The 60000-nt window shown below is 44.9% G+C and overlaps 1 protein-coding gene across 1 annotated transcript; it reads left to right on the top strand.

Annotated features, from left to right (window-relative positions):
• Positions 1–16540: 16540 nt before the first annotated feature.
• LOC310869627 (uncharacterized protein) lies at positions 16541–44731 on the top strand. The gene is made up of 20 exons (XM_083780457.1): positions 16541–17231; positions 19088–19193; positions 20619–20664; positions 23401–23445; positions 25491–25579; positions 25746–25842; positions 25964–26109; positions 26337–26518; positions 26875–26978; positions 28982–29161; positions 31592–31743; positions 32251–32362; positions 32719–32785; positions 33351–33393; positions 33536–33910; positions 34160–34288; positions 35124–35261; positions 36550–39162; positions 40332–40470; positions 41150–44731. Exons 1-20 carry the CDS (start codon positions 17066–17068, stop codon positions 43526–43528), a joined length of 7308 nt encoding a protein of 2435 aa, XP_083636583.1. The 5' UTR covers positions 16541–17065; the 3' UTR covers positions 43529–44731.
• The last annotated feature ends 15269 nt before the right edge of the window (positions 44732–60000 follow it).

The raw sequence follows: 60000 nt of genomic DNA, 5'->3' as shown, positions 1-60000 counted from the left end.
ATGGCCTTTTACCATATCAAAGCGCTTATACTCTGCGTTGGTGAGCAGGTACAGTAACCCCGCACCACGCCAAATGCCTTGCTGTATCTGGCCAGTGATGCTGTGGTGCATGCAGCATATATTGCATCCAGACTAAAGTATCACGCCGGATGATACATACAGAAGTCTGTCCATGCAGGCTACGTTTAAGGTTACCATTTAGCCCGGTTTCTAAGGTTCAGGCTAGAATAGAAAAATACCAAGGATTTTGCCAGTGATGTCCTGGATATCATTTAATCTAGGCTTAAGCTTTTTGGACTTTGAGCCTTTATAGGCCTAAAGCTAACCCAAGGTAAGCGTATTGGGTTAGGTCTGGCCTTGCTTTCAGGTTTGTTTCTGTTCAGCTTCAGGGTTAGGTTAGCTTCAGGATAGCGAACAGGTTTTCTTTTAGTTTTGAACGGTCACCCGAGCAACTGTTTCGAGTCAATCAGAGGCGTATATATGCTATACTACCTTCAGCAGGCGCGGAGCTTAACAAATAGGACCATTTAAAAGTGTAGCTGCCGAGTTGTATAACCTATAGTGATAAAATACAGTTGGCCATTAACTGTTGCCAAAAATGTTCCCATCTACAAAGCCTCAAACTGAATCCCTGTGAATCATGTCCATTATGTTAGCTTTAGGTGAGCATTTAGGCTACCTTTTCTAATGCTACTCTATAAGTAAAGTACTCTGTTTATACAAGATTTGCTGCAGTATAGCCTATACTAATGAAGAAAAAAAAAGACCTCAACTGTTAGTCGCTAGTAGTTTGTGCTTCATTAGCACTGTCTTTTGTATAAGGCCTTTTAGGGCCCCAGGGGCCACCCCGGGGCCAGGGTTCAAACTGCCATCCATAAGCCATTGACCTTATAGCCAACCATGCATGCCACATCCATCTGCTTCCAACGCTGACATTCTCACTACCATGTCTCAAATCGCACCCTATAGCCATGATGTACTTTGTAGGAATCCTAGACTGTAGTGCACTACATTTAAGACGCCTTATAAGCGTGTGTCGTGTGTGTGTGTGTGTGTGTGTGTGTGTGTGTGTGTGTGTGTGTGTGTGTGTGTGTGTGTGTGTGTGTGTGTGTGTGTGTGTGTGTGTGTGTGTGTGTGTGTGTGTGTGTGTGTGTGTGTGTGTGTGTGTGTGTGTGTGATTGTGTGTGCGTGCGTGCGTGCGTGTGTGCCTGTGGACTGTTATGGTGTTTATTGAAGTTTACTTTTATAGGACACAGGGTGCGTTTTGAGATGAAGACTTTCTAGCACCTATACCTTGAGCTTCTTCTTTCCTTCCTTCCTGCCATCATGACTGCTTTTGAACTCTCATTATCAAGACAAATTATAGTATTATTAGTAAAAAATAAAAAATAAAAAAATAAAAAAACGAAATAAAATAAAATAAATTATTCTATTCTAAAGGTGCCATTGTGCAGAGAATGACAAACTCTGACACAGACACTGTAAATGTCCCAAGTGTTCATTTAATCCGAGAGTGTATGAATGGGTTACAGGGTCCATTTTGGATTCATTTGTACACTCTTTGAGTTAAATTAACATTCAGGATTTTACTGTGTGTTCTTAGTTCTTTAGTCTTTTAATTGGGGCTCTGAGTGATGGGGAAAGGAGTTGGGATAGCGGGGGTTGTATAGTATTTGTAATGTTTTATTTTCTATTTCGATGTGGTCTGTGAATTTGAATTTGTATTGCTTGGACTGGCTCTGAAGAACTCCCCTGTGGGGTGAACAGTTGGGAGGGACAGTGAGAGAGAGAGAGAGAGAGACCTTCGTCTTTCGTGGACATTAACTTCGTCTTGACGGGGCCAGAAGGCTGTCTGTTAATGGATCTTAGTGTTGCAGTCTCTCTCTCTCTCTCTCAAACACATGCACACACACACACACACACACACACACACACACACACACGCACACGCACACGCACACGCACACGCGCACACGCACGCATGCACACACACGCACGCACGCACGCAATTGCAAACACACGTATTATTCACATACAGGGTAACACACACACAAGCACATCATACATCACACACACACACACACACACACACACACACACACACACACACACACACACACACACACACACACTTACACAATAGTAGTAAACACAGATAGACAGATAAACAAGACACTCCCATACAGGTGTGTAAACATTCACATTGAGAGAACTCGATCTGTCCTTTTAGAAAAAAATCACTGTGGCGTTCTGGAAAATCATTGTGAGTGTTTCTTTGAGGAAAAACAGACCAACAAACAAACAAATAAGAAGAGGTATGGAAAGAAACTGCTGTAATTGTCACGGATTCGTGGCATTTCTGCAGAGCGTCCTGCATGTGGGTGGAACTATACTACAGTTGTTCGGACCAGTCAACTACCAGCCAATCAAGCTTGGAGGAAGGAAAGAACTCTTTGGTTCCTGACAAAATAATAAATAGAGCGGTGGTTCTCACACCTGTTTTATGTCAAGGACCCCCACATTGATGATGTACCCCCCCATCTGAAAATATCTTGTGCCATGATGCAGGGACGGCCATACAAGATTTGTGTTGTTAAAAAACCCAGTTTTTTGTTTTTACAGATTTTGATGCTATATTAACTCATTTTGTTGGGGGACCCCTGGAACCCCCTCAAGGACCCCTGGGGGTCCCCAGACCCCACTTTGAGAAACAACAACACAACAACATAGAGGAACAGTTCTGGGAGACCCACACCAAGCACTGTACACTTTACACTCACACAGGTCACACACACACACACACACACACACACACACATGCTTGCTTTGTGAGGAGGGCTGAGGAGTCGGCTAACGGTATACATCTGCATGTCTGTGTATTTTAAAATATAATTTTATGTGTGTTGTGCGTGCGTGCATGCGTGCGTGCGTGCGTGTGTGACTGTGTGCAGTCAGCCTATCCTCGGCCATGCATCCAGTGCCTGCCTCTCCTGCCTTCAGAACAGAACAGCTCCCAGATCAGCCACGGGGGTTACAGTAACAGTACGTCTTCTTCACGTATAACGTTGAACCTCCACTTTCACACAACCTCTGACCTTTTAATATATACACTGGGACCCACATTACTGTACACAGTCAAATCCTCAGAGTTCCTTCGACCACATGAGACCTGACATCCCAATATGTTCTGGACATATAGGCGAACATTTTGCAAAAACAATAGCTGCAATAGCTACAATAATATACAACATGTTGCAGCATTTGCGAGCCTGCCATTTTGGGTGAAGAGATGTCTTGTGTGTGCTACCGTATAACTGTTACTGTATCATGGACCAATTAAGGGTCCACGATGTGGTTACATTTGGGTACACGCTTGGTTACAAATGGATATATTAACACTGAGCATTGCACTGTGTATAGAGCTAATAACAATAACACCCAGCCATTCATTCCTCAGTAGACCCAGCCATACAAGGACTGTTTTGTGGTTGTTGAATCTGTCGTTTATGGCAAAATGGACATGGTTTTATTTTTTTGAAAGACAAATGTCAAGAAGACCATATTCAGTGTATACTATAATACTACTAGTGGAATTTGATTTGCCAGAGACCACTCTGGAGTCTGCACTGGCGGTCTGGTCCAAATCACAGCTGTCTGTTGTTGGGCTGATTTGGGGTCAGCAGAGGGGGCTATAGGTGTGCAGTGTGCACTCAGTAGTCCCTTATGACAGCTGATCTCAAGTCAGTGGAAGCTTAACCTGCCTTTCCGTACAGTCTCCCGAAACCCCTGAACATCCTGGTAATCTCTACAGTGAAAGGCCAAGAGCATTTTCTTTGGGAACACAAAGTTATAGTTCAAGATCTTGGTAAACAGTAATGTGTAAAACACAATACTGACCCTTCGCTAAGCCCCACCCACTCCACTCCACTATCTGCCAGACCTGGAGTAGCAAGAGATTCAAAATGTTTTCTATACAACTAGTCAACAAGGCCTGCAGTAATGTGCATGACATTATTTCAATAAACTAGAAACATGTTAGAAGGAAAAACTAGGCTATATCCAACTCAATCAACTTTGATGCCCGACACCTATAGGAGGATTCATGTAATGCACAGTAAGACACTGTGGTGACTGGTGATTAGTATTGCCATCACCTGGCCTGGGTGCATGGGTGTAACTTTCCTGACATTAAGCTGTGTACGTGTTACTGTTCAACAACACAGCCATGCACAATAACATTGACAGCTATGAGGTGACAAAAGCTAGCTTGCCCAGCTGAAAGCATTTGGGGTGGCATTGGACAATCTCTTTTGGCCCGGGTGGGGTTTAGCGAAGCAAGGGTCCATTGACAATACAGAGAACATAGGCCTATAAGACAAAGACAGAGTACATCTAGAACTCATCAAGGTTTGGTCCAGGCCGATTGAGGATAAGCTACCCAAGATGACAGCATGGTTCATCAGACTTTTCTGACACCAGCTTGTCAAAACAAAAGGTAATGACTTGATGTGCAACCGTTTGTACTCATCAAACAGAATATTGATGTACAAGACAAGTTCTGGAATTAATGCTTTTTGTGAATTGTATATGAATTATTTTGTATGGTTTATGTTTTTTTGGTTTTCAGAAATGCAAGTGGTTCCGGTGCAAAATATTAGGGATTTTCTGTAGGATTCTATAGGAAAGGGAATTTTAATGTTATAATATCCTATAATATACTTTATGTTAAAAACAAATGTATTCTTAAAGATTTGTGACAATTCCAGTGACATCCTGATAGTGTAGGCCTAATCTCAGGACTACTATAGGACCAATAGAGGGTATGCGCATGCATAATGTCAAATCGAGTGGCAAATAAATTTAACATAATTTAAAGGACTCCAAACACCGAGCGCGAATTCGGATTTTTAAGCTGCGTTTCTCCATCGGTTTTCCGGAAAACGCGGCCGGTGTGCAACCACCTTAACTTCGTTTAATACAATCAGATAGCACTTTTCTGTTTGAATATATGGGCTGTCAAGGCCAGAAAGTATTTTTTTGCCACTAGGCGTTCTTGCATAAAGAACTGGCCTGGGTATGATGATGATGATGATGATGATGTCACCCGTATACCCTCTATTGAAAGGAGATTCCCCAAAAAGAGAAAAACTACCCATCACTTTCTACAAAGCCACTATGTTGGTCAAGACAAGAGCAGTGCCCTACACACAACAGCTAAAAGTTAACTATTATGAGACATAAACGCCACACAGTAACATTCTCAGTGTCAGTTCATCCATTTGTAACTTCCAATGTTTACAACTGGAACCAAAGGGACTTTTTATGGGTCCATTAAGGTTCCATTTGTATACTTGCAGTTAATTAACACTGACCATTTTATAGAATTGTAGATGATCCAGGTTCCACATCTGTTCAAAGTTCATTCTGCACTTTTGGTGGATACGTTGAGGACTTGTTTTTGCTCATGCAGTTACTGTTGGGTTTAGTATAGGGTCAGAGATGCCTGCAGAGCTCCCATCTGCAGCCATTTTGAGACAATTTGTGTGATTTCTAGGAATGTTCTAGGATGTATGAGTACAGCAGCAGGCAGCTCATGTAACTGATTGACTTTGGCTGCATATGAGGATAGCGCGCTCTCAAGAGACCATATTCACACGGTGGCCATGTTGGCATTTTGCAAAGGAAGAAGCAGGAAGGTAGCAACCATGGTGGCAGCGGTTTGTTTTTGCTGTAACTTGACTTTATCCATTTCAAACTGACCTGAGGACTGTTAGAAAACAGACATCATTAGAGGAGAAGAAGAGAAGGAGAAGTCACGGACAGGGCAGCTCACTTCTCTGTAAAGGAAAGTAAATGTATCCAAATGATCTTACCGAATGGCATTAATTGAGGATTATAAAAGATACATTATGTTGAATATAGTCTCAACATTCCTAAGATTAATGGGTAAGGTATGAACGGAAACGCCATTGAACAAAATTACAAGAATCACTGGTTGAAGTGGATTTAAGTACAACACATATAGACCTTTAGTTAATCTATCTGCTTATTGTCAATTGTAACCAATTACTCAGACAAAGGAATACATTATAAAAAATAGGTGAGAATGGTAAATTATTCTCGGAAGTAAATCTAACATCTTCTCCTTCTCTGCATCCAGAGACATCTTTGGTTCTGGGAGTCTCATCCAAGACACAGATCTAGAATCAGAACACGAGTATTCCATCTCCTTTGAAGCACTGTTTCCAAAATTGTGGGTCAATGAGGACCCATTTCAGTTTTTAATAATTTTATTATTTCAAAAGATGAACAACAACAACAAAACAACAAAAATCCCCAAAAGTTCACAATGATTCACAATTAAACAATTCAAACCTTTTCAATAGAATTTCTAAAATATAATAATAAATCTAAGAAATATCTTAAATTTAAAACCTGCTTTTAAGGAGTATAGTTAGAGAGTATAATTTTAAATAGCAGATCTTGAAGCGACACACGTTCAGGTATTTTCACTGCAGGATCCCGGAGAGACATAAAATGTCTCATTTGGGTCTTGAGCAAAAGTGTTTGGGAACCACTACTTTGAAGTATTGAAGCCACATTTTGTGAACGATGAAGCTGCATCAAAGCCATTGTGAGGTGAACCGTCCTCATCTTGGCATATAATAACAATAACAATTTCTGGATCTAAGATGGCTGCCATAGAACGTTTCACTGCCGAAAAACCTCATGGAGTTGGAGTGGCATTGGAGTGGCATTACAGCCATTGTCAGAAGGTTCATTTGGTATCTTAAAGCAGCAGAGTGGCCATTTCAGAATGATTTGAAAACCATTTACTTACTTTCGTTTATTTATTTATGTTGCTTTGATGTTTTAGAGGCGGTGAGGTGTGGTTTAGCTCACTTTAAAATCAGTTGGTTATGGGTCAAATTGTATCTTCCTCCAAGTCATTGAGCCCTTCATGTCATTCGATACTATAGGCCTCTACACACACACGCACATACTGTACACACGCACACACACACTTGCATGCACGCACGTGCGCACATGCACACGCACACACGCGCACACACACACACACAAACACACACACCGACACGTGCAGTACACACACACACACACACACACACACACACACACACACACACATGGGTACACACACACACACATACATGTACTGCCAGCTGGCAACACGGTCAGATCCTCATTGCTAATTTAACTCTTGAGTGTTTTACACTAAACTAGTCCAAGTGCATCGTGATGTGAGCGCCATGTGAAGTATAAATGACTCTTCACTAAACTAGTCCAAGTGCATCGTGATGTGAGCGACGATGTGAAGTATAAATGACTCTTCACTAAACTAGTCCAAGTGCATCGCGATGTGAGCGCGATGTGAAGTATAAAGTGAACAGTGAGGGACTTTGGCCTGTGTGGTTTCGCTGTATACTTTCTGATGTAAAACCTCCTGTCAACTATATCAGCAGTCTGGCCTGGAGACAGACCAGCTGTGGTAAAAGCACACTTTGACTTACATAATATGAATATGAAAGCATATATCCATAGAGAGAAGGAATATTATATACAGTAACATATTAGAAAAATAAAGAATCACCTTTTCAAAGTGCCCATGGTCAGTTTATTTTCTGTGTGTGTGTGTGTGTGTGTGTGTGTGTGTGTGTGTGTGTGTGTGTGTGTGTGTGTGTGTGTGTGTGTGTGTGTGTGTGTGTGTGTGTGTGTGTGTGTAACCCATGGTCAGTATCCTGGTGTCTGTGAATGCGTAGAGGCAGCTCTGTGTAGGGTTGATTGTGCATTCAGATTCAGTCAGATTCTTGTCTAGCTTTCGACAATAACAAGGTCACTCTGTCCAGCCTGCGCTCTGACACACACACACTGGTAAACATTTTGGCTGCCTGCTCCAAACACTCTCAGAAATGATAGAAAAACACACATGTGCTACGTATGCAATTAATTTATGTACAAGGATTACCCACCCAGTCACAATTCATCTACGTGTAGGCTTAGGTAGTGAAGACAATAGGGAACTGATATCCTTCTTTGTGCAAATTAATTCAGCATTCTTTAAGTGTGGGGAAGGCTGAGGGCTAAAGAGTACTGTAGGAACATAATCCAGAGTCCAGACATCCCTATAACAAAACTAAGTGAACACTATTGTGAGTGCGTGTGTGCGTGCATCAGTGCGCGTGTGAGTGCATATGGTGTCTCTCTCACACACACACACAGTGACACACACACACACACACGCACACGCACACAGTGCACACACACGCACACTCTTCAGATGGACATTGTGGGGTGTCACTTTGGGCCTGTCCACATAAACTGCCCCAGCAGGGGGAGCCATGTCGCAGGGAGAAACGCCTCCACAGGTCAGCTGATCAGTCCAAGGTGTGCCCATCCAATGGATCAATGGATGTGATCTCTGCTCTCAGTTTTACCTAGGCAATATAGACAGAGAGTATATAGTTGGAACAATACCCCTGTTTCAAACCCCCTTCGTCTTCGTTAAACCTTTCAACCCATGGTGTCCTTCCTTTATATGTGAACCTTTTCAGTTGCGATAATCTGATTCTGCGATACAAGCTTGTAGATAGGCTATGTTGGCCATTTGTTGTATTTCTAAGTACAAACTGTACTGGGGCTTAATTCTTTCATAAAACTTGACTGTGTGTGGCGTTGTGAAACTCACGGTTGGTGAGGGAGGGAGGGAGGGAGGGAGGGGGGGGGAGGGTCAAAGGCCAAAATTAGAGACAGAGAGAAGAGTGGAGTGAGGGGAGAGAGAGGATCATGATTTGTGCGTGCGTGCGTGCGTGTTGTCAGAGATTAGGAAGTGGGGATTATGGGTGGGGTCAGCACTGAAATTAGTCAATACACTTTTTGTGTCCATGCACTCCTTTTCTCTCGTTTCTCTAAAACATCTCTCACTTCTCTCTCTCTCTCTCTCTCTCTCTCTCTCTCTCTCTCTCGTTCTCTCTGTGTCTGATCAGTCTCCCTCTCTTTCAAAACTTGTTCATGAATGGATACATCTGCCTTTCATTATCACTCTTCTAATATTTGTCCTTCTTTCTTCACCTCTTTTCTGTGACCACATCTTTCTTTCTTTCTGCCCGTCTCCCTCTCCAGTGAGCTGGATAGCACTGTTGTAATTGCATTCTTCAGCTCCATTGGGCCAATGAGAGGAAACGTCTCTTTATGCTAATAGCCCATAAACTGCACAGAGCCTCGCCTGGCAGGAACGGGATTATATTACGATGTTGTACCACACCGCTATAAAGATAGGAGTGGCAGGGTGCACTGGTGGTTGTTCCAGAGACAGACTCATAAATGAAAGACCTGTCACGAGTCGCCATCCCTCTTCTCATCCATCCATAACAAATGTGACCCCTGCAACAGTCAGTGTGTCATTGAGCGAGCCACTGAACCCTGACTCGGCACATGGTGTTTGAAATGCACATACGTATGATATGTAGAAAGAAATGTCGCTAATCCTAATTGCACTGTGGGGGACATACGTACGTCCTTGACTTGTTGTTTGGATCTTTGCCAGTCTCCTTCGCACAACGAGTCAACGACAAAACTAGGAGAAAAAAATGAAAAGACATTGAAGATTTTACTGTGTGTTGGATGTTTATAAAAAAATCACACCCGTGTGAACTGAGTGGTGCAACTCCCCCCCCCCCTCCTCTCCTCTCTCTGGCACAACAGCGCCCCTACTGGTACTCATAGTCATACCACTGGTGCTCATGGCCACATAGGTAGGTTAAACGTCACATAGGTGGGTTAACGTCACATAGGTGGGTTAACGTCACATAGGTGGGTTAACGTCACATAGGTGGGTTAACGTCACATAGGTAGGTTAAACGTCACATAGGTGGGTTAACGTCACATAGGTGGGTTAACGTCACATAGGTGGGTTAACGTCACATAGGTGGGTTAACGTCACATAGGTGGGTTAACGTCACATAGGTGGGTTAACGTCACATAGGTGGGTTAACGTCACATAGGTGGGTTAACGTCACATAGGTGGGTTAACGTCACATAGGTGGGTTAACGTCACATAGGTGGGTTAACGTCACATAGGTGGGTTAACGTCACATAGGTGGGTTAACGTCACATAGGTGGGTTAACGTCACATAGGTGGGTTAACGTCACATAGGTGGGTTAAACGTCACATAGGTGGGTTAACGTCACATAGGTAGGTTAACGTCACATAGGTGGGTTAACGTCACATAGGTGGGTTAACGTCACATAGGTGGGTTAACGTCACATAGGTGGGTTAACGTCACATAGGTGGGTTAACGTCACATAGGTGGGTTAACGTCACATAGGTGGGTTAACGTCACATAGGTGGGTTAACGTCACATAGGCGGACACATAGGTAGGTGAACACGGACATTGCTGTTCCTTGGAGTGGTTGCACCACTCAAAAATAAATACTGTGTTTTCATGCCATGGGAAGTCTGTCTTGAGACACACCCACGAGTTCCGCGCTCCCACAAACACACTCACATCTGGTAGTGTGGCAGTGTGGATATTATGCCAACCCAGCCAAGCTGTCGTACCTGGCCATTACCTCACCTTTACCACACACGCATGACAAATTTCAAACTACTGGTAAATAAAAACGAGGGGTGTGTGTGTGTGTGTGTGTGTGTGTGTGTGTGTGTGTGTGTGTGTGTGTGTGTGTGTGTGTGTGTGTGTGTGTGTGTGTGTGTGTGTGTGTGTGTGTGTGTGTGTGTGTGTGTGTGTGTGTGTGTTTGCGCATGCGCACACTTGCGTGTGTGTGTGTGTCCCCAGTGATCGTTGCTAACATCTGTTTGTGTATCTGAATGAGTCTCAGAGGGAGAGGTGAAGCTCACTTTGATGTCCTAATGAATTCTATCTATCTATCTATCTATCTATCTATCTATCTATCTATCTATCTATCTATCTATCTATCTATCTATCTATCTATCTATCTATCTATCTATCTATCCAGGCATAGTCTGTACTGCCATATACAGTATAAATTCTTTGCCCATTCCCCGTGCATGCGTGCGTGAGCAACATCCTTTATATTTGTATTATTTGACACAAATATACATGGCATAAAAAGTCATGAAGATAGATTAAAAATAAAACAATGAAATAATTCAGACCAGGGACACCCCCCTCCCAAACTATACAAGAAGAAGTTTCAAGTTTAAAAACACACAAAGGCATCAATAACCAACAACCAACAACATCACAACTCTTACTGGAAGAGGGCCTTTTCATTTGAATGCATTGAGAAATAAGTACTGCCAGATTAAAACAAAATCCTTCTAGGTGCAAGGCTCGAAGGTGAAGAAAATGCCAGCACTCATTTTGTATGATTTGTATTTACCTCTGACGAGAGAGAACAAACGTACACGTTTCGGCCTGTATGGCCTTCCTCAGCGTAAATAAAAAGATCATGCAATTTCACCTCAATTTGAATGCATTGGACATCCGAAATCTACAATCTGAACATTCACACGGTTCACATACACCCGCAGCATTCTGAACCAAAGTTGATGTTTTCCATAAATATAAAGTAGTATAGGTCATAACTTTGCGCTATACTTATGCCCGCTATGACGTGTTCTGTTCACAGCCCTCTACTCTGCTGGGGGACCCGGCGATGCTTGTTGCCATGGATACCACTCAATGGTATAATTCTGTGTCGAACAAATGCGTCACAGAAGCCCCAATGGATTGAGTGCTTCCTCTAACGTGTTTGACACACAGCAGCACTGCTATGAATGGAAATGTCATTTATTTACTTTTCAATTCATTTATTTATTGCTCTTATTTCCTCAATTGTCTCCTGACCCAAAGTCTAGTCCTCAACTCCAACTCCATGTTACATTGTTACTGCCCCCCACACTGTTAGTCTACAGTATGCCCGTGCTTCCCAAACGTTTGAGATCGAGACCCAAAAGAGAAATCTGACGTCTCCCCGGGACCCAAAACTATAGTAAAAATCACACCCATGTGAACTGAGCGGTGCACTGAAAAGACAATGAGGAAGCCTATAATGCAGTTCTCATTAACGGCCTAGAAGTGTCGCTATTTCCCCCCCTGCTGGCTGCAGAAGAATTGCCACTTGATTGTATACATTGTCGTAAAAACTTTCAGTTGCTAGTTTAAAGTCTTCTTTCAATTGTTATATGAGTTTTTGCGACCAAAGGTCGCAGTTAACTATGAAATCGTGCATTTCCCGTCAGTGTATCACTCAAAATCCCCATACAAGGGGAAAGCCCCCATGTGTATATGGTGCCCAGGTCTCGTGACATCACGTGACATCATCATGGATGGAGATCTGATGTCATAGTAAATGCGACTTGCTGTCGCAATTAAGCTCATATATGGAGATCCCTGATGTCATCAATATAAGTATATGGATATATGTCAGAACCTGTTCTGACATTCCACATGTTTAGCCTTCCCCTGTTCCCATCCATCCTTCATCTTCGATATCTCCCTGTTGACTGATACCTGTCCATTTAAACTCTAGACGGGCCTGCCCCAAAGTTATTTGTGCAGCCGCGCCTGGAAGCCCGTGAAAACTAGAGTTCTCAACGAAAATTAAGGCCCTCATCAAACCCTGTACATTCAAGACACTGCCCCCACTGTCACCCTTAGATCTCCATACATGGAGCTGACCTGTTCTGATATTCCATGTTAATCTGACCTCATCAAACCCTGTACACTCAAGATACGCTCCATATATGGCCAGTGCACGCGACCTCGGCTTCTCGCCCTCAGGCTGTAAATTATGGTCACATTCAGTGAAAAACAGGCTTCAAAACGGATCCGTAGAAACCAATGGGTGATACTGTCATGATACTGACCACCGCCCTCTGGCCTGGCTATTCAAGATAAGCAGTTCACTTCCTCGCCATTCAGGCAAAGAGAGTGTTTTGGCGAATATCTAGCTCTTAATATTCAAAGAATTCATTGGAGTGCCCGGCCTGTTTCTGCAATGGTGGCTTCCCATCCGGACGCCTAGTCTGGCCATTTTCGTTTTGTTTCCACTTAAACACAGATCTAAAAAAACAGTCCCAGGTGGCCTGCACAGCTGCCTGTAACAGGATATGACCTTTCCAATAAGGACTGAAACCTTGACTAGTGGCTCGCTAAAAGACAATCTGATAATTCCCTTTTCTAAGTCGAGTCTCTGAGGACAAGAGACACTTGTGCTTCTGAGTAGAGAGCACTCTGAGCTGCCGTCACAGCAGTCTTAAGTGTGTGTGTGTGTGTGTGTGTGTGTGTGTGTGTGTGTGTGTGTGTGTGTGTGTGTGTGTGTGTGTGTGTGCGCGTGCGTGCGTGCGCATCTTGAGTGAGCATCAGAGGATGGGTGATCGAGATAGTATAGTCAGAATAAGGGGAGAGAGAAAGTCAAAGATGACAGCAAGCTGAGCGAAGTAGGGCGTGTGAAGGATGAAAGAGAAGAAGAAAGAATGGAGAAACAGATGGGGGTAATGGGAGAGGGATAAAGAAAATATGTCAGTCAGTGAGTCAGTACAGGTGTACACGCACACGCACGCATGCACACACGCACGCACACACCGAGCTGTGAGTATAATTGTTCTGAAGCAGTCCTTTGATGGGTGAGTCAGGGAAAATGTCCTCTATCACATCATGATAAGAACATCATCATAGTTTTAAAAGCCACAGCATTGTGCTTCTTTCTCTCCCCATCTCCCCTCCTCTCTCTTTCCACCCTCCCCCTCTCTCTACAGTCTCTGTCTCCCAGTCCTTCTTTCTCTCCATCCTCTCTCTCTTTCTCTCTCTCTCTCTCTCTCTCTCTCTCTCTCTCTCGTTCTCCTGTGTTTCTTCTCTCTCTCCGTCTCACTCCATCCTCCCACTGCTCTCACAATGGTGCATTAAGCCAGGGAAGATAGGGCAAATCCCTCCTCTGTGCTGAAAAGGCAGGAGAGAACGGGTCTGTGCAGTGCACGTGCCCGCGTCCATGTGTAACTGCTTAAATCCTATGTACCTCTTTGACTGGAGTCCCCCAGGGGACTATACTAGGCCGCCTGCTTTTTCCAGCTCCACTACACTAAATATCTTTGCTCAAAATAGCAGATCTACAAGCTCACAATGAGTTGTGAGCTTGCTATTTTTTGCTGGATGTTTGGCCCAGTCAGAACAGGTTTGTGTGGCTGGACAAAGACATAACTGATTTGGAGAATCAGTAACCCCTCATTCCCCTCTCCCATTTTCACCTCCCTCTCTATACCCCCCCCCCCCCCCCCTCTCTCTCACTGAATATAATTCCCAATCAGCTCACACTTCTTAGTAAAGTAGCAGCTTCAAGCTTCCTCTGTGACATTATACTGTATGCCATTACCATTTTCTTCATAAGAGGCAGAAAAGGGAGGATGCCTGTGTGTGCGTGTGTGTGCGTGTGTGTGCGTGTGTGTGTGTGTGCATGTGCGTGCGTGTGCGTGCATGTGTGTGTGTGTGTGTGTGTGTGTGTTGGCCCCCACCAGTCTACACTCTACAGTGATGTCACAATGTCATTGGGGTAATGATAGCTTCTTCATTGCCTTCATGTTTCCTTACTCATTCCCTTCTCTTGTATTTTTTTGCTTATCTGGTTTAATTCCCATGATGTCTTTGTATCCTTTCCTTCATTTTGCTCCGGTTTGTCGGATTGCCTTGAAACTTCGCCCACACACTCTCTGAGTGTGCACGCCTGCACGGTCATAGAGAGTGTGGTCTCCGAGTGTGGTCAAAACTATGATTTTTGCATACAGGGAATCCAACGGCAAAGACCCGTAATATATAGTCAATCGGGAATTACGATTCGCCCCACTCTGATAAATTGTTAATGTTTGCCCCTATACCTCCCGAACGCAAGGTCGCACAGGTATGACAGTGGACCTGGGTGCTGCAAGTGCACCGTTTCTCCTATTAGCACCAAACACTGTTCAGGGGTTTTCCATGATCACATCATCATCATCATTTTTCGACCGCGGTCGAGATCATGGATCTCACAATGCCACGGCAGACTTCCCGGTCCTTCATTGCCATCCCCAGTTCCTGCTCACTGATGCTTGTGTCCCTAGCGATGACATCAGGGAATGACAGTTTTCTACCTCTGGTCTGCTTTGAGGCAGGACTCCAGAGAAGAAGGGAAGATACTGTATATACCTCATTGTCAGCTCTGTAGGATGGTCCAATCATCACCAAACATGGCACAAATGCTGTGCAGGGATCTGCCATCACAATAGTCACAACAAAGACAATATACGATAATAATGTGCATTTTTGTGCGGCACTACAGAAGTGTTATGGTGGTTTCTAAAGTAACATTTCAAATGACCATATAACTCTGTGACCATTGCTCTGATCAGCATAATATAAGACAGGATGTAAGGGCCATGTGGCCTGAAAATCTATAGTTATGTAGATCATTGACTTCGCCAGGAAGCTGTTCAAATCGAACTTCAGGAACTGGCTATACCTCCTCTCAGGAAAGAGATCTCTGGACGTCAAACAAGAAATGGAGACGACCTGGACACCCCATCATGCGGAACTGAGAGATACAGAAAATCACCAATCCCATATATGTGCAGACTTTTAAATGATAGTGGATTTTAGATTTGAGTTTTACACCATTTGGATTTTTAGATAGGCTATTGCATTTTAGATTTGAAGTTTTATATTTGTGATCGGCAAAATAATTCAGTGTTTTTAATGGCACCTGTCTTTTGAAACCTGTGATCATGCTGAAAGTTGAATAAACATAAATATAAACAAAATAAATCACCAATTCATTACTAAAACATTCAGACAGCCTAGCTAGAGGACAACATAATCTTGTCTACTCTATGCAATAAGAAAAAAAAGGTGCTGTGTCTCATCATCAGTCACCTTGTATAAAGTAACGTTTTAGAAGGATAATCATAAACGCCTGAAACGCCATCATCTAATTTTCGAGGGGGTCCTTCAAGATAATGTAACGTACGCGTACCTTCTTTCTCCTCGGCCTCACCTCACCAGGCCTATTGGTTGAGTCCACATCCCTGACAACACCTCGAGAGACAAATCTCCATCCATAAATGGTGTTTGTTCCCCACCTAGTGGATAATTTTGGCAATATTAGTTCTGTCAGTCTGCAATTACAGAATCAATCTTAGTTTACATTATGAATTCATGATTTCTGATTAAAATAACATTACCGAATTAAACTATGAAATGGATCCATCCAGACAATAATACTATCCAACGGTACACTCTGTCTCTGTGTATAAAAAAGTAAGTGAAAATGCCACATTATTATTATTTTTGAAACTTTCATCAGAAGTTATAGTTGGCACTCAGAATGTTATTTCAACGAGGACATTATATTTTAGCAGTAGACTAGCGGCTACGCATGTCAAATAATACCGATGATTCGAGGATTCCGTGTGTGTTTAACGTAACAGGTGCAGCGGCGGCGCCGTGCTGTGTTGATGATCACACGCATGACGATGACGAGTCGTTGCTGGTGGAAACAGCTGGTGATTTCTGTCAGCCAACAGTTGAGAGGACGAGCCGTCTCAACATGGAGACACAGCTGATCGGAGCGGGGGACGAATAAAAGAAAAGTTTACATTCTCAATTTGACTCGTCGTACTCATTTAAAACATTGCCTTGAAACCTCTGCTGTCCAGTCCTGTTACTGCCCTGGCCCTGGCTGTGTGTGGGTGGAAGGAAGGGCGCACGCGGCGGCACAGCACGCGCCCCGGTGTTTCATGTTTAAATGTAATTTTGTTACGACCACCAAGAAGCAAGTAAGCAACATTGTAACAGTTTTCAGTTGGCAGCAGCGCGAGGCTTTATACAAGGAAACCGGATGCTAACGCCGGAGCTAGTAGCGAGCTAAAGCAACCTGCCCGTGGCTGCTGCCCGCCAGACACTCTGTCTTGGCCCTGCCTGGCTGCAATCGCACGTTAAAAAGTGCGTAGATAATATCATCCCCCATTTATTCCCTGGTTGTCAGCGTTCGTGGGTCCGCCGTGTGTAGGCTGTGTGTTGCTTTCGACCAGCCGACATGGCTGTCATTCATTACAAATTCTCGTCCAAACTCCAATACGACACGGTGGTGTTTGACGGCCTGCACATCACCCTGAGCGACCTGAAGAGACAGATCATGGGCAGGGAGAAACTCAAGCCCGGGGACTGCGACCTGCAGATCACCAACGCACAGACCAAAGAAGGTATAAAACCGTTTGGTAACGTTTATGACGAACTATACCTTATTGTTGTTAAGGCTGACAGAATGACATGTTGAAATGTGTTATGTTACGTAGCATCTAGCCTACTTCTATTCTGCAACTTTTTTTTAAATAGCTCTGTGGATGTATTGGTTTCTTTTTATTATTATTAGTTTCCATACTTATTTTTTTTTAAACAAATCCTACATATAATGTAACCTTTAAAACACGTGGTGTGGCCGTGACAGCTGTCTAGTCTAGCTGGCTGCTGACGTCACCGCGCAGGGGGGGTGATGAGGGGGGGGGGTGATGATGATGATGGCAGCAACTTCTGTAGAAGTGTCACCTCAGGACAATGGACCTCATGAATGGACAGAATTCCTGTTGCATTACCTACCTACCACCCTGGAGCTTCTTCTGACATGCTGTTCATGATCTGAATGATTTTCCTGCTCATGAATTACATGTATGCGCTCCTAAAACGGTGAAAACTGAACGATTTTCTAACTAAATCACTTTTTAACCCACTAAGCGAAGACCTGAGGCAGATTTCTAAAATTGTCTTGAAATAAATCTTGTTGCTATATCAGTGTGGTGCTCAAACCTGTCGAGGACACCCTAAATAATTTATTCTGCCGTGCACCCCATCTCAAAATATTTTGTTCCAGGGCCACCCAGAAGCAAAGATTTGAGTAATGTTCGCCTTAAAATTTTTAAGACCTTTTAAAAAAAAAAGTACAATTATGCAAGCAATGCTAAAAGGATAACACAAAAAGCCTTGGGAGTTTACTTAATCGTGGTCCTGTAATGGTTTAGTCTGATGTGAGGAGATCAGTTATGCTATATACTAGTGTTGCAAAGAAGTACATAGAAATCCTATAGGGTGTGTTTTGCCACACTAGGTGATCTCCTATATTGGTGGTCAGAAAGGTGTGATTTCGGTTGAAAATCAGGGAGGTTTTCAACTTGGAGTACACATTTAAAAAAATTACATTTAGAGCAGCCCGCTGGCCTTGGTGTTAGTGTCTACCCTCAGATCGGGAGGTTGGGGTTCCATCTCTGGCTGGGGTCATGCCAAAGACTTAAAAAATGGGACCCAATGCCCCTACAAGTCCCTGCGAGTCGCGACATACTGGCCGTGTCATGTCGGGGTGCATACTCAGTTTAGACTAGTCATTGGTTAGACATGGGTTAAGGTTAGGTTTAGGTGTGCTGCCCCGTGGGAGGTTAGGTTTAGGGTGAGGGTTTGACATGGGTTGTAGTTGTAGGACTAATGTCTGGTCCACCAAGCTGCCTCACGACATACTAGCCGTGTCATGTCCACCAAGCTGCCTCTTGCTACACAAACGGGAGAGAGAGGCTCCTGCTCTGCCTCAGCAAGGCTACTACTGTCTACACATTTGTACTCTTTCTGAGTTGCATCATGTGCTTAAATGAACACTGAACATTTTACTGTTTGTTTGGCCTATGAAAACTAACGGGGGGGGGGGGGGGGGGGGGGGAGATGTTGGCTCAAAATGCAAACCAAAGCGATTGGATGTTTTCACATGTTTTATATACACACACGGTGGCGGTGATCTACAGTGTAGATCACTGTGTGTGACTGTACATAAAACATGTTGATTCTACACACGATCAGCGAGGACACCCATGTCATTTTGACGACATGCGCACAGAGGAAATTGCACCACTTCCACGGTAATCGTTCGCGGGTGATAAAATCACGTTTAATGTGTGGTAGCATCCTGTAGATGAGATCTAACACTTAACTGATGTGACACGTCGTTACCACACCCGTCCTCAGCATTATGGATCTGTGTACTAATCAATCTCTCTCTCATATTTCTCTTGCTCATCAGAGTACACAGACGACGAAGCCATCATTTCAAAGAACTCCTCTGTCATAATCCGGAGAATTCCCATGGGGGGAGTCAAGTCCTCTAGTGGCAAGACATATACCATGACGTAAGTAAAATATATTAGGACCCAGCACTGGGCTAAACTGCATGCATTGATGATGTCGTCGTCTCCCCCCCCCCCCCCCCAACACTCGGCCCGGGCAGACATTTCCATACAGCTGCAATGTTTGTGAGTGTGACGTTATTTAATACAATTAGATAGGACTTTTCTGTTTGGATGAATGGGCTGTCTATGGGAAGTTGCACCAGCACCTTCCTAGCAAGGTGGCAGTGGTCTGAATATCGTCCATGTGGTGAACTGCGCTATTTCCTTTAAGTATGGACCCCTTGGGGACTGTTCAACTAGGGTTTATTTTAGTGTAAGCTGCCTGCTGTATGTTATCTCCATTAGTTTGTTTTCATTTGTTATCATTTGTTTTCCATTCTTATCATTTGTTTCCCACTGTCTACTGAAAACAACCTTGTACATATGATCCTGGGCATACATGAGAATAGTGGTGATTCTAAATGAACTCTCATCATGTTTGACATATTTAGTGAAACCTGACATGCTTTCCTTGTGAATCGGTCGAAATGTTCAGTTATTCAAATGAGCAGATGTTGAACCACAGCTCTCAGCCACCTGCACAGGACGGTCGGTGTCGTGTTCCCATTTCAGTTTTTCAATTTACAATTTGGGCATTTAGCGGTTGCTCTTATCCAGAGTGACTTACACGTGGGAGATTAGAGTAAACGGCATGAAGCCTAATCAACAAATGACAGGGTTAAAGCCCTGTTATACTTTGTTGCGTCACGTAACAAAAATAGCCCATCTATCGTACAAGCTCTCAACGTGTCACGTTTGATTATGTAGATCTGTGAGCTTGTAGATGAAGTCAGGCTTAAATGGTGACACAAGGAAAACAATGTAGTGCTTCAAAGAAACTAGGATAGCAGGTGGTAAAACCTAGCATATGTCTAAACATGCTATCTAAATAACATTCTTGAACCACGTAACCAACATTTATCCGCAATGGATAATTAGCATTTATCACCACAACTTCTCACCTCCAACTAAGCTTGTGGAATTAGTTTCAGTAACCACTGACTTTTATTGTACATGACAAATACTGTAGTACATATCGGTATTAGATTTAAATAAAGACATGTAACATATGTCAATATGTTCATATGTCAACATTCCTAACAGTGGAAAAGCTTGCTTTTTCTAGCATAAACATGGAACCTTTTCAAAGATGAAATTCAGTTCTTCCTCCACCCTTGACCAGAAAGGAGGGAGATGTATTGCTAAATGTGCTGTATGCAATTATGTACAAGGATTACTCTGTCAGAATTCATATACCTGTAGTGAAGACAATTCCGCATCTAATCACACGGACTGAAGCCCCCATGGATGGAGCACGTGAAATTTAAAGGCCTAACACCTTCACCTGCTGAGTCTTGGCTAATCATTGTTTCTCATTTGTTTCAGTGCCCGTTCAGACCACCACCACCAAGCCTTCAGAGCCTCCAAAGCAGTATGTAACCACCACCTCTCACTGCCAACACCTGACCTACCCACCTCACCACCTCTCACTGCCAACACCTAACCAACCCCCTACCCACCTCACTGCCAACACCTAACCAACCCCCTACCCACCTCACTGCCAACACCTAACCAACCCCCTACCCACCTCACCACCTCTCTTACGGCACACACTGCCAACACCACTACAACACCTGCTGTTAAAATGTGTAATCAGTTCCATTTACTTCCAAAATTGCTAGACCTCGACGACTCCCAAGAAATGCAAATGTGTCTTGACATAGCTCGTAGCCCAAAGATAGACAATTGAACCAATTATTCCCCTACAATAGACTTGCTGACGTATGGAGTGACAGCACTGCTTGGGCGTAATGTAATATTCCAACTTTTAACATTTAAAATAATGAGTAACTCCGCTAGCGTCTGCTAATGTTTCAAGGCTTGCTTTCATCTCTGAGCTTTTTACTCTGGGTTGAGTTAAATTTCACATTGAAATCCTTTTCAAAAGAGTCATCATGTGCATGTATAGTACATGCATTGTATAGTAACGTTACGCCATTAGAACTGAGGGGGATGGGGGGGACTTTTTTAACCTAATTGTGTGCAAAGTAAAGTGTTCATTCTTCCTTATGGGTCAGCTGTTTGTTCAACAGGTCTGTGCTTGTTATTACATAACAGTGGGAGACTGGGCCACTGTGAGAGCTGATAACCGATTGGGGGTGGAACGACCCATATCACATTGTCATGTTTGACACAGATGAGCTATGAGAACTGATAAACCAACTGTCATAGAGTGCCATGTCAGCAGACAGATCAGGTTCTATTGAGCTCACACACAACACAAGGCTTGTCATCACTTGCTCATGTCTCAACATAAGAGCAACTTTAGACTTGCTAACTTTGCAGATAGAGTGCAGAGGTTGTCTTCTTTCTATAATCTTGTACCGTAGGTCTTTGGTTGTTTCGTATTGAATTGCACTATTGCTAAAAGCGCTACTCAAAGGACAAAATGGTTCTCTATGCAATAATCTAATCTTAGTTCTCGTTAAAGAACCATCTGAACAACTTGTTTGTTGTCTTGACTAGATTATGAATCTATGGAGTTGTTGGACAGTACAGTACATAACGTTTTTAATATATAATTGTTTCAAACCAATAAAATATGTTGTGTATGAGCAATGTGTTTATCTTTTGATAAGTGGATGCCCTTACACAGTGAAAGTAAAAATGTCTTCCATTTGAAGAGATACCAATATTGACTCACAGTAAGATTCTCAGTTAAATTAACATTTTACTGTGTAGATAACGTGTGACATTATGTAAGCTACAATCCTGGAATTATTGTAATGAATCTAATGTGTTCTTTTAACCAATCTGTATGGTAGCGTGTTACGGCACTATACTGTAGCTAGCTGCTAGCACATCTGCCATGGTTGCAGATGGTCTCTTTTATTCACAACTGGGCATAACGTTATTTGAAGCAGATGGCGCACCATATTGGACACTAGATGTGACGCCGCCATCGTTATTGTAGTTCAGACATTGCTGCATTGCAATTACCTCTGTCATGAGAGGGCATGCATCTCACAGACTGTAGCCAAAGGCGTTTCCCACGTTCCCTGGCTTTGAGTGACAGGAGTACAGCGGCTACAGGAGTAGAGAAAGCATGGTTTCTGTTGTGTTTTTTAGTATACAGTATAGACTAGAATACTAGACTAGTCTACTCTATACTAGACTCTAATCTAGACTAGACTCTAGTCTATACTTGTCACGTGTATACCCTCTAGTGTCTATGTCTAGTCACTAGAGGGTATGCGAGTGACAACCTCATCATATCCGGAAGTTATGTGGGAACGCATACTGACAAACTACTTTTTAGCCTTGACAGCCCATAAATCCAAACGGAAAGGTCCTATCTGATTGCATTAAACGTCGTTAAACTCACTTGGCCACTCGATTTGCCACTCTATTTGCCACTTACTTTATGCATGCGCATACCCATTATTGTATTACACTGCTTTACACAAATCTATCTTTATTATCAGCCCCAAATTGATATATATTTGGCCGCATCTGAAGATATTTTTTGCCAGGTAACCACAGACAACCACAACATTTGTGTTTTAAAATGGGTTAATTGGTCGAGAATTTGTCAGTGATGCAAATTATATTGCTGAACCCACTCATAGACTCACAAGCATTAGGCTGCCTGACACCTGAATGAAAAGGAAGATTCGTATCCTTTGATGTGCTTCATTTTCTTTTTTTAGGGGGGTTATGTTGTCTTTTAACATTAGTAGTATCATTTAGTTGTAGTGCCATCATTTCTGTAAATGCCATCACCAGATGATTCAGTTAATGTTCTCTCACTAAGACCGTGGCACTGTAGAAGTGTGATAAATGCATGAGTTCACCTCCCACGCGTCTAAAATGCAGTGCAGCGTTTCATGTGGAAGCTGTTCATGAAAGCATGGTGTCGGCTGAAGGGTCACTGGGCATTCAAGCAAAGACCCGCAAGTACAATTTGTGTGTTTGAACAAATGTGTTTTTGTGAGGACAGGTAGGGGTCAAAACATCTGTCGCTGTGTGCTTATGTTTTAACGCTGGAGGTCCTTATATTTCCAATTGGGAATCTGTGTGTGATATGTAATGGTAATGATTGCTGCATTGGTAATGATTGCTGCATCAGTGAAACTTATCTTTTTCTTTTTATCCTTAATTCAAACAGGCAAATGATCACACCGCCTCAACATCTCTGGCTATTCTGTCAAAGGTATACTCTTCATTTTCTTTGCTAAATTTAGTTCGAACATAGTTGTTAATGAGAATGCGTTTTCTTTTGGATCCAATCACAGCCATTCTCCTTTTCCTTCTATACCTCACTGTTAGTTTAACCACTTAAACCTTATATACCTTGTTAACCCCTCTACACTGTATCTCTTAGCCAAAAGTAGGAATCTAATATTATAATCTAAATAAAAATGGTACATCTGCTATTCATGTTCTCCTATTTTAGTGGAATGTTTGCCTATGCTGACATTCCCAGAATAGGGACACTAGGGTTCATGTGGTTAACTCAGAAAGTGTACAAATGTCTGACTAACATTTAGGTGTGTGTGTGTGCGCTGTGTGCTGTGTGACGCCTAATTGCAGGTGCCTATGTTGTCGGTGACTAAACTACAGTATGCGTGTGTTTTCTAATGTTGTGGGTGACTAAACTACAGTATGCGTGTGTTTTCTAATGTTGTGGGTGACTAAACTACAGTATGCGTGTGTTTTCTAATGTTGTGGGTGACTAAACTACAGTATGCGTGTGTTTTCTAATGTTGTGGGTGACTAAACTACAGTATGCGTGTGTTTTCTAATGTTGTGGGTGACTAAACTACAGTATGCGTGTGTTGTGGGTGACTAAACTACAGTATGCGTGTGTTGTGGGTGACTAAACTACAGTATGCGTGTGTTGTGGATGACTAAACTACAGTATGCGTGTGTTGTGGATGACTAAACTACAGTATGCGTGTGTTTTCTAATACAACTTTGGTCAGTTTGAAATGTTCACACTGTACTGTTTGTCCAATATTGTTCATTTTAACAGTTCATGTGTTAAATCTGAAAAGCTATCGTTTCTGTAGATTTTGTGTCTTCTCAGTGTCAAAAACTGTAGCCATTTTTAAATGAGCTCTAGTTGAAATGCTATTGATGTAAAATAAATCTATTCTTTTATGAAAAGGTCATTAGTGGACATTGTATGTTTGTTTGTCGAAGTGGGCTCCAAAAGGCTTCTTTGTACAAACGGCTTGTGCTTTTCAAATTAAAGATTTTTTTGCTTTCTCTGTTATGTAATGTTTATGTACTTGTTTGGTCAATAAAACTTGGCAAATGTTTTAGAACATGTGTGGACTGATCTCATATCTGATCTCATAGCATTGTTCCAAGGATTCCTTCTTCTAATCACTGAATCAACCCCAGAGCTCAGTTGCATAGCTTTGGCTACAAGTTATTCTTATTTGATTTTGAACATACTTGGTTAGCTCTTGCCCTTCTATTTCAAGTCGTGGTCATGCTTTTAAAGTGAATTAAGTCACCTTAGAAATACTGGCCATGTGTAGTTTAATTGCTACTCATCAATTAGGTGGGAAAAAATGTTGCTATTATCCACTTAAACATTACATATTTCTTTAACCAGAGTCTCCCAGGGGACCATACTTGACCACTCCTTTTTTTTCTTTTTTTTTTTTACACCAAACAATATTTTGCGAAAGATAATCGATCATGTAGTTGTGTAGACTGACTACTTGGACCAAATATTTGCCCCAGAATAGGCATGTTGAACTGGGTTATAATGGTAGATCTTTGACATGATTGTTTGGAGGTTGGGTATAGCGGGAGCAACCAGCCATGGTCAGGACTAGGTTGGGTATAGCAGGAGCAACCACAGTACTACAGTAGACGCTTTACAGGCTGTCCGTCTGTAGTCTTTTTATTTTCTTAGCAGAAAGGCAGGAAACAAATGAGCCTTATTCTGTGGGTAAAGTGCAATGTGAACTGGCTTCTCTGCCAGTATTTATCTGTCGTAAGGCATTGTCTGACCCTCCAGTACGACCAACACACAGTGTTCTTTGTTTGACTGTTGGCTAGCAAAATAACTGCCAAGGCATCGGTTGCTGCTAGGATTGTGTGTGTGTGTGTGAGAGAGAGAGAGAGATTTGAGATACAGCTATTGCTTTATTATATCTATGACCATGGATGTAGGCCCTTTTGACGTTTGTGTACTGTGTGTGTGTGTGTGTGTGTGTGTGTGTGTGTGTGTGTGTGTAGACTGCTAATTTGGCAGAGGCTGTTGGGTCAGAGGACGACAAGATCAGAGCCATGATGTCTCAGTCCAACCACGAATACGACCCCATAAAGTGAGTTCGAATCGAGACCCCGTGTGAACTTTAAACCCTGACATAATTTAGTTCAGTCCTTTATCTTACTCCCTTCTCTGTTTTCATTTCTTTGCCATCCTTTTCTTTATCTTTCTCAATCTGTCCCTCCATCTGTCTCTCTGTCTCTCTCCGTCTCCATGTCTAGTTATGTTAAGAAGGGGTTTCCTGTGTTGTCTGCCAACTACACTTGTTATCGCTGCGGGAAGGTCGGACACCACATCAAGAACTGTCCCACCCACGTGGTAAGATGATTGACTTCTCGTCATTACACTGTTAAAGTCTCCTGCATTCAAGTAGTTGTAGGTTGGAAACCAGTTGCAATAAAGTGTGTGTGTGTGTGTGTGTGTGTGTGTGTGTGTGTAGCATCAGGATAAAACCTATGAGGCAGTTAACAAGATAAAGAAAAGTTCAGGCATCCCTCGTTCCTTCATGGTGGAAGTGGATGACCCCAGTGTGAGAGGAGCCATGCTCACCAGCACTGGGCGCTATGCTATCAACCCTAGAGACGCGTGAGTACTGGGTGGGGTGGGGGTGTGTGAGAGACACTCCCCTTCAGACATGAACTAGAGATTTCCACAATGTAGTCCAAAGATCATTTGATATTATTTATTATTTTCTTGTGGGTAATTGGTTTCTGTATGTACTTTCCGTGTGTGCATTTTATTGTGTGGTTGTGAATGATCCCTGTATACTCTGTGTGTGTGTCTGTGTGTGTGTGTGTGTGTGTGTGGCGTAGTGAGGCCTATGCTGTGGGGAAGAAGGAGAGGCCTCCATTCGTCCCTGTGCCACAGGCCGAGATTGAGGAAGAGGAGGACGAAGGGGAACCCATCCCAGAGGAGCTGCTGTGTCTGATCTGTAAGGAGACGCTGACCGACGCCGTGGTCAGCCCCTGCTGTGAGAACAGCTACTGTGATGAATGTGAGTCTGACGCCCCCCCCCAACCCCCACCCTCTCTCACACCCCTTTTCCACTGAAAATGATTTGGTTCAGAACCCTACAAGTTGGTTCAGAACCCTACAAGTTGGTTCAGACCTGGAACCAAAAACATGGCGTCCGGTTCCGTGAAAGCACCATGGTTCCAAGAATCTAGAACGTAACCAGTTCTACAACCAAAGTTCTTTTGATGGAAAAGGGGCCACAGATTCTGCGATCTCAGTGCTTCCGTTTTAAAACTGTCAACCCAACATATTCACCCCTGCTATATCTCTCTCTCACTCTCTGTCTCTGTGTGTCCACCTCTGTCTCTCCCCACCCATTTCTCTCCCACCCCACAGGTATCCGTACCGCCTTGCTGGAGTCTGATGAGCATGTCTGCCCCACATGTGGCCAATCGGATGTCTCCCCTGATTCCCTCATAGCCAATAAGTTTCTTCGACAGGTGAGCGAGAGACGAGTGGATAGTTGCATGGTTGGCTGGACTCGTAAATGGGACGGTGTTTGGATGAAAGTGGGGTGCAAAATTGACACCCGCCACTAAGAGCCAAACATGGGCAAAAAAACAAACATACTCATCCGAACGATAACGGCATAATGATGTGAATCAAATCAAGGTGAGCTTGTAGATTTACACCACCCAGGACAGGGGTTTTCAACAGATGATGAATTTTGATGAATTGAACAATGTGGACCCTGTTGTAAACAAGTGTAATGCTTAATTGGGTCGTCCACTCACAGTTGACAGTCTTTGTATTGAGTTTGTGCTTAAAATGTACTGTAAATTCTACAAACTGTTAATAAATATTTCAATCAATCAATCAAACAGGTGGTCCGTGGACAACTGGTGGTCTGTGAAGGTATTGCATGTGGCCCCTGACCATGCATTTAGTAATGTAGGATGTGTTGTTTAATTTTATTTCTACTAGTTGCAAAACCGTGAAGTGAATGACCTAGTGACCTATGATGACACATCCATGTAGTCATTTACTGACAAGTCGGAAGTCAAAAAATTCAACAGAAAAGGGGATATATAAATCTCAAGAGCGGGAAGTGCGCCGGGTTGTCTGGTTGAGTCATTATTATTAGGAAATTAGTAGTAGTCATCAATGGACCACTGGTTGAGAAACAGTGGGAAAGTATAAACATGGGATGCACAGCAAGTGTTACAAAAGCACTGATCCCCACCCAACACAGCAGTGGTCCCCAGGTTGATTCTAAGTAAGGGTGGTGGTCCCTCATTCACAATCCGTTGCAAACCCCTGACTTATGATATCGCCAGCTGACCGATCAATCGCAGCTAAAGTCATGTATTCTCAACCATCTACAGTCTAGACAGAAGTACAAGGCTTTGACAGTTTGAGTCTAGTAGTGAGGAGTGAGGACTAAAATCCAATTTATTCTCCATAGTGCAATGGTCACCAGTGTTGAAGAACTAACGTACAGTAAAAATATTAGTTGTTAGCTTATATATTTTGGGAACTGGCACTCTCACACAATGTGTATACAATGAGTATACAGTACATACAGCAGAGGTAAGGCAAAGGTTATTTGTATAGCACATTTAAACAACCAGTCTAGTGCGTGCATGCATGCGCACTCGACGTTGCGGCCCGCCGGAGTTACTAGATAGCACTTTATAAGAAAACTTACTACAACACTTATGTTGAACTAATGTTAGTACATGTGTTGCCACTGTTTTGTTGCTGGACATGCGCTCGTGGCAGGTTATAATATGGACTCTTCTTACCGGCCTACTGGCACATAATCTTTTAGTGTCCGGCCCAATTTCCCCCCTGGATGAGATTCCCAGTAACATCTTTATTTTATTTGGAATACATCAAAAGCAAAAAAGGAGACACAAGAATCACAGAGGAGGTCTGCATTCCAGCGACGCTGATGCTTCAAGTTTAAAATAAATGTTTAATCTGAATCCGATCTTAATCTTTTCATAATTTATAATTTAGTGTATAGGCTGGAGATTAATTTGCTCACACATAATTGCATTTATGGCCATTAATTTTTTTTTTTGCTGGTACATCTCAGATTTCCTTCCTTTGGCATTTGGGCCAAAAAGTAAAATTTGGACCCTGGATGAATGGAAGGAAAGGTGGATTGATGGATATGTTTTGACATTGAAAACTATTATGTTCACAGTGTCTTGCCTGTGATTTTAAAATACTGTGCTGTAATCTTTCTTTTATTGATGATTTACTACGTTTTTACTGTGTTTTCTTGCTGCTATGTTTTTGTGTTTTTGATGTGTCTTTATTGTATTTTGTGTGTGCACAGAGACCCCTTGGGGTGATGTTGCACTATAAATGAAAATAAACTGAAACTGACGTGGCATTTAGAACCTCTTAAAGCCCACATTTGCTAGCTGCTGGGTTGAGCCTTTGAACCTAAATCCATTCTAATATCCTTGTTTTGCCATCTATTCCCTCACAGACCGTGAACAACTACAAGAATGAAAGCGGTTATGCCAAGAACCAGAAGAAACCAGCTAGTAACTCCCAGTCCCAAACCACAACGCCCAACCTGACTCCCACGCCGAGCCCCGCCCCTACCCCTCCTTCGTCCTCACAGTTGCGAACCCCGAGGGCCTACCAGCCAAGCCGCAGCCAGCAGGTTAATGTCACAATAACACTTGGAGGCTTCTAATGACAATGTTTGAGGTTTGGGTTTGGCAGGAGGATTAGATTGCGACAAAGAATAACAGCCTCAGACCCATGTCATTGAAGCTGTTGAGAAATAATTACAGTGTGTGTGATAATAATTTAAGACTTACCCTTTGAGTATCTGTAATTAACTATTAGCAGCTGTTTGAATGTGTAACAAATCTTGAACAAAATAGAGCGGTGAAGGAATTAACCACTTAAAACTTGGGCATGTAATTTTTATTATAGCAATATTCATTAGCTCATAAAAGCGTAATTCTTTCTTGTGATTTTTTTTAATTTTTTGGTTCATGTGTAGAAATTTCCGTGCATTTTGAACAAAGATCCCGGGAGGAGATCGATTTGAACTGTTTTTCATATAATTCAAATGCTATTTTTGGCGGGAGGAGGAGGAGAAGACAAATACAATAAAAATACAAATACAATTAAAAATGAGAACAAGTAGAATCTCATCACATTTGTGAAGACGGCTATGGCCGTTTTTAGTAGAGTGTTTTTCGTGCAGAACTAATGCTTGCAATTGATCCAGAATCATGAATAAGCCCTAGTTTGACATGTCACATGCTACTTAAAGCATAATTCAAATTTGAAACTTTCAACCCTTGAATTTTATTTGGATGACCCTAAGAATCATAAAAAACCTTGAATGATTACTATTGCAATTTATTTTGGGTCAAATCTTAGCTTGACTGGCCTAAAGTGGCCAAGACATGTCTGCATGGTAGCCATATCTTGGTCAATAGCTAGCATCAATCAAGGCAGGAAGGGTACAGATAGAGTCGAGTGCTAGCGGGAGAGGTGAGTCTTCCATGGTGGAAAATTGGGAGCGAGTCTGCAGTTGGGGGAGTTTGTTCCACAGTCTGGGATATGTGGAGCGTTGTCCCAAGTGTTTTAGGGAAGGTTCAAACAGCTTTCCTGTTTTTGCTGACCTGTGGGGAGGTCTTGTAGGGTTGGATCAGGTTTTGAAAGAATGGGGGTGTCATGTTTATGGTTTCCTTGTAGTTGTAGGCCAGCATCAGTATTAGCCAATGGAGGGAGCATTATGTTTGCTGATTGAAGACCAGGCATGCTGCATTCTGAAGCCGCATGCACGTCTCCTTGTAGTTTTGTAGTCGTTTTTCGATAACTTTCCGGATATCCAGATTCAATTCCGTGCAGTTTCTCATGAAAGACCTCGGGTTTTAGGGTGTCTTTCATAAAACTGCTTTATAGGTTTTAGATGGCCTTTTCAAAATCGGTCTCAGGTCTGCGTGAGCATGCCAGGAGGCCAGTAAGGAGGGAGTTACAGTTGTCAAGTTCTGAGATGACTGAGGCCTGGATAAGGAGCTGGGTAGACAGACTCCTGGACGAGGAAGGGTCTAATCTTACCAATGTCGACTAGAAAAGGTGCCCCATGGATGGATACAATCTGTACAAGTAATGTAAAGAAAAAGGCCTCATGGTGGCGCTATATGATCAGGCAGATGCGAAAGTGCATACAAAGTTGTACACAGATGGGTGCAGTTATAGGTAAAAACAGGAATTGGCCTGTTATAGCGCCACCATGAGGCTGATTTGAAGAAAAGAAAGTGGCATTTCATCCTCTGCCATGAATGTGCATGTATAATTTCACGGAAATTGCACGCTGTGTTCATGATTTGTGGCATTTCGTTTTTTGTTCGAAACGGACCAATCCTGCAAGCTTTGGAAGGCAATCTTAGCCAATCGGGATAGAATATTGGAAATGGTGCAGATCCGTGTTGATCACATGACTATAGAGATAGTGTATACCGATTCGCGTGATGTATGGTTAAAATGTGTACGGGTAATGTAATGAAATGCGTTTAGCATAAATCAGCCTCATGGTGGCGCTATAACAGGCCGTTCTTAAGAATTTAGGGCAGATGTTCATCATTGGCATCCAGGGAGTGTGTGTGCAGAGTGTGTTAGCATCTGCCGGGCCTCAGGCCGGAGATTAGCTGTAAACTGACGGACGGACACACATACACACGGACGGACGGAGTGCAAAACATACTCCACCATACTCCACCAAGCCTTCGGCCTGGTGGAGACAACAATGTGTAAAACTACAGGTGCGAATAAGCGAAGCAATGTATGCCTTGAATGAGAGCTGACTGCCCTCTGAACAAGTCCCAGGCTCGCTCCTGGCAGTAGGAACAGAAGCCACCAGAGAGTTGTCCATGGAAATAGTGAGATGGGGCAGGCAGAACTTACCTGGGAAGAAGAGAAGCCCTAGCCGAGGTGGTGGGAAGACATCCACTGTGCAGCGATGCAGCGAAATGCTCTTCAACCCGAGTGGCAGAGTGGGGAAAGGAGAAAAACAGTTTGAGTGTCACCAGTGGCATAACATATTCTATAACGCATTCTATTCCGTCCGTAGGACCCTCTAATGCCCCGCCCGCCACCCTCGGACACCCCTCCCCTGGCTCAGATGGGTGAAACTCCACCCATAGCAACAGGCCCCTCCTCCTCCTACAGCACACCTGCTGCCTCCCCTCAGCACCAGCACAATCACCTGGATACACCTGCCATGTATGCGCACACGCGCACACACACACACACACACACACACACACACACACACACACACACACACACACACACACACACACATACACACACACACACACACACACACACACACACACACACACACATACACATACACACACACGCACACACACACACACACACACACACACACACACACACACACACACACACACACACACACACACACACACACACACACACACACACACACACACATACACGCACACACACAGCATGCACACAAATGTGTATAATGAACTACAGAATGAATTAGAATGTATGTAATGTATAATATACCCGACAACACAATAACCCTGTGAGAACATCCCATGGCCACTTTTTGGATCCCAGCCCACTGAATAATCTTTCCCTTTGTATTTGACACATGTTCTGTATTGCCATGCAATCTGTGGCCGTATGAATTCACATGGATCTGGACACGGTGAAAGTGTGACTGTTAATTGTGTCGGTGCAATCTTTCTCCAGAGATGCTGAGGCGGAGACGGCTGTTACCATGGCTACCGCTGCCACTGTCCCTTCTGTCGTGGTCTCTGCTACAGACGCACCCAGTGCCTCCTCCTCACCACTTCTACCTGTGGTAAGTACACACACACACACACACACACACACAATACACCGTACAATGTGCACACAGTCAGATACAATATATATTGGATATTATCACACTGCACTGACTGCAGTGGTACCTTTTCTAGCAGTCCATGCTTTCTGTAATGTATGCGGCATCTCTTATCTGTGTTCCATTAGTATTGCTGCAGTCACTGCTTCTGTCAATTTCACACTTCCACAATTTTCGTTTTCAAAAATTGTAGTTGCGTAAATGCAGTCCGTTTTCAGACTTTGATTTGTACAGTGTCTACGTCTGTGTGGTCCGTTCTTTTAAATGTCTTAAATTTAAATGCCTGTTTTTTTGTTGTTGTTTTATTTTTCTAGGGTTACCAAGTTCCAATGGCAGGCCAACCCCAGTCAACCGGTCTGAACCTACAGCCGTCAACATCAGGTGAGATAACGACTGAACAAACCACCGACGAACCACATACAAGCAGTGTGTGGTTCAAAATATCTGATCTACAAGCTCACAACATGTAGCAGCATGCACACGTTGTGAGCGGGCAGATTTGCTATTTTTGGTACATGACACAATGCACAACTAAGTATAGCTCAGGCGCTAAATCCACTTGCCTCTGGAGGATCACATCTGCAACCATAGAAGAAGCTTATTTGCATAGCTCAATGACATTACAACCGACCGAAAGCAATAGGAAGTGAACACGGTGGCCAAACAATCCACATTCCTTTCGTCTTAGAAGAAACAATGATAGGGGCGCCCGCTGGCCAAGTGGTCCGGGCGCATGCCACATATAGGCTTTGGCCTGACAGCGTGTCGCGTGTTCGAGTCCCGTTCATGATGACCTTTGCTGCATTTCTCTCTCCCTCTTTCTTGTCCATCTTCACTTGATACTATCAATAAAGGCAGAAAAGGAAAAGAAATGAAGAAACAATGAAGATGATTATGAGGGAAGGTTTTTATTCAACCATTTTCTTTTTCTCTTCTGAATGCACAGGTCCACCTCTCAGACAGTCTGGCCCACCACCCACCTGGGAGAGGTTTGTGTTTGTGTACGCCGTGCGTGTGTGTGTGTGTGTGTGTGTGACTGTGTGTGTGCGTGCATGTTCAGGTATTTGTCTTCCATACAGTATGTGGCCAACCTCTTTCCTTTCTGATGTATTCCGTCTGGTCTCTCCGCAGCTCCTCCTCCACCACGGACCACCCCGTCCGTAGCTGGAACCACTCCGATGACCACCGCCTCCCTCCCCCCCAAGCCCCCCCCTCCTCCTCCGCCTCCTCCTCATCCCCAGCTCCCCTCCTTGCCCATCCTCCCTCCTTTCCACCTCCACCCATCTTTTTCCCTTCCACCTTCCCCCCCTATCCCCCCGGAGGACATCAGCCTCCTCCTCCTCTGACCAGCTACCCACCCCCCCCTATGGTGACCCCGTGGGCGCCCCCCACTCCCGCCGGGACCCCCTTCCGAGGTTCACTGTCCTCCGCTGGTCCCGCCTCTAACATTCGTCCCCTCATCCCGAAGGAGCAGCTCTACAGACACCAGAGGAGGCTGAAGGAAAGGTGAATGGAGGTGTCATTACATTAGATAGGAATGCAAGGCTATTGTTGTCCAAATATTGTATTGTTTCACTACCATATTGCGGTGACACACCAAACCACTGTCAGGCCATCGGTTAAGCGTCTGTGGCAGAAAATTGGTTTTTAGAATTCTCGTGTTCACGTATGTTTTATTCATGTTCACATTTGGCACCTCAGATGTGTGAAACAGCAAATTCAATTCAATTGTATTGGTGTACGTGTGTCTGTCAGTCCTTCCAGCCGTCCTTCCAGCCGTGTGCCCAGGCAAAAATCCAAGCTGGAGGACATGACCAACGACTTTGCCAAAGAGCTGTTGGAATACAGGAATATCCAGAAGGAGAGACGACGCTCCTACTCCAGGTACACAATATCTCTCAGTCTGAATCACTTTAATGAAATGGTTGACATTTTCATACTGTACAATGCAACCTTATGGAAATTGAGCCTACCACTGTGCCTTTTTCATAAACTGCAAAGCAGGCATGTCAAAGTAATAACCAGCTTAATTACCCATATCATCTTATTTATAATTATGCACTGCCACTTACTGGTGAAGCTAGGTACATATTTCTATGCATGTTGGGAATCCTTGCTCAATTGTGCAGATATGCACATAGTTTATAGCATGTTAGCTGTTGGTTGTAAAGAGCATTGTGACGAGCAGTGCAACTCCATGCCTTGCACTGAAATATTGAATATGCTAGAAAGATCTGGCAGGCATACCATATTACAAACACATGTTCACAGTCAGTGAGTCAGTTTTAGATCACGCCATACTACCGTCTATCAGGGTCTAGTGTCTAGGCGATAAACCGGAAGTGGTTGATCAGTCAGTAAAAAGGTTCCCCCTTGTCGACTTGAACGATAGCCGAAATCTTAACACCCTTTTATCCCGGATTCTAATCCCAGATTCCGATTCTATTGTTTTAGAATCTGCTTTATTTACGGCAGATTCTGGTCGCGGTTAAAAAAATCATGCCTCGGTGGTCCACGGTCACAATAGGATAGGTTTGCTTATCTTGGAGCAGTTTATGACCTGGGGTAATTTTTGCCTCATTTCTCTCTTTTTACCTCCTCTCTCTTGCTCTTCTCCCTCTCCCTCTCTCTCTCTCTCTCTCTCCCCCCCCCCCTCTCTCTCTCTTGCTCTTCTCCCTCTCTCTCTCCCTCTCTCTCTCTCTCCACCTCTCTCTCTCAGGTCACCACATCGAGGTCCGTCCCGCAGCAGCTCATCCTCTCGTTCGTACTCTGGCTCCAGCTCCTCTCGTTCCCGCTCACGTTCCTACAGCCGCTCTAGATCTCCCTCACCGTCCCATGGCAGGACCACCAGATGCAGGTGTTATGGCAACTTCATTTTTTTTTTTAATGTCTTCTGTTGAAGGCCTAGTGCCATGTATCATCAGAATAACACACATTCATGAGTGTCTGCATGCTTTATTTATGCTGTTGCCTAATTAAACACCACTCCCACCAAATCTTGCGGAGGGGGGTTGCAATGATGCAGTATATTGTCCCTTAGGCTAGAGGTCATGTCATCTCATCTCATATAGGCAACAAAGTCTTATGCACGGCGGGTGCGTAGGCAGGGCTCAATATACTCAGAAGAATGCACATAAAGTACACAAAGACCCGCACACCGTCTGCACTTGCAATACAAACTTTATTTGAAGGCAACGTTTCGGTCAAAGACCTTCTTCAGGCATCCATGCCTGAAGAAGGTCTTTGACCGTAGAGAGAGGGACTCTTCTCTTCTCCTCAGCGTGCAGGCATTTAAAATTAACCAAGCGGATAATTTGTTTTTTAGACACAATCAGAGTTTTAGCAGGTGCATATGCCGGTCTTGGCTGAATTAACAAGGCACGACACTCAATACACTAATAATAATAATAAGCTCCTACTTTGCTCCCACGTGTGGGGATACACAGGAGAGTTGTCATGGTTGCTTACTTGCTTTAACCCAATATATTAATTTGAGCTTTGCTAGTTTGCTTTCACCTCGTTGAGGTCAACACTGTTGTCGGGATCCGTGATCGTGATATAGTATAATTATATAATTGCACGCCGGTGTTTTCATTCAAATCAGCGCAAGGCAAACCAGGACGGGGCTTGCCTTGCGCTGCTGATCCTAAACCAGCATAATCATCACACAAGTAACACAGCCGTTCATGTCGCTGCAACACTAACCTGATCCTAGGTCAGCCTAAATTATCACACTTTTCAGGTTTCTTTTCCTCTGCAGCGCTGTGCAGCATGAGCGCACATGCAACGAACAGAGAGAGAGTCTACAGTCAGACTGGCACACAATCACACACACACACTGATTGAATATTTTATTAACATTTGCAACAACAAAAAAAGCACAGACAGTACACACGTCACAGCACACACGTCACACACACAGTATCCTACGGGTCTTCTCGGATCCACTCGGATTACACATAATGATTGACAGACCCGAGATCCGCGGGGGATACGGCCGATTCCGACCCTGTCCGAGTGATTACGATAAAACACGTCTCTGGAGCTCTACATTATACTGCATATTTTCAATATATTTTTTCATATTAATAAATATAATGTATTTTTTCCCGTTTTTTTGTAACTTTATCGTGGTCTCTTTTCAGGCCCAGATCTCGCTCCCGTCAGCGGGCGCACGCCAGCCGAGCTCCACGCGGCGGCGGCGGCGGTCGCCCCGCTCCTCCTCCCCGCGGCTACCGGCGGTCGCGTTCCCCGACGACAGCCTCCTCCTCGTCGTCCCAGCGGGGCAGCTACCACTCCAGGTCTAAATCACCACCGCTGCCGGCGGCGGCAACGCACTCTGGCAACAAACGCCACGACAAACACCACCACCAGCAGCAGCAGCAGCCTCCTCCTAGCAGGAGACCCCCGCCAGGCAGCTGGCCGGAAACAGAGCAGCAGAGGCACTCTGCGGGCGGTTCCTATAGGAACACGAAAGCGGCCGCTAACCACCACTACTCCGACGGCAGGGACCACGACCGCCACCGGCAGTGGGAGCGGGAGTACAGGGAGTGGTACGAGAGGTACTTCAGCCACCTGCAGCACCTCACGCCGCTCTTCCCCATGCCGCCGCCGCCTCCTCCCCCCGACAGGAGGGAGGCTCGGGGAGAGAGGAGATGCAGCCCCCCGTCCCCGTCGCGCTCCTCCCGCCACAGGTCTGGCCACAGGCGTTCCAAGAGGAGGCACACCCCCTCCCCGCCGCACGCCCGTTCGTCTAGAAGCAGACGCAGTTCCTCCCCGCCTCCCAGAGACGTGGCCAGGCCAACGACCACTTACCAGCAGAGGTGCGCCGCAAAGTACGGCCACCTGCCGCTCACGAAACTCTCTGTGACTGTTACCAACGAGACAACCGCTGACCTCGATGCCCAGCAAATCAAGAAGCACATGAGGAGGACGAAGGAGGAGAACGGTCGAGGGGCCGGAGAAGAGGAGTCTTCTTCGTCGTCATTCCCCAGTGCCTCAGAGTCGACTGACAACGTCCACGAGGAGGAGAGGATTGATACCGCTGGACGAGTCAGCCATGGCGGCAGCACTCCGCTGTGTGATGAACCCATCACCAACGATGCCTCAGCCCTTCCTCCCGTCAAACCGGTGGAACCTGCAGACCATCAGGATGGCTGTCATAAGGACAGACAAATGGGACAGACCGGTGAGGGAGAGCACAGACGGAGAATGACGAGAGAAGGTCCTGACTCGATGCATGGCAGGGAGGCGGTGCGACGAGACACGCCCAGGACAGAGGCAGGCAGGGTGGGTAGAGATGCTGACCGACTGCCTGATGGTAGCCAAGCTCCGGACCATAGTCGGTCTGAGCGTAAGAAAAGGACGAGAGAAGAGGAGGGGGAAAGCAGGGAGAAAGAGATGAGTGTCTCCGAGGAGATCTGCCATGACAAGTCTCTGAACGAGGAGGTGGAACCCCTCCAGAGTCTCTCCTCGAGTCCACCGAACAGAGAGAAACGAAAGAAGGAGAAGAAGAAAGAGTGGGTGAAGGCCCAGCCCCTAACGGAGAGAGAGATCTGGGAGGGAGGGGTGATGGTGACGCCTCAGAAGAAGAAAATAAGCATCAACATCAACCTGGACGTGAAACAAAAGAAGCAGGATGACAGCGAGAGACGGGGGGACAAGAGGAAGACCTCGGCTGGAGGAGGAGGAGGAGGAGAAGTGAAGGAGAATACCGTTGCAGGAGAGGAATGGGAGAAGGAGAGCAGAGGAGGAGAACGGGAGCTCAAAAGCGATAAAAAGAGGGAGGTGGCCAGAGAACAGGAGACCATGTTTGAAGAAATGCCCAAAGGAGAGAAGGCGGGAAAGAAGAGTGAGAGATCTAGCTGGGGGCAGGAGAGACCGATGCGTGGGGCGATCAATATAAAGGAGGCGGAGGAGAGACCGATGCGTGGGGCGATCAATATAAAGGAGGCAGAGGAACAGGAGAGACCGATGCGTGGGGCGATCAATATAAAGGAGGCAGAGGAACAGGAGAGACCGATGCGTGGGGCGATCAATATAAAGGAGGCAGAGGAGAGACCGATGCGTGGGGCGATCAATATAAAGGAGGCAGAGGAGAGACCGATGCGTGGGGCGATCAATATAAAGGAGGCAGAGGAGAGACCTATGCGTGGGGCGATCAATATAAAGGAGGCAGAGGAGAGACCTATGCGTGGGGCGATCAATATAAAGGAGGCAGAGGAACAGGAGAGACCGATGCGTGGGGCGATCAATACAAAGGAGGCGGAGGAAGAAGTGAAAAGAGAGAGTTTTGACGTCGATATTTTTGGGGACGAAGACCTTGATTTATGGGCCATTATCGGAGGCGGACAAAAGAACAAAAGTGCCAGAGCAACAGAGGAGGGTGTGTTGGACAAGACTGAAACGCAGGAGAGGGGAGAGGACAGCAGGAGGAGCAGAGGCCCTGGAGGAGAGGAGGAAGGAGAGAAGAGGGAAAGGAAGGAATTTGAAGGACAAGAGAAGGAAGGATCAAAACCTAGAGCTGGTGAAGCGCAGGAGGAGGAGGAGGAGGGAGAGACGAGACGGAGGGGAGAGGAGGAGATGGTGATGGAGTCCAAACGAAAAGGAAAGAAGATGGCGGGAGCTGAGAGGAGGAGGAGGAGCAGAGGGGAGGAGTCTAATATGTCGTATGAGCCCAAGGCACAGAGGAGCAGGAGTCACCAGAGGGATCCAGACCCAGAAAAGGGTCCAGAAGACCACATAGTGGACTATGCCAGGTCAGGGTCCTCATTGAATTGATTTTGTCTGTTACATGCCCAGACCAGGGAGGCTAGGATTCATGAGGTTAACTATCATTCATTTATTACTAGGTAACGAGTAATAATTAAATCATCGATTATTCTGTGATTATCGTGTATTTGATTAACCAATTACTCTGTCGATTATTCAAATAATCGTTACTAATAGAAATATATCGATCTATATTTTATTAATCAATTACTCTGTCGATTATTCGAATAATCGTTACTAATAGAAATATATCAATCGATTTTCATTTTAGTCACTTTTACACATCCCTAAGTTTAGGATATATGAGGTTTTCACCCGACGGGTGATAATACAACTTAACCATTCTGAGTCTGAAATCATTCACTGTCCACTATTGTGTGTTCATCATTTTGTAGTGCTGTCTGAATGTATAGTACAATTTTATAGTGGACCCATGCACTGAAAGAAAAAGAGAGGAGACGGGGCGCTATATTCAGCTATTAGTGTAGATTTTCGTCTTACACAAACATTAAATTTGCGTTAACAATGAATGAATGGAGAATATCCGTCATATGTGGATGAGCAAATCGGCATGACAATGTACGATGATAAGAGCGCCCCTCACTTCACACGGTGTGATACTTAGGCTACTCCCTTGTATACTCTAGAGACATGTAATGTCAAACTGTCAAATAGATATCGGATGAGCTCACTTTAGTAGTGAATGGTTTCAGATACAGCCCAGACTGGGATCAACTCCTTTTCTGCTTTTCTGATCCAGTCTAGATATTACACCCATGGCATTAACCAAGAGCGCCGGTGCACCTCCAAAATGATTCCCCTCTTACAAATATGTTTAGTTTGGTATAATCATTTTGTTTGATATAATAATAATTTGGTATCCATCTTGTATCGGTAGCGAGACTAAACTTAATTTATTTATTAACCGGAACCTCTGCTTGGAACGCCTAGCGATGCAGGTTTAGCCTGAGTTTCTTTCTTGCCAACGTACTTCAATTTTAGCTTTCTTAAGTTACATTCTCCAATAATGAGGCCTACCTTTTACACAATGAAAACATTTTATCGGAATAAGTTCAGTGTGTGTGAATGAGCTCAGGTTGTACTAATGTTTTTCACAATTAATGAAGCCTTCCGTTGCGTCCTGTCTGCCTGACAGCACCAGCTCCACAGGGGGCAGTCCAGTGCGTCGAGGAGGCGTGCTCGGGGACGAACACCAGCACAGGAAGACAGTGGTGAAGACTATGGAGGAATACTCCCAAGACAGATCTGCTGAGGACGAAATAGTCATTATACAGGTGAATTACCACACGTTCCATTCCTTTTGCTCTGCAATGAGCAATGTCTAAATCCTCATAATAATAATGTTCTCCGCCCGTGCGTGCGTCCTCGAATTGCATGCGTGCCCACTGCCCATGTGGCTCTGCTCCGCCCGCTCGGTCTGGCAGTGAGTTTAGAGCCAAATTCCAATACGGTGAAATTGGTGACCTGCTGAAATATGTGACAATCGTGACGTTATGTGATGTCTACACGATCACGAACGTAAATCACGAACGTAAATCATTGCGGTTTGTTTACCGCCAAGTTCAACTTGGCGGTATTTAGGCCACGTATTTAAAGGCCTCCATGTAAGTTATGTGAAGTCCACAAGATGGTCACATATTTTGGCAGGTCACCAATTTCACTGTAACACCGCCATGCTGGAGTGTGAGGTGAGCGAGTGGCCGAGAGTTTAGGTATTGGAATTTGTGTTATTTAGTACCAACATTAGGACAAATCTAACGGCGAAAGTAGTCGATCTGCATGCAGAAACGCGGTGCTCTCGTCGGGAGGGGGCAGCACAAACAAATGTGGGTGGAAGGGGGTGGGGGGGGGTAGGGCGATGTGGGCAGCACAAACATATCATTCGTGGGGCAACAGAATGGTCAGCCCTGTCTAAATCACACCAATTTCCCCCTATCCATATCTCTCCCCTAGATGCCCCGTTCCAAGTGGGACAGAGAAGAATCTGATGAAGAGGAAGAGGGGGAGATCAGAGCTCAGCCCAGTGGCCTCATGGCCCCTCCCTTATCCGTCCCCATGGCAAAGGTCAGGGAGGGTGAGGCCAAGAGACCGAGGGAGACGGAGACGACGACTACGCAGGAGAGACATAAGATCAGGGAGAGGCCAGAGAGGGAGAAAGAGAAGAGCTCCGCCCCTCTATTGCACTCAGACAGGACTCTGGCTCCCTCTGGTGGCAGAGATGGATCTGACAATAAAACTAAAGCTGACACTAAAGATATGACTGACTGTAAAACTGGACCCGACAGCAAAGATAGAGCCGAGAGCAAAGATAGACCCGACAGCAAAGATAGACCCGAGAGCAAAGATAGACCCGACAGCAAAGATAGACCTGTCAGTAAGGAAAGGCCTGACAGAAAAATTAGACCTGATCCTAAAGATGCAACTGACTACAAAACTAGACCAGACAGTACTGACAGACTTGCCAGTAAAACTAGATCCGATCCTAAAGATACAACGGACTATAAAACTGGACCTGACAGCAAAGACAGAGCTCACGGTAAAATGACATCTGACGGTAAAGAAAGACCTGACAGTAGGTCTAGATCTGACGCCCAAGGCGGACCTGACAGTAAAGATAGATCTCACAGCAAAGCTGGACCTGACAGTAAAACTAGATCAGACAGTAAAGACAGGCCTGACTGCAAAACTAGGTCAAACAGTAAAGACAGGCCTGACTGTAAAATTAGATCTGACACTAAATGTAGACCTGACGGTAAAGGGGCTAAAGCCAGCTCCTCCCCTGCTGGCAGAGGGAGGGAGAAAGCCATCGAACAAGAGAGGGAGAGAACGGCGGAGAGGGAGCAAGACGGAGCCAAGGAAAAGGACAGAGAGTGGTTCAAAGACGGAACAAGGGATAGAGAGTGCTGCAGCAGCAGCGAGAGAGGGAAGGAGAGCGACAGAGAGAGGGAGAGCAGCAAAATGGCCCCCGACCGACACATAAAAGCTCCTTCCTCCACTCACTACTCCTCCTCTTCGACCTGCTCGGAGCAAAAGAGGAGAGAGGAAGAGGGTGCTCAGGATCAATGGATTGACCGAGCCAGCAAGAAGGAACGCTGCTCCTCCACCTCCTCCTCTTCCTCCTCGTCGTCATCGTCATCCTCCTCTTCCTCCTCCTCCTCCTCTTCCTCCTCGTATGCAGACTCTCCTCGCCATTCTGCTGGATCCAAACCAGTTCCTCATTACATTACTCCGACAGTTCCTCATTACATTACTCCGAACGTTCACCGCGACAAACCCGTAGACCCAGAGGAAGGCCAGAAATACCACAATCGTCATAACTATTCTCCTCATCAAGATCATAAAATCCATCACACATCTCCTGATGGACTTCCCGGTACCCTTCGCTCAGCCCACAACTCCCTACTGCCCCCCTCCTACAGCACGAGTAGGGAGAGAGACCTGCTCCCTTTCAAGTCCCCCACGGGTCTCCAGGGACGGCCAGAACCCAACCAGCCCAGAGAGAGCAGGCCCGGGTGGGCTTCAACACAGATCGTAATAAAGAATAATAAAGTGGAGGAAGACCGGGTGAGACAGGGGTCAGCCGGGCGAGACAACCACTGGGAAAAAGCCTCGTGTGCGGGCAGGGAAGATGATCAGGGAGATCCCTGGAGATCCTGGGACAGGATTTTTGGGAGTGTTGCCAGCCCCCAGAGCTCAGACACACGCACGTTGATGAACACAGACAGAACTGGGGCCCCAGGGACAGAGCGAGACAAAGGGAGGGACAGGGCGAAGGAGGCGGACCAAGATAGAGGGAGGTCAAAGGGCAGAGAGAGGGAGAGGGAGAGGGATAGAAAGACGGAGGGGGACCTAGAGAGAGCTGTGTCACAGCCTGTGATAGCGATGGACATTGCATCGTTCCTACCCGACCTCAGCCAGAGTGAGGAGGAGGAGGAGGAGGAGGAACTGGCCAGAGAAAGACCCAAGCCAGGCAAAGGAGAGGGCTGGCAGAGAGGTGACCATTGGAACAAAGGGAGAGACTGGAGCGGAGGCAGAAGAGAGGCGGTTGGAGAGGGAGAGATGGAGGAGGGAGAGAGGTCACCCACCAGCCAGGACGGCACGAGGGAAAAGACTAAACACAAGAAGCATAAGAAACAGAAGAGCCTGGAGGAGGGAGAGATGAAGACACACAAACATAAGAGGAAGAAATTGCTGAAAAACAAAGATGAAGGAGAGGAGGAGGAGGAGGAGGAGGATGGTTGGAAAGAGGATTTCAGAAAGCTTCAGACCTCTGGAGGAGCCGCGTCACTAAGAGACAGAGAGAGACAGCGCGTTCAGAGGGAATTTGTCTGATCATTTTCGGTCCACTCGTCCTTTCTCAACTCTACCAAGATGACAACTGACCAATCACAGTGAAGTTCACTAAATTAGTTGTTAGACTACTGGTTGAGCCAGCGACGGATCGATGCCATTGCCCCCCCCCCCCGCCCTGGCAGGCAAACGGACCTGTCAGCTGTCATTTGTTATCGACCATTTCATTTGACAAGCACTGCCATCGCTTAATGTACTTGAAGTGGAGAGGAGTTAGATATTTCTTCAGCCTTAGCAATGTTTACAATGAATGATGCCATGAAATGAGCCTGAGCATTACACAATTAATATAATAGAAATGTAATATATAAAATCCTTTCAAACCTTGGACCTACATCGGTTCCATCTAATCTTACTTGAACAGCATATAGGAATTGACTTCATGTCAAAGAGAAAATCTGAGTTGTATAATACAGTAGTACACTGCTGATGTAAAGCGTAAGCCTTTTCTTCTAAGCTCTTACTGAGCTGAGATGCTTGAGCTTTTTAGCACTTAAGAAAATTACTTGAATGATTTATTATTTTCCTTTTCTTTTTTCTTTTCTTTTCCTTCCTTTGGTGCCCCAAAACAAATCTGCCTGATGTCTTTTGGTTTATTTTCTCTCTAAGCTGGTTGTTGGGCTCGCTTTGCAGTGCCTTACGGTCACCTTGCACATCATACCTGCTTTTGACCAGGTTGGATAAAATGAAGACAAAATGGGGAAAGCACTTTATAAATACTATGGAAATGAATGTGAACACTGGGCTTAGGTTTTCTGAATGGTTCAAAGTACTGGGTGTCTCACACCCACCCAAACACCTTGGAACAGATCAAAGCCATGTCTGGTGTCGTGGGTGCTTTGAAGTTCTTGGAGAAACCTCCCTCAGGGCTGCGGAACTGAACCTGCCATCCTGATATTCCATCTTGAAAAGAATGAAACCTGCTTACTTATGAAATCATTGAAATGCCAACTGGGTGAATTCACACTGGAGTATGAAGGGACACGTAAACATGTTTTTGGAAACAAAAAAAAGGGTTTTGTGACAATGTCTCCCTTAGCCCTCAGTGTTTTATTTTCACATTTGCTTATGTAATTTAATTTAAAAATGACATATCTGAGTGGATGAGTAGTTTACTGGTGGGCAATTTTAGTTTCTCTTTGTTTTGAAGGTAATGATAATAAAGAAACGTCAGCCCTCCCCAAACATGTTGTTAATTTTCCTCCAGAATCTTCAGTAGAAAATCATAGAACCTGTACAGTATCTATATTTTCCACCATTTCCTCCATATTGTCTCATCCTCTCTCCACCACATCTTACCACCACCTCTATCTTCCTCTTCTTCTGTCCTGCCATCACCTCCCTCATTTCTCATGCTCTCTCCACCCTTTTCTCCTCAACACCCCTTTTATACAGAAGTCTGCCTGTGAACCCACAACACACAGGACCAGGTGAAAGGCTTCAATTTGGCATATCTCTGCTGTCTGGAAGAAACCACCTAACTCCAAAATGTTAATTTTTCAGAAAATGAAAAATATAAAACTTTCATGAAATGAAGAAAACCTTATATTTTGAAAACAAAGCAATTCTGCCCCATCAGAGTTGGTGTTGTGACTTTATTGTCCATTACCTGCATGAGAGGGGTAGAGGTGGTGGAGTTAGCTGTTTTAGCAGACAGTTTGAGGGTCCAATGGAGTTGAGGTATTGGTTCAATATTTTCGAAACAACACAACAAAGGGTGTTCAATAGCACTGATTCCTCTCTAGTCCCGATAGCAACGATAGGCCTATGTGCTTTTGGGGGGGCATGGCTGTTGTTGGGTTTGTATTGTGTGGGAGGTGTGTACACATTAGAAGTCGTCACAAAGCACGTGCACTATATGCACAATGCCAGAACTGTTACGGGTGTGTGTGTGTGTGCGCGTTGGTGCTTGAAGTAGGTCCAAACCTTTGCTTGCTTCATTAGCTCACAACAGGAAGGATATGGCAAAGATCCAGCCTTTCTCTCTCTCTGTCTCTGTGTGTCTCTCTCTCTCTCTCTCTCCCCCTTTTCTTTCTGCCTTGTCTTCCTCCAATCTCTTTCTGTGTCTCTCCATCTCTGTTCATTACAGTAGCTGTGTTGTGGCTGCAAACACTGCCAGCCATTGTTGAACTGAGGCACGATGGGACTGAATTTCGAGAATGGAATGGGAGGTGTGTGTGTGTTGGGGGCGCCGGGCGGGGGTACCTTGGCAAAATATGCCATAGGCATATGATCTATATTGTCTATATTGTAGAATGTAGATGCCAGTATGGATGGGCAGATTGGGGGTCATAGTGTCAATAGTGGGGACATTTTGCTGTTTGACACATGATTAAGAACATGTACCACAGTACCACACACCCACGCACATTATGTCTATTGACATCTGACTGGTGTGGCGCATTTCACCCCAACCCATGGTTGGCTGTCTGGGTGTCCCATCTGTCTGTCTGTCTGCCCATGTGTATGTTTGTGTTGCTGCCTCTACTGGCTAGACATACAGACAGACAGACAGACAGACTGCTGTTGCGTCTCAAGCAGGGAGAACCACATGAACACATTCTAGTCTGTTATAGAGAGACAAACAGGATACAGTGATGCAAATATGGGCTCAAATTGATGCATTACAGACAAAGAGGTAGACCTAGACTAGAGGGTCCGAATTTTACAGACAGGCACGTACAGACTGAGACGGACAAATGACATGCAGACCAGAGTGAAGTAAACTATAAGATGCTTCCCATGATGATGCGCAGCTCAGAAGAGGTATGCTTTCTCCATCTTTATTTCTCCTTTTTCCTCCATCTGCTTCGCTTTGTTCCCTCTCTCTCTCTCTCTCTCTCTCTCTCCCTCTCCTTGCTTCATCTGGGTCTCCTTTTGTGTGCCAGTGATGTGCGTTAGATTCTCATTCAGGGCACTGTGCCAATGCTGCCCGATTACCACCCAGCCCTGTTGTCCTGTGTGTGTGTGTGTGTGTGTGTGTGTGTGTGTGTGTGTGTGTGTGTGTGTGACTGTGTTGGAATATGCAGATTGGTAATTGGTTTGTTTGGGGCCAGTGGCAGCTGCAAACATTTCTTTGAAATTGTGGCTTCATAACTGCAAGGAGATTGGGTGCAAGTATGTTGTGTTTTACAAAGAAAGAAGGAGATTTAATCAATCTGTTCTTCAAACATCTTATTGTATGACCTGCATGATCATGTTGTAGACCTTGTAGGTCTGCCTATTTTCTCTATCGTATAGATTTTCCAAAGTCCAAATTACAATGGTGTGAAGCATGTAGGCTACTTTTAAATAAAATTCTATAAATATGCTTAATATCAAATTAAATCATAAAATATATATTTTACAAATTTGCATCAAACTGCTTAAGAGGTGAAAATACCAGAAACCTAACCTAGTAATTTTAGTAATTCTAGTAAGACTAAAAGTATTTTATCAATTTAGTCTTGGTGTACTGTACTTATAGGCCTACATACAATTGTATAGTACAAAACAGTGAAGTCCTTAAACCAGAAACCTAGCCCTCCAAGCAGAACCCAAATGCTACTGAAGTTTCTGACATTTGTTCGACCCCAACAAAATATCAAAAAAGTTTTACGTAGGGTCCCGAAAGGGGCTACCAGAAACCTAACGCTAACCCTAGGGGAACATAGGGATGACCCCCAAAAAAAGGAAGTGTTTGCATGTAGATTTCACAACTTTGAGTAGGCCTAAATTGTGCTTGTGCTAATATAAAAATATAGACCAGCTTGGTTGCTTCAATGACTATTTGAACGAATTAGCGGTCAATTAGAAGCTAATTAGGTAGGCCTGTGCGTTTTTGCTACTACATGAATACATGAACACATGTAGTAGCTAAAATGTAGCCAATTGTGTGGAGAAAGTTGTTACAGGGTGCTCTAGCTAGGCTACGGCCCCACCCTGTGGTTCCCGGATGTTACTACCTCTCTAGCATTATTACCTCGCTTAGTCATGAAGCTGTTGTTGACATTGCAATGCTGTTATGTATGCTACCGGCTTTATTATAATTAAAGGCACTGAGCACAGCACATCTATCCTGGGTATCTGTTATACACATACTTGCAACATGGTGACAGAAGTGGAAATAGGATCATAAGAAGTTAACGTCGCTCTGTCCGTCGCCAAAGCAGCGTGTGCTTGTTTGTTTTGGTGAGGATTAGCAGCTTCGGTTAGCCTGCTAGCATTTGCGTCGCGCTGAAACGATGGCAACCAGCATACCGCCTCCGGAGCCCATGAAGATGACGGGGGATGTTCACAGCAACTGGGTGAGCTTTCGAGCAGAGTTTGAGGACTACCTGCTTGCGACCGGCCTCAGTGAGAAGGCAGAGCCGGTGCAGGCAGCAGCACTCAGGAGGCTGATGGGGAACGACTGCCGCCATGTCTACACACACAACCTGGGACTCACGGCGGACCAGCAGAAAGTTGTCGGTGCTATACTGGAGGCACTGGAGACATACTTCACACCCGCCAGGAACGTGACTTTCGAGAGGTATGTGTTTGGCCAACTTAAACAAGAGGATGGAGAGCTTTTCGACTCTTTTGTTACCAGGCTGAGGGAGAAGGCTGCCTCTTGTGAATATGGAGCTATTAAGGATGAACTCATAAAGGACAAAGTTGTTCTCGGGATAGCTGACGAGGGTGCAAGACGTCGCTTACTGAGAGAAAAGGACCTTAAATTGGACGATGCCATCAGGATCTGCCGTGCATCTGAGGTCATGGACAGCAAGCTAAAAGCCATGTCACTGAGCAGCTCCGGGCCGGGGGACAGCATTAATGCCACACAAGGACAGCGGTACGAACGGAGGACTGCCAGCAGGCCGTCTGAGCCCACCAACACATCGGCACAGCATCAGAGCATGAGAGGCGCAGGTGACTGCAAGTACTGTGGCTCACGGCACAAACGGGGGCGAGACCTGTGCCCAGCATTTGGCAAATCATGCCGCTCATGTGGCACTGCCAACCATTTTGCGAAGGTATGCATGAAAAGGGGCCAGCAGGCACGCCAGTTGAACACTGTGGATGGCCCATGGCCTGAGGACCGGGAGGGCAGTGACCATGATGAGAGAGATGTGTATGCAGCGGAGAGCGTGGGCGCTGTAAACACTCAAGGGAAAAAGTGGTTTGTCAACCTGCCGCTGCAAAGAGGGGCCCAGAGGTGCCAGCTCGACTCTGGAGCCACTTGCAATGTGATGAGCATCAAGGATAAGATGAGGCTGGCGCCTCGTACGCCTCTTCAGAAGAGTCTCACAAGATTGAAACTCTACAACAGTGAGTGGATGAGCTCGTTGGGTGTGTACAGCACGCAATGCATTATTAGGGGCAAGACACACAGGCTGGACTTTGAAATTGTGCATACCGGCCAGAGGCCCTTACTTTCGGGAGAGACATGTGAGAGACTTGGTCTAATACGTTTCACCATTCCCGAGGAGTTGAACAAGGTGGAGCACTGCAGGAAGGGTGACCTGACCAAGGAGCGTCTTATTAACACCTACCACGACGTGTTCAATAGCCCTGTTGAGTCTCTGCCCGGTGACATTCACTTTGAGCTGGACAGCACTGTGGCCCCGGTGCAGTGTGCTCCTAGGAACGTTCCAGTGGCTCTCAAGGCGGCTGTTAAAGCGCAGCTCGATCGTTATGAGGAGGATGGGCACTTGACCACAGTTACTCAACCCACAGACTGGATCAGCAACCTAGTCATAGTAAAGAAGCCAGACAAATTGAGACTCTGCATCGACCCGAAGCCTCTCAACCGAGCTTTGAGACGGTCCCATTATATTATGCCCACCTTGGATGACGTGCTGTATAAGCTACCAAAGGCACGTATATTCACCCTGGTGGATGCACGTGATGCGTTTCTGCAGTGCCGCTTGGATGAGGAGAGCAGCCTGATGACGACATTCTGGACACCGTGGGGCAGAAAACGTTGGCTGAAACTCCCTTTCGGTGTGTCAGTTGCTCCGGAGCTGTACCAAAGGAAGCAACATGAACTGCTGGCTGGCCTGAGGGGCATTGAGCCCATCGCTGATGATATCCTCATAGTCGGCTGTGGGGACACAGAGGATGAGGCCAATGACGACCATGACACAAACCTTGTCGCTCTGATGGACCGATGCAGAGAAGTGAAGCTGAGGCTGGGCCTGAAAAAGCTGCAGTTTCGAGTGAAGGAGGTCCGCTTCCACGGCCACATACTGTCGGCGGAGGGCCTCAAGGCTGACCCTGACAAGGTCAGAGCGGTTTTGGACATGCCGAATCCTACAGATGCAAAAGCGGTCCAGCGGTGTGTCGGGTTTGTGAATTATCTGTCCAGGTTCATGCCTCGCTTGTCGGAGGTATGTGAGCCACTGAGGAGACTGCTGGACAAAGACGTGCCATGGCACTGGCTGCCGAAGCATGACACCGCCATGAAGGAAATCAAGGCACTGGTCACGGCGGTGCCAGTCCTCAGATACTATGACGTCAACAAGCCGGTCACTATTCAGAGTGACTCCAGTCAAGCAGGTCTGGGATGTTGCCTGTTTCAGGAGGGGCAGCCTGTCGCGTTCGCCTCCCGGGCATTGACGCAAACGGAGCAAAACTACGCGCAGATTGAAAAAGAATGCCTGAGCATCGTGTTTGCCTGCCAACGCTTCCACTACTACCTGTATGGGAGGGGCGATGTGACTGCAGAGACCGACCACCGCCCGCTGGTCTCGATCTTCAGTAAGCCTCTCCTCAGTGCGCCGAAGCGCCTTCAGAGCATGCTCCTCACGCTTCAGAACTACTGCCTTGTGGTGGTATACAAGCCGGGCCCTGAGATGTACATCAGTGACACACTCAGCAGGGCCACCACCCCACCACGGAGGACTGACACGCTGTACCGGCGCCAAATGGTCTGCAGCATGCAGCAGGAGCAGAGCGACACGGCGACCATTCAGCAGGCGGATTATCTGAACGTCAGCAGCCAACGCCTGGCACAGATTCGTAAACACACGGAGGAGGATGTGTGTCTCCAAACACTCAAGTCAGTCGTGCTGGAGGGATGGCCAGAACACAAGGAGGAGGCCCCTGTGGCCGTCAGGGACTACTGGGGCATTAGGGATGAGATAAGTGCGCAAGACGGCGTGCTCTTCAGGAGCCAGCGCATCATCATCCCCAGGTCTATGCGTCCTGAAATGTTACGACGGATTCACTACAACCATGTCGGGGCCGAGGCATGCTACAGACAGGCCCGCGACACTCTGTACTGGGCAGGAATGCAAGCGGAGGTTAAAGACTTTGTGCAGCAGTGCTCTGTGTGCAATGAATATGCGCACGAGCAGCAGAAAGAGACTATGATGTCACACCCGCTCCCCACACGTCCATGGCAGCTGGTGAGCATGGACTTGTACAGTTATGCAGCACAGCACTTTCTGCTCATTGTCGACCACTATTCTGACTTTTGGGAGTTTGACCTGCTCCCTGACCTGTCTGCGGACACCACCATCCGCCGGTGCAAGGCGCTGTTTGCCCGCTATGGTGTCCCTGACAGGGCCATTTCTGATGGTGGCGGCCAGTTTGCCGGTGGAGAGTTCCGGGCGTTTTCGAGGGAGTGGGGTTTCGAGCATGTCATGTCCTCGCCGAGACACCCGAAGGCCAATGGCAAGGCGGAGTCAGCTGTAAAGATTGTAAAGAGCCTCTGCAGAAAGGCAGACCGTGCCAAGGAGGACCCCTGGAAGGCCATTTTACACTGGAGGAGCACGCCCACGGAGGGTATGAATAGCAGCCCAGCACAGCGGCTTATGTCACGGAGACTGAGAACCTTTCTCCCTGTGGCCGACCAGCTACTGACACCTCAGGTCGTCACAGGGATTACTGACAAGCTAAGGGTGAAACATCAAGCAGCGAAGCTGTCATATGACAGATCCGCCAGGGACCTGCCGGAGCTGAACGTCGGCCAGCCTGTGAGGATGAAGCCGCTCCCGGGAGACAGGACGGGCAGATGGAGGAGAGGGGTGTGTCTGCAGCAGCTGGGGCTCCGATCCTATCTGGTCGACGTGGAGGGGACCACATTCCGGCGCAACAGGATCGATCTCCGACCAGCGGAGGGGGTCGCGCTCCAGCCATCAGTTCGTCCGGAAGTGGCCCTGGAGCAGCCTGCGAGCGGGGGATGCACCAGAGAGATCGTTAGCAGCCCTTCAAAGTCTCCAAAGCCATCAGCCCCGAGGCCGTCGTCTTCTTCCCCGCAGACTGGGAACGCACCGTGCGGTGAGTCGCAGGGCCGGGCCTTCTCCCGGAGTGGGAGGCTGATTAGGCCTCCTGATAGACTTGACCTTTAGGTCACGTGAACTGTGACTCTCACACACACACACACACACACACACACGCACACACACACACACATACATGCACACACACACACACACACACACACACACACACGCACAGTCAGTCACTCACACAGGGACTGTGTACAGAGGGACATGACAAGAACGCTGTGAAAAAAAAAAAAAAAAAAAAAAAAAAGGAAAAGAAAATAAGTATGTAGAGAAAAGTTATTATTTGTTACTGTGTTGTTGTGGTGTTATACTGAGATGCAGTATTGTTACTTTACTAAAGGAAGGGAGATGTTACAGGGTGCTCTAGCTAGGCTACGGCCCCACCCTGTGGTTCCCGGATGTTACTACCTCTCTAGCATTATTACCTCGCTTAGTCATGAAGCTGTTGTTGACATTGCAATGCTGTTATGTATGCTACCGGCTTTATTATAATTAAAGGCACTGAGCACAGCACATCTATCCTGGGTATCTGTTATACACATACTTGCAACAAAAGTTGTGTTTGGAGAAAGCTGTGTTTCAGAAACACAACTTTATCTTAAAATACATTTTAGTCAACACGCACTTGTTCGTCCACAGCTGATACTGATTCTATGGTAAGCATATCAAAAACAATGCACACTGCACTCACGGATACAAAATAATAGAAGATAATTTGACTGCATCTACTAAAGCGACTTTCTACTTTCAAATAGGGAAAATTGCAAAAGTGAATATTCAAGCACAGTGATTTTATTGGGCTGTATTTTAAATAATTACTGAGTCAGTTTACAGTATAAATATAAATCACACCCGTGTGAAGTGAGGGGCGCTCTTAATATTATACATCATCTCAAGATATACTGGCCAATCAGAATGCATGTTGCCACAAATTTACATTTGGCGGACATTTGGCCTAATTTCTCCTTTCATTGTCGATAGCATATGAGACATGTGGGGACAAGATGACGTTTGTGTTGCGGACATTTTGTGGGGACAAAAGCTGTATATAGGAGGGGCTGTATATAGTATATAGTAGCAGTATCGATCTATTATGCCTACTGTCACAAATTTGCATCATAGCGTAAATGTATATAGCCTAATTGTACGTGCTATATTCAAATGATCAGTCTCCACTTTAATCTAGATTGAGAGTAAAACACATTTCCCATCAGCTAGCACAACCATAATAGAAAATGCTATCTTGTAAAAAAGACTACATGAAAAGAAAGATAGAATATAAGAAAGGTTTGTTTTGAATCACTAATATAGGTTCTGTCCCCCTCTAGTGGAAGTCACTGGTGATTGGTGAAGCAGGCTACTCTAACTGGGGCCAGGCAATGGTAGAAAAGTACTCACACTTTTTTTTTTTTTTATTAAGTAAAGGTATTAATAGTGCAAAGTAGAACTACTCCGTTACAAGTAAAAGTCCGGAATTAAAAATTGACTTGAGTAAAAGTACAAAAGTATTGGCATCAAAATTGTAGGCCTATAGGCTACCACAAGTAAAAGTACTCATTTGCAGTCCCCATTCAAGTTTTCAAATGTATGAAAATATTTTGAAAATATCAAATCTACTAGGCCAGCTCAGAGCTCACAATGCTGTTTCTAGTCTGTGTCTCTCTCTCTCTCTCTCTTTCTCTCTCTCTCTCTCTCTCCCTCTCTCTCTGGTGCAGAGGGGAAAGCTTGCTTTGAAAGAAAGGAGCTATTGGTGGCAGATGTTAGTCTGGCAGTGATGGAATGTGTGTGTGTGTGTGTGTGTGTGTGTGTGTGTGTGTGTGTGTGTGTGTGTGTGTGTGTGTGTGTGTGTGTGTGTGTGTGTGTGCGCACGCGCTTGTACGCACAAGCGTGCGCGCGCACACACACACACACACACACACACACACATGTCTGCATGTCTACGCATGCGTGCTTTTGTGTTTTTGTCTCAATCTTGTGACTATGTATTATAAAATGCATATTAGTTTTTGTAATATTTCATGAGGGCAATATGGCTTGGGTATACGTACATGGGTGGGTGTGTGTGTGTGTGTGTGTGTGTGTGTGTGTGTGTGTGTGTGTGTGTGCTGCCGACTGGCCCTGTCTGCGACCGTATCTGTGTGCAGAATATCAATGAGCTTCTCAGCCTGCCCAGACCCTGTGTGTGTGCGCGTGTGTGTATGTGTAGCGGAGCACGCACATCTACATGCCTTTGCCAAAGGCTAGTACTGCTCTATTGAGTTTAAAGCAGGACTTTAATCTCTCCTCTCCTCTCCTCTCCTCTCCTCTCCGTCCACCCCTCCCCCCTCCCCCCCTCATGTCCCTGGAAGCTTTCCACTGGGATACTCAAATAGCTGAACCTGTGTGGCCACATTACAGAAATGGCAAGGGGCCGGTTGATAAAATGACAACATTAATGATACTTGATAACTTCTCTATTTTACTTGCTTTATTTCCCCCATAATGCAGTGGTTTTCCCAACCTTTTTCACAACAAGGCCCATTGTTTATTCAGCATTTGAGCCGCGGACCACCGTGAAACCAATGGAGGACGTACTGTTGGAAAACCACTGCCATAATGTATAAAGACAAATGCAATGTGCATTCTGGCTTGGCCTTCCATTTCTATTCTGGCAATGACACAAAGTAGCCTAATTTGTTACATTTACTCTCTTTTGAATTATTCTGGTAATCAGTCATAGGCCTAAGTGTCTGTAGAGGAAAAAAGAAACCCCATCAGCTATTTTAATGGCCGTTTTCACCTTTCAAGATGTTTTGGCCATTATCTCTGGAAAGGAATTTCCAATCTGCTCAGTTTAAAGCTTGTTGGATGCGTGACTTTGAGGACGTTAAATGGGAGGCGTCCAAAGGCGTCCTGTGGCACTGAGTGAGTTAATGTACCATGGATTTGGTCAGATCAGGGGTGAAAACAGCATCTTTTAATGTACCATGTCCATGGATTTGGTCAGATCAGGGGTGAAAACAGCATTTTAATGTACCATGTCCATGGATTTGGTCAGATCAGGGGTGAAAACAGCATTTTCCTACTACATACGCTGGGCATGGAATATTCTGCAAACCATCCAAAGGGAAGGAGGGAGGCCGATTGAGAGTGGGAGGTTGTGAAAGAGGGATGAGAGAGAGAGAGTGTGTCAGCTTGTAGAGTGTGAATGTGTTTAACCACCATCTGCAACACCAGCCATTCTCTCTCCCTCTCTCTCTCTCTCTCTCTCTCTAATGTGGGTAACACGTCACATCAGTGATTTCACTGTGCTGTCTAGACCCATTTTCTGTAGCCGCATGTGTGTGTGTTGTGTTTGTGTGCGTGTGTGTGTGTGTGCGTTTGTCATAATACGGTACATACCTCACCCCTTTAAAATACTGATCATATGACTCCATGCCAATGTCACGTGACTAGTTATCACATGCAACACACAGAGCAATGTGTGTGTGCACGTGTGCGTGTGTGTGCCGTGCATTTGTGCTTGAGCATATGTGCAATGTGCACGTGTAAGCCGTTCCTTCTGAGCTGCTGTGATGTCTACATTCTGATTGGGACGTCCTCACAGTTTAATTGGCGTGACCATGGCAGTAGCTCATTAATATGCGCGGCACTGGGGCAGCGTGGTGGTGGTTGGGGAATTATGTAAATTGGAATGGTGTCTTGTCGTCGTCATGAAGTTGACATTCTGGCACACACACACACACACACACACGCACACACACACACACACACACACACACACACACACACACACACACACACACACACACACACACACACACACACACACACACACACACACACACACACACACACACACACACACACACACACACACAGTACACTGACATGTTTATTGCAACATAGCATCCTTCCAGGTGTTGATATGTTATAAATCACTGTTATCACAAACAGTGGGTCGACTTGGTACCCATCTTTTGGGCAAATAACTCCTTTATTTTCCTATACAGATTTTTAAAGGTTTGAACAAAATAATCACAACTTTTCGTCAATGAAAAACAGCAACATTTTTCAAAAGTATTTCATCCATAGTTGAATAGTTGAATAGTCGGTATAGCGCTGTCCTCACAGTTAGAAGGTCATGGGTTCGATTGGACGCTGTGGGTCCATGTTCTCCCCGTGTCCCCTCACAATCATGGTCATAATCTTGGTCTCTATATACTGCCTCCCCCTGGTCAGCCGTGGCAAGCAGAGCACTTGCGCTCTGCTTGTGCATGTAATAAGTCATTAGGAAAGACAATGGGGTTTGTGTTCTCTTTAGATTACTGTGTTTTATGCAGTTTTAATTCAAAGGCAATTGTTTTTCTCAATATGCCCAAATTTATGGAAGACTGATGATGATGTCATGGCCATGGCCTGGTCAGGTATAGAGTAACGCGTCATTCAACACAACGGGACCCCATAGCTGGGGGTCCTGACCCACAGGTTGAGAACCACTGCTAGAGAGAGAGAGGTGCAATGCAGCACAGGGTCACTCAGGGCCAGAGGAGAGAGAGAGAGAGAGAGAGAGAGAGAGCCGAGGACGTTTGCAATGATGTGGTCGAAGGAAGCAACATCATCCAGTCAGTTATACTGGCTGTGGTGAAATACATGAAGTCGATGTCATTTACATCTTCAGTTCATGCTTCACATCCTCCTGCTTTTTTTGTTACACAATTAAATTAATTTCAAAGCAGCTTTATTGACATGAGAAAACATATACGTTTACATTGACAAAGCAAATGTCAAAATAGAAATAGTTGAAAATGGGGGAAGTATATACATACATATATAACCATACCTATATTAAATTGTCAATATAAGTACATTAATATATGATAACCCAACCACAGTAGTAGCTTTTTCATATTTTCTATTGAACATACAATTTCAGACAATGTGTAATTCAATAAATCATTGTCTTTGTGTAAGTAATCAACTGGGGAAGTTTCAATTAGTATTAATACAGTATTAATTACATTTTGACCTATTCACCTATCACATATACTGTAGGCCTACTGTAGGTGAAAATTACAAAATGTGTGATAAATATGAAAAAGCTACTCCTGTGGAAGGGTTGCTTATCATATATTAATTTACTTATTGATCCTATAAACAATTTAATATAGGTATGTTTTTTTTGCTCAATTCATAATTAACGTTCCAATTTGGGAGGTCTGGCTCATGGACTAAAAACTGGTTCTGAATCTGAACTGAACCGGTTCCCAACCGTGTAAAAGAGGCCACAGTGAACTCCTCAGTGTTCATTTATCTCTTTGTAACCCAGAGAGTAGCACATTATACTATGTTAGTTAGTTAGTTAGTTAGTTAGTTTCATTTATCTCTTTGTAACCCAGAGAGTAGCTACTATGTTAGTTAGTTATTTAGTTAGTTTCATTTATCTCTTTGTAACCCAGAGAGTAGCACATATACAGTATACTATGTTAGTTAGTTAGTTTCATTTATCTCTTTGTAACCCAGAGAGTAGCACATTATACTATGTTAGTTAGTTAGTTAGTTAGTTTCATTTATCTCTTTGTAACCCAGAGAGTAGCTACTATGTTAGTTAGTTATTTAGTTAGTTTCATTTATCTCTTTGTAACCCAGAGAGTAGCACATATACAGTATACTATGTTAGTTAGTTAGTTTCATTTATCTCTTTGTAACCCAGAGAGTAGCACATTATACTATGTTAGTTAGTTAGTTTTATTTATCTCTTTGTAACCCAGAGAGTAGAATATTATACTATGTTAGTTAGTTAGTTAGTTAGTTAGTTAGTTTCATTTATCTCTTTGTAACCCAGAGAGTAGCACATTATACTATGTTAGTTAGTTAGTTTCATGTATCTCTTTGTAACCCAGAGAGTAGCACATTATACTATGTTAGTTAGTTAGTTAGTTAGTTAGTTTCATGTATCTCTTTGTAACCCAGAGAGTAGCACATTATACTATGTTATGTTAGTTAGTTAGTTAGTTAGTTAGTTAGTTAGTTAGTTAGTTAGTTTCATGTATCTCTTTGTAACCCAGAGAGTAGCACATTATACTATACCACACCTGCTGAGCAAAGTCTGCTCACTGTTCACTTCCTGTCACTGTGTGTGAGAGATAGGTTTCACTTTTAAAACAAAGTGAAAGCATTTTATGTAGCTGGAATTGCATTGTGAGACTGAAGAAAGGGAATGAATGAATGAATGAAGGAATTAAATTAAAAGTAAAAGTGCAGAATAACAGTGCGTGCGTGCGTGCGTGCGTTTGCCTAATGTCAAGCTGCTGCTGTGAACCAAGCTTTTTAAAATGTCCTGCTGCCATTCATATGGAGATTGAGAGGGAAGAATGGAATTGTGTGCTGTTCTTGGATATGCCTGAGTGTGTCTGCGTGTGCGCGCGCGTACAGTATGTATTAGTATGTACTAAAATATCCAGCACTTCTACACTACCAACAGTGTGTGTGTGTGTGTGTGTGTGTGTGTGTGTGTGTGTGTCTGTGTGTGCGCGTGTGGTTGTGTACATGTGATTGTTTATTTGTGCTTGCGTATGCGACTGTACCTGTCTCAAACCCTGCATTGTCATGGTCATTTACATATAGACGCAGTGAATTTCACTATAAAACGGCGTGTAACGACATATTTGACAACAAATAACAAACACAAACATACAAACAGACAACACCGTTTACCACAGTTGATTTAACACATGATACGTTTTGGTTATTCTATTGATCTCTGTGCATGTGATTAATTTAGACCATAACATTGGCAAACTAAGGTATACGTTACAAAGCAATGGCATCTTGACATGAAGCCTCAAATTTATAATTTCATAATTGCTCGCAGATTACTATGAAAACCTGCAAAACCTGTCAGTCGATCCGTCCGTCACGCCACCATATATGGCCACCATGGCCAGACCTAATCAAACCCTGTACACTCAAGACACTGCCCCCGCTGCCACCCTTAGATCTCCATATGGAGCTGACCTGTTCTGACATTCCATAGTTGATCTGTACACTCAAGAGTAGGCCTACAGTACAGAATTCATTCCATGTGACATCTGACTCCCATCATGCCAGAGCTCGCCCAGCCGCCTGTCGCCACAGTGCCCGTCACCCAGGCGGATGCATGCACACAATCTAGGTTGCGCTCAGGGCATCTTACTGGTATTTCAATGGAAAAAAGACAAGAGCACAAGAATCATGATATATTGTTTTTAGTAATGATATATTGCAGTTATTCAATGAGTGAAGTCCAATTTCAATAATTACTTGACAATGAACCAGACTGGCAGCTTATAGTTTTTCTTTGATATATTTCTATGATATTTTGGGGGCTGTTTGCCTTTATTGATAGATAAACAGTATATAGGTGTGACAGGGAACGAGGAGAGACACGCAGCAAAGGTCGTCGGGATCGGGACTCGAACCCGCGACACGCTGTCAGGCTGGATTACCAGACTATTTATCTGACAGGAATGCTAAATCCTACAACATCTTGGCCTCTGGAAATAAATGCGTGTGTGATAGCGTCTTGGCAATAGCTTCGATCTGTTCATCCTCTGCCTCCAGGAACCCATTTGCTTTGTTAACCACATAAACCCTCTCCTTTAGCTGGGGAGTCCCTCTGGGCTCTCTCACAACCCACCGGTATGTCAAGGTTGTTGTGAGCTTGAAGATGAAGAGCTGCTGAATGTTCACCTCTGGCCATGCTATGGAGTTCTTGTGAACGCGTCAATTCTGAACTTTACAGAGCAATAAGAAAACACCCTTCCATCATTCTCTCTTCCCCTCTCTCTCTCATTCAGTTCAATTCAATATGATTCAAAGGGGCTTTGTTGGCATGTTTACATAGCCAAAGCAAATGTCAAACAAAAAATATATATATTTTACAATTAAAAGGGAATAAAGGAATGTGTAAGCAGAGCTGTGTTACATTACAGCTTAGGAATGCTAGCATGCAAAGTCCATTGTGTATTTGCTGTCGATATTCCCATGTTTTGCATTCCCTTTGGTTTTGGACAGTATAAGCAGATTTTTCAAATGTGCACTCTCTCAGGCACACACACACACACACACACACACACACACACACACACACACACACACACACACACACACACACACACACACACACCCTGTCCTCTATGCTTCTCTACTGCACCCTCTCTCTCTGTCTCATTCTCTCTC

The sequence above is a fragment of the Protomyctophum parallelum genome (assembly GCF_964188405.1).
Source record: "Protomyctophum parallelum genome assembly, chromosome: 13".
Lineage (NCBI taxonomy): Eukaryota > Metazoa > Chordata > Actinopteri > Myctophiformes > Myctophidae > Protomyctophum > Protomyctophum parallelum.
The sequence above is the reverse complement of the archived record's forward strand: the minus strand, read 5'-3'. Positions and strand labels throughout refer to the sequence as shown.

Excerpts from the sequence above, each read along its gene's own strand:
- LOC310869627 (XM_083780457.1), top strand. The coding sequence starts at position 17,066 with ATGGCTGTCATTCATTACAAATTCTCGTCCAAACTCCAATACGACACG. Across the intron at positions 31,744-32,250 it reads CACCTGGATACACCTGCCAT|AGATGCTGAGGCGGAGACGG; the intron begins GTATGCGCACAC and ends ATCTTTCTCCAG. Across the intron at positions 35,262-36,549 it reads GGCAGGACCACCAGATGCAG|GCCCAGATCTCGCTCCCGTC; the intron begins GTGTTATGGCAA and ends GTCTCTTTTCAG.